The sequence below is a fragment of the Thalassophryne amazonica genome, chromosome 18 (genome assembly GCF_902500255.1).
Source record: "Thalassophryne amazonica chromosome 18, fThaAma1.1, whole genome shotgun sequence".
NCBI classification, from domain to species: Eukaryota; Metazoa; Chordata; class Actinopteri; order Batrachoidiformes; family Batrachoididae; genus Thalassophryne; species Thalassophryne amazonica.
The window spans coordinates 69,492,792-69,546,739 of NC_047120.1; the positions used below are offsets into that span (position 1 = coordinate 69,492,792).

The window sequence follows — 53,948 nt, forward strand, 5'->3', positions numbered from 1 at the left end:
AGTTTATGGATACTAACGGTGGAAATTAGATCCCTCCGTAGGGTATCTGGTGTTACACTCCTGGACAGGGTGAGAGGCTCGACTATCTGGGAGGGATTCAGAGTAGAGCCACTGCTTCTCCCCATGGAAGGAGCCAGCTGAGGTGGTTCTGGCATCTGGTGAGGATGCCCCCTGGTCGATTCCCTGGGGAGGTCTTCCATCAAACTGGGAGGAGGCCAGTTGGACCCAGGACATGCTGGAGGTATTATGTTTCCCTGCTGACTTGGGAAGACCTCGAGATCCCCCAGGAGGGGCGGAGGATCCTTGGGTACTGCTGGAATGACTTTGTATCAAAGGAGAGTAGTGGTTACTAAGAGAGATAAGGGTGAGGAGGATCACTTGCATTGGGAGCGTCTGTTTCAACATTTTGGCCTTGTGTTCTGTTTCTCTGTGTATGATCCATCACACAGGTGCCTGAGTGTTGAGGACCCCAGTAACTGGAAAAGGACAGGGGACGTCCACGTTTCACCTGGCTGCAGTAGATCAACCAGGTATGTTAGAAATATGGGAATGGGATGGTTGTCTGCCTGGGTGGTTGCCATCCAGGACCCAAGGTGGTTCCGTGGTGTAGAGGATGCTGCAAATGCACAGTACCACTGCACGGTCCCAGACTGGACTTGACTTGATGCCAGCTTTACATTTACATCAGACACCCAAGGAAAATGTGTTCCTTTTTCCACACAGCCCCACAAAAACTAAGATGGTTACCTCGAAGATTTTAAAATATAGAGCGCTACAAAAATATTCCAACATTTCTCAGCATTGTACCCAGTGAGTCAAAACTTCACACATCCTGGAGAAATGTTGGTTTCTCAGAATGCAAAAGATGGAGATGGAGTCAGGCTCAAAACTTCTCAGGCGCCCGTCATATTTGTAGGTGTAGAATCCCGGCTGGCTTCTGAGATCACACTTTCCATTCTGCAGGAGGGGAAGTCGATATTCCGCGATCTCCCTCCGGCTTTGAAAAGAGGAAATGGTGAGAAATGTTGACAAATAGGTAATCAGTTAAAAGCTCGATGAAGCGAAGCTCACGTTCCCGTCTGCCCGCTGTGATTAAAATCTGCAGTGTGTATCTGCTGTGAAAGATAACGGTGAGGAAATCTATCTCCTCCCATCTTTGCGCTCACAAACCTTGCAGCATCCATTTTTCTTCCCCCCATCTTAGCCTTCATTGCTGTCGTTCTTTCTGCTTTCTCATTAAGCGAGCGGCTCCTCATACATGTGGGAAAAAAAAACCAACCACACAAACCGCCGCAACGCGTGTTATGAAGCAAAATCTCAGTCATTTGGGGATTCTGGAGCCGGTTGGGATTACAGGGACTGTCCTCTGCGCTGGAAAAACATGGCATCCTGACTTAATGTGAAATGAAAAAGCTGCTTGTTTTCATGTGCATGTTTAAGAACGCTTTCTGAAAACTACAAATATTGTTGACATCACGCACTGTTGCAGACGGCGGTGCACTCACACACACTTTTGGAATCCTGATTGATTTCTATTCATGCATTAATCGTTAAAATTTGAATTGTGTGGAAAATGTCAGGACCCATGATGCTTCAAACCACTGGTGGAATTAAAGGCATCAAAGGGCCACTGCATCCTTTGTGTGCTCACATAAACCTGCATTGTGACAGTATGATGGGCTTTGTAAGGAGTGGAAACATTTTGGCGTCTCTTCACTGGCTTCCTGTCCCAGTGAGATCAGACTTTAAGGTTCTGCTACTAGTCTATAAAACTGTTCATGGACTGGCACCTCCCTACCTAGCTGACCTAATTAAACCCTACGTACCGGCCCGGGCTTTGCGTTCTCAGGGTGCAGGACTACTTTGTGTCCCTAAGGTGAATAAGAAGTCTGTGGGTCACAGAGCTTTCTCTTATCGTGCCCCTGTTCTGTGGAATGATCTCCCTGCATCAATAAAACAGTCAGATTCTGTGGAGATTTTCAAGTCCAGACTTAAGACGCATTTATTTTCCCTATCGTATGGCAGCATACTGGTATAGTATAGTTCTATACTTTTTACTCTTTTAAATAATTTTTTTAGTAAACTGAGCGTGCCGCGGCCTCAACTTTACCTAAATTCTGGATCTTTTAGTGAAGCTTAGGGCTAGTGACCGGCGATCACCTTAGTATTTCTTCTGTTTTATTTGTTGGCAAATTATACAGTATTTCTTGTCTTTCTGATGTCTGATTCTGTTTTTTCTCTCTGTTTAAGGTGCAGCTCCATCCTGAGATGGGTGTGGTGCCTGTTTCTGAAGCCCTCCTGTCCTGTTCACCAACAGCATTTCCTGTATGTTCATTTTGTGAATTGTTCTGTAATTTATGTCTGTATCATGGCCCAAGCAGAAGGTCACCCCTTTGAGTCTGGTCTGCTTGAGGTTTCTTCCTCAGAGGGAGTTTTTCCTTACCACTGCTGCTCTGGGGGTTGGTAAGGTTAGACCTTACCTGTGTGAAACACCTTGAGGCAACTCTGTTGTGATTTGGCGCTATATAAATGAAAATAAATAAAATAATATATATATAATAAATAAATTGAAAACTGAAATTGAAACAGTGACACCAATAAGCCAAGAAATGTGAATCTAATCCTATTGGTTGCAGATATCTGGCAAGTGATATCATAGAGATGTCATTGTGATGTCATTTATACCATGTCATGTTTCGCTGATCGCTGTAAGTTTTGGATGACCTCTCTAACCCTATTAGTTGAGGAGAGATCCTGGTAAGTGTGTTTGTTAGAGTTTTGACAAACTCAGCCTTGACCTTTGACTGATCTTCTCCAAAGGTTAAACATCTGGAGGCACTCACCCAAGTGATATTTCTACCAATTTTGGCAAAAAAATGTTCACCTTTTTTTGAGTTACAACCCCTGGCAAAAATTATGGAATCACCGGCCTCGGAGGATGTTCATTCAGTTGTTTAATTTTGTAGAAAAAAAGCAGATCACAGACATGACACAAAACTAAAGTCATTTCAAATGGCAACTTTCTGGCTTTAAGAAACACTATAAGAAATCAGGAAAAAAAATTGTGGCAGTCAGTAACGGTTACTTTTTTAGACCAAGCAGAGGGAAAAAAAAATATGGAATCACTCAATTCTGAGGAAAAAAATTATGGAATCATGAAAAACAAAAGAACGCTCCAACACATCACTAGTATTTTGTTGCACCACCTCTGGCTTTTATAACAGCTTGCAGTCTCTGAGGCATGGACTTAATGAGTGACAAACAGTACTCTTCATCAATCTGGCTCCAACTTTCTCTGATTGCTGTTGCCAGATCAGCTTTGGAGGTTGGAGCCTTGTCATGGACCATTTTCTTCAACTTCCACCAAACATTTTCAATTGGATTAAGATCCGGATTATTTGCAGGCCATGACATTGACCCTATGTGTCTTTTTCCAAGGAATGTTTTCACAGTTTTTGCTCTATGGCAAGATGCATTATCATCTTGAAAAATGATTTCATCATCCCCAAACATCCTTTCAATTGATGCGATAAGAAAAGTGTCCAAAATATCAACGTAAACTTGTGCATTTATTGATGATGTAATGACAGCCATCTCCCCAGTGCCTTTACCTGACATGCAGCCCCATATCATCAATGACTGTGGAAATTTACATGTTCTCTTCAGGCAGTCATCTTCATAAATCTCATTGGAAAGGCACCAAACAAAAGTTCCAGCATCATCACCTTGCCCAATGCAGATTCGAGATTCATCACTGAATATGACTTTCATCCAGTCATCCACTGTCCATGATTGCTTTTCCTTAGCACATTGTAACCTTGTTTTTTTCTGTTTAGGTGTTAATGATGGCTTTCGTTTAGCTTTTCTGTATGTAAATCCCATTTTCTTTAGGCGGTTTCTTACAGTTCGGTCACAGACGTTGACTCCAGTTTCCTCCCATTCGTTCCTCATTTGTTTTGTTGTGCATTTTTGATTTTTGAGACATATTGCTTTAAGTTTTCTGTCTTGATGCTTTGATGTCTTCCTTAGTCTACCAGTATGTTTGCCTTTAACAACCTTCCCATGTTGTTTGTATTTGGTCCAGAGTTTAGACACAGCTGACTGTGAACAACCAACATCTTTTGCAACATTGCGTGATGATTTACCCTCTTTTAAGAGTTTGATAATCCTCTCCTTTGTTTCAACTGACATCTCTCGTGTTGGAGCCATGATTCATGTCAGTCCACTTGGTGCAACAGCTCTCCAAGGTGTGATCACTCCTTTTTAGATGCAGACTAACGAGCAGATCTGATTTGATGCAGGTGTTAGTTTTGGGGATGAAAATTTACAGGTTGATTCTATAATTTATTCCTCAGAATTGAGTGATTCCATATTTTTTTCCCTCTGCTTGGTCTAAAAAAGTAACAGTTACTGACTGCCACAATTATTTTTTCTGATTTCTTATAGTGTTTCTTAAAGCCAGGAAGTTGCCATTTGAAATGACTTTAGTTTTGTGTCATGTCTGTGATCTGCTTTTTTTCTACAAAATTAAACAACTGAATGAACATCCTCCGAGGCCGGTGATTCCATAATTTTTGCCAGGGGTTGTACTTTGAGGGATTATAATACCCCTCGTCATTAAGGGCACACAGGCTAACAATTAAATCACATCCATGTGGGTTTGAATTGCAACAGCCCTGAAAAAGACTTTTCATTCATCAATTAATGGTACTGATTTGATGGTGGAGTTAAATAACTACATGTGCAAGATTACCATGAGCAATGTGCCTCTTTATATTCACCATGGCGTCGCTGACCTTCATGGAAAGGTCATTCGGTGCATCCATCATGTCTCCTTTGGGTCAGCGATGAGTAGAAGTGACTCCCATCTGCTCTCTGTCAGCTGGAAAAGATGACACGTTGCTACACGTGAACTATAAAATTCACAGGATGATGAAACGGATCAAACACAGCTCATGTGACACGCTGTCATTTTAAAAGAACACGTTGTTGGAGAAGGAGGAGAAGTCCTGGAAGAGTCTCAACTGGGTCTCACTAATGAAGCTCTTCTTTATAGGTTGGTAGTTGCATAATGTAGTGCAGGGAGGAGCCGCACGTTACGGACGGCCAACAGTCTGAAGGTTTTATGCCAACTAATGAGAGCACAGTTCATCTTTTCATTTCTCAACGCTTGAGGATAATGTGTCTCAGGACTGAGCAGATTTGGGCGTCTATATCTTGCTCAAGGACACTTTGAGACTCAGCAGCATGCAGCAATCTCCTGCTTCAGCAGTGACGATGAATAGATTATGTTAAAGCTGCAGTGTGCAGGATTTAGATGCAGTTATTAGCAGAAATGGAATACAGCATGAATAACCATCTGCTCATTAGTGCAAAACTGCCTGCAACACGCAACTGATGTTTATTTCATAAGCTTGAAACGAGTCCCTCATAAGGCAGCAGACGCCACTTTACAATACATATTTACAATACTGTGGCACACGGGGTTATTGTAATGGCACCTGTGAGCCTGGGTTTGTTCAAAATAACTCTGTAAGGGTTAAGCAGATTTTCACCAAACTTGTTAGCAATGTTCCTTGGTAGAATGTCTACAGATGATTAAAATCTGAAGCAGATTGGTCAAAGACTGAGCAAATACATTTCCCAGTATATTTTCACAACCAATAAGATAATTTACATCTTTTATGTGAATCAGCATGTTATTTGTAATGAAATGGTAACATAAGAAGGACAGTATTTCTGACACCCCTTGAAGTATTTGCTCTCTGAAGCGTTTGTGCAACATGGCAACATTGTATGACAAAGTCCAACACACTAAAGAACGAGAGTGGTCACATGATCACAAGGACTGTAACCAGTTAAGTCAGACGTATCTGGAAGAGAAACTGCAGACAACAATTTAAAAAGCGTATTTGTCCATTGGAGACACAGTGCAACATCGACCATGTGGTCGTGCGTGGATGGAGGTATCCTTTAACAGTAGCCAAACCCGGTGTCCATGAGGGACCTTGGGTACCTTTGGTGACCACATGAATTTCTGCAGAAGTTCCTGCTTTGTTCACCAGTCAAGGAAATGTCCATTTCCAGGATTTTAAACCACATTTCATATGTGTTATTTTTTGTTTGAACCATCTGCACAACCTTCACTCTGTTCCTAAGTTTCAGTAATTTCATCCTGAAACGTGTTACCATAAACTGTCTGAATAAAATCAGACCCGCGATGACATCAAGTATTCATATGAACACTTGTTTGGTAAAGAAAAATACTAATTGGTTGAGATGTAAATGACTCGTGCTCAGATGGGACATTCTGTGTTTTCTCATCTCCATCAGTCCCATCCTTTGTACACCAACACAATCACTGCGAGGACCTTGAAGAGGACAGTTTGGCCATAACACTCATTCCTCTTTTTTCCTCACCCACTCCATGTTTCTCCCTCCCTCTTCTGCTTTTAATCCTCCCCTGCTCTCCGACGCCGTCTGATTTATATGACCAGGGTGGAGCCACTCAGAGGGGAGAATGAGTTGAGGGGGAGACATTTGGCCACATTGCCACTCAGTTTCCTGAGCTGTCTGAAAGTGGAGTGGACGAGAAAGACGTCTATAAAAAACAGACACTGACAGGAGGTGACCTTTGACCTCAAACTGGTGTGGATGTATTTGCCTTACTATGATGATGGCAACATATGAATGCAAGCAGTAACCCCCCCCCCCCCCCCCCCACCGCGCACACACACACAAAACCTCCTCCGACACAAAGTCTCATTTCTTTCCACGCTTCCTTCCTTCCTTGCTTCCTTCTTGTCCTGCAATGTCCAAATACTTAGGGAATATTTGCTCCTAATGCTTGCTAGATAAAAGAACTGATCAATCAAGGTCAGTGTCAGTGAGAAAATATTAAGGATGGCTTTAATATTACTCAAATCTGTCTTTGATGCTCTTGATGGCTTTAATCAAACTATGTATGTTTGTCAGCATATGACTGGCCTGTTTCTTAGTAACAGTAACTGCGGCAGTCCACTCCGACCTCCCACCCCCCACCACCACATGCCCTGCTTTTGTTACTGGAACTAAGAAAGAAAAACAAGGAATATAATAAAAGTTACTAATTCAGGTTATTTATACACAGCAACAAATCACAACATAAGGTGCTTCACCGGAGTAACATCCCACCTGCCCCACCTCCTGAGCAAGCACACTGGGAACAGTGGTCTGGAAAAACTCCCTCACGTCCATTGATTAAAGGAAGAAAGCTCGAGCAGACCAGACTCAGCGGGGTGACCATCTACTTTGACTGTATTGACAATAACATAAAACAAAGTGGAACAAGGAAGTGTCACATGTGCCAAGAGAGAAATGTAACTAAGCCACCACACGCGTGTAGAGCTGAGTGGATGGGGTGGATGAGGCATCAGAGAAGTCAAGTCTGGGAGCATCTGTTGGTGCCCCAGCTCATCCACTACACCACAAAACTGCCCTGGGTCCTGGATGGTAACCCCCCCACCCCAAGCAGACAACTGGTCCATCCCAACACATTTGTACAACAATTCCTCTTCTTTTGACATAAAACCATTGTTTTGACTGAAAGTCAGTATGTGTTGAGTTGACTCGCCCCTTCCCGTAATTTAGTGACACTAACCTTAGCCATGACATAACCATAACCCAAACATAGATAATTGTCCCTGATGATGTGGGAATCAAGCAGACAGATCTGTGTAAGAGAGCTGTGTTGCTTCTGTATATTGGCGAGCTGCACCGTGAGTCACTTAGAGACGTGATGGGAGTGAGACAGTGTCGTCCATCCCCAAGTGGCCTTCTCGAGATGCTGGGGTCTTCAACAGTGAAGAACCTGCCTGATGGGTCACGTACAGAGGAACCTGCCACATGCCCAAAATGTCACAGCTGATGTTTCCTCATAATGCAAGTGACACACGTCTTCTGAGTGACTGCTCGTTTGACACGTCATTCCAGCAGTACTCAAGAATCCTATGAAGATACCAAGTACCAAAGACATCAACTTGTTGCTTTAAGTCACTAGTTAGTATCCAAGTCTCACAACCATACAGAGAGACTGGAAGCACTAGGACCCTAAAGACTTGGACCTTCTTTCTCCTGCAATGATACCAGCATCGATGTCCGGTGACTTCGTGGCTCCGTAAGCTCTTCCCGGCTGTCTCTCGATCTCGGAGGCTGAAGACTTGATGTTGTTTTTCCCATTTAATCTTTTTAATGAATGGTGTAAAGCAGGTGGAATTGCACCATATAAATACACTCGCCTTGCCGAGGTGTGCACACGAACGGAAAACCAAACGCCTGCATCCACATGCGTGGGCGGCTTTGATAGTGAGCGAGCACGAACACCAGCTCTGCCTCTTCACGCTGAGCCCCTCAGGGATAAACAGGTAGAAAAGTAACTGCTCCCCTGAAATACACTCTATCAGTTTAAACGCAGCTCTCCAATTTCCACCCCAGGTAGAGAAAAGATACATCTCTGATTTGAAAGCCAAGCTCCATCGACTCCGCATCTCTCACTCGTGACTCAGGCAGTGTAAACATTTAATGAAACGACTGTGTTTAATCCATAAACGCTTTTAAAAGTCGAGCGAGTCCCGTCTTTTACAATGCCAACAGGTGATAGGAGCAGAAATGAAGCGCGCACGATGGAGGAGGTGAAGCGGGCGTTAATGGGAAGCTGGGTGTCGTTTGGGAGCCTTGATGAGTGGGTGGGATGGGAGTTTTTGTTTAAATGCCTATGGACCCCCGTGCGTGTCGAAACTGCTGGTCCTTTGGGAAATCAGGGCCAGGAAGACGTCAGGTTCCCCTGGAAAGATCCTGATTTCCACACATGGGGATCTGACATTTTAAAATGTGAGGTGGCCAAAGCACCTGCCACATCCGAAGGTTTGATTCGAAGCTCTGATGAGGCAGACAGGCGACGGAGAAATGGGTCTCATTTGTAAAATGTTCAGATCTCATTGCTCTCTTTGTCTCTCCCATCCTCTGTCTCCAGTTTCATCATCATTGAGCTATAACTTTGGGAAGTCTCTCTGTAATGAGAACAACCCCCTAGATATTATTGATCTATGTCCTCAATTACCTTCCAAGTCTCAATTATTTAGTACAGTTCCAGTTTCTTTACTTGGAGAAGTTGTTCAAAGAGAAAAAGTGTCTGCTCTCGCCTCTATCTGGCACAGATGAAGTGTTTCTGTTCTACGTGTCTTTTCTGATTGATTTGATGCTATAATACATCCTCCAGGGTCTCGTGTTCTAAACATCGTACTTATCCTCCGGAGCCAAGGTGACCAGGTCTCTGCAGCTCTCCTCCCACCAACTCTTTAAAAGCAACTTTACTGTAACATGGAACAATTTCTATTATTGTCCAGTATTAAACCAGCCTCAGTGTACCTTGACCTACACTAAAATGTATGGTGGTCATCCCAGGGTGGCAACTGTAGCCAGGTGGGGGTCAACATTCAAAAATGTTAGAATCAAACTGAAAAGTATACCACATTATGTCTGGTCATAAAATTCCAAAAAAAAACATGCTTTGGAGTATATACAGTTGAATATACAGTTGTATGCAAATGTTTGGGCACCCCTGGTGATTTCCATGATTTTCCTTTATAAATCATTGGTTGTTTGGATCAGCAAACACAGTGACATTTGAGAAGTGAAATGCAGTTTATAGGATTTACAGAAAGTGTGCAATAATTCTTTAAACAAAATTAGGCATGTGTATACATTTGGGCACCCCAACAGAAAAAAATATATCAATATTTAGTAGATCCTCCATTTGCAGAAGTAACAGCCTCTAAATGCTTCCTATAGCTTGCAATGACAGTCTGGATTTTGGCTGAAAGTATTTTGGACCATTCGTCTTTACAAAACATCTCAGGTTTGTTGGTTTCCGAACACGGACAGCCCGCTTAAAATCACACCACAGATTTTCAATAATATTCAGGTCTGGGGACTGAGATGGCCATTTCAGAACGTTGTACTTGTTCCTCTGCATGAATACCTTAGTAGATTTTGAGCAGAGTTTAGGGTCATTGTCTTGTTGAAAGATCCAGCCCCGGTGCAACTTCAACTTTGTCACTGATTCATGAACATTGTTCTCAAGAATCTGCTGATATTGACTGGAATCCATGTGACCGTCAACTTTAACAAGATTCCCAGTACCTGCACTGGCCACACAGCCGCATAGCATGGTGGAACCACCTCCAAATTTTACTGTAGGTAGCAAGTGTTTTTCAATGCTCTGTTCTTTTTCATCCATGCATACCGCCCCTTGTTATGTTCAAATAACTCAATTTTAGTTTCATCAGTCCATAGCACCTTATTACACTCAACAAAAATATAAACGCAACACTTTTGGTTTTGCTCCCATTTTGTATGAGATGAACTCAAAGATCTAAAACATTTTCCACCATGATTAGTGCACAGGTGTGCCTTAGACTGCCCACAATAAAAGGCCACTCTGAAAGGTGCAGTTTTATCACACAGCACAATGCCACAGATGTCGTAAGATTTGAGGGAGCGTGCAATTGGCATGCTGACAGTAGGAATGTCAACCAGAGCTGTTGCTCGTGTATTGAATGTTCATTTCTCTACCATAAGCCGTCTCCAAAGGCGTTTCAGAGAATTTGGCAGTACATCCAACCAGCCTCACAACCGCAGACCACGTGTAACCACACCAGCCCAGGACCTCCACATCCAGCATGTTCACCTCCAAGATCGTCTGAGACCAGCCACTCGGACAGCTGCCGAAACAATCGGTTTGCATAACCAAAGAATTTCTGCACAAACTGTCAGAAACCGTCTCAGGGAAGCTCATCTGCATGCTCGTCGTCCTCATCGGGGTCCAGGCAGACAGCGTGTGTGGCGTCGTGTGGGTGAGCGGTTTTCTGATGTCAATGTTGTGGATCGAGTGGCCCATGGTGGCGGTGGGGTTATGGTATGGGCAGGCGTCTGTTATGGACAAAGAACACAGGTGCATTTTATTGATGGCATTTTGAATGCACAGAGATACCGTGACGAGATCCTGAGGCCCATTGTTGTGCCATACATCCAAGAACATCACCTCATGTTGCAGCAGGATAATGCACGGCCCCATGTTGCAAGGATCTGTACACAATTCTTGGAAGCTGAAAATGTCCCAGTTCTTGCATGGCCGGCATACTCACCGGACATGTCACCCATTGAGCATGTTTGGGATGCTCTGGACCGGTGTATACGACAGCGTGTACCAGTTCCTGCCAATATCCAGCAACTTCGCACAGCCATTAAAGAGGAGTGGACCAACATTGCACAGGCCATAATTGACAACCTGATCAACTCTATGCGAAGGAGATGTGTTGCACTGCATGAGGCAAATGGTGGTCACACCAGATACTGACTGGTATCCCCCCCCAATAAAACAAAACTGCACCTTTCAGAGTGGCCTTTTATTGTGGGCAGTCTAAGGCACACCTGTGCACTAATCATGGTGTCTAATCAGCATCTTGGTATGGTACACCTGTGAGGTGGGATGGATTATCTCAGCAAAGGAGAAGTGCTCACTATCACAGATTTAGACTGGTTTGTGAACAATATTTGAGGGAAATGGTGATATTGTGTATGTGGAAAAAGTTTTAGATCTTTGAGTTCATCTCATACAAAATGGGAGCAAAACCAAAAGTGTTGCGTTTATATTTTTGTTGAGTGTACCTCTGCTAAGGAGGTTATGTTTTGGGTCACGTCCGTTGGTTGGTTGGTTGGTTGGTTGGATTGTTAGCAGAATTACTCAAAAAATCCTCAACGGATTTCAATTACATTTTTACCAGGGGTGTATCTTGGCCTAACTTAGAAGTCATTAAATTTTGGTAATGATCCAGAACATGATCCGGATCCAGTAATTTTTTTAAGGATTATTTATCATTGCAGGATAGGGCCATTTTCAACTAGGGTTGCCAACCGTCCCTTGAAAAACGGAATCGTCCCTTATTTGGAAATAAAAGTGTGCGTTCCGTATTGACCTGAAACGGGACGCAGTTTGTCCCGTATTTCTGTGAGAATCAAAAAGTCTGTAAAATGTCAATGGAATTGACTGGCGCTTTATATGGAAACTTACGGTAAATTTGATCCCAGCCTCTCTCCTGCTTTTCACCAATGAGCTGACAGACACGAGTTGACAATACAGAATCACTCTTATCTCATTGGTCGAGGGACATCTGCTCACAAGAAGATACCGATGTCATGAGCCGACGACGGTCGCTGGATGACAATAACAAATCAGCATGGCTGATATCGATACAGACACCGACACTGGCACTGCAGATATGCCTACAGACAGCAATGTCTGTAACGTCGTTACTACTCCTCCTAAAAAAACAAACAAACAAAAAAGAATGCAAAAATACAGGGGAGAATGAGAAAAGGAAAATGTCTGGGTGGAAAAGGTGCGCGACAACAGTATTGTTTACTTTTCAGACTTTATTTTTTGCACTTTTTAATACACTAAATGTGTAAATGTGCACTGTTACATTGTTTTGCACTGTTACATTGTTTTGGATGATGCAAATTTTCTATTGTTTTTTGTTAATTTATACAATTTTAAGTTAAGCAATAGCACTACAGAGATTTATTTTTAAAGAAGACAGAATGCTCATATTGAAATTGTGAGTGAAAATTTATTTTGCACTAAAAATAAATTGCTAAATAATAATTTGTTTTCCACATGTTCATATCAGAACAAATGCATGTATGCATCTACCTAAATTCAGGGTCAAGTCAACAGTCAAATGGTTAAAAATCGTTTCACACAGGCGCTGGGAAGGGTGAAGGCAATGGTCAGTCGGCCGGTCGGCCCTGGCGGTGAGGTGTCCCTTATTTATTTTTCAGAGAGTTGGCAACCCTAGTTTCAACATTTTTGCATCTAACTTCATGAAGACGGGTCACAAAGGCTGAACAAAAATTAAGTTACAACACAACAATAATTTAGCATTTGTTTCTCCTCACTGAATAAACTTGTTATTAGAAAATAAAAAAAAACTTGTGTAGTTCATGCAGTTTCTCTTTATAAATACATTTGCTGAAGATCTAAGGGTTTAACCCTCTGGGGCCGACGCTGTCGTATAAGACAGCTGAGACCAAGCTTTACTAAATTATAAATAACTTTTTAATGATTTGAGATAGAAACTTACTTTTTTTGCTGAAAAGTTAACTCTGCAGACTCCATCTTTGTACTCCTCATAGACGTGAGCAATGTGAGTGTCCAATCGGAATTGGTTCACCATCACATGGTTTTCCAAAATCCAATCATAGGGCAGATTCACATCATGTGACACACCAAAGATTGTTTTTAGGAGTAATGTGTTACTAGTTTATTATAGTTTGCTGTGTGTTTTGAATAAATGTGTGGAATATTATTACCGCTTTACTTTTTCCTTTCTTATTTCTGATTGTAAACCTGTATTACACTTATAAAACACAACTATAGCATATATATATTTTAAAAATACAGGTTGTCATGAAAAAAGAGACATAAAACTTGATTGTGGGATGCAGGGAGAGCTGTTAACAGCAATAATAAAACATTTATGCCAGGCAAGTGAACTGTCCAAAAAAAATGCCCTCGGACCCCAGAGGGTTAACCACTGAATCTGAAACATGATGGTAGATGTGTGAAATGACGTGGAATAAGTCTCTTTGCCAAAGGGTATTCCATGTGACGTCAGTGACCCTATGCCCTTGGTGGAGGTTTGCGCTCTCCGAGTGCTTCTAGTTCCAAAATGAAGCTGGCTTGTCCACTTTAAATTCTACTCATGTACAAATTGAAATTGACCTATTTCACCATTATTTTTATTTATTTATTTATTTATTTTTTACTGTTTTTACCCCCTAATTCCATAACATTCAGTCATAGATAGCCCAATCTATACCTTTTTGGAATCTTTCTGATCTGACAAGTAATGTGACATACCTTTCAATATGATTGGAGCATTTTTAAATTTTTATGCCTTTTGTAATTCTTCATTGACTCCAAACTGGCGACAGCTAGCACCCTGGGTTGGCCACCATACATGATTGTGTAGACAACGGTACACTGAGGCTCAATTATAGGTGTTGTTTAATAACTTCAAGTGGTACCAAATGAGGCCAAAATTGGTTTTGGACCCATTGGCAACATGATGTGTGGTTTCTGTGATGCAGATATAAGAATCGGACGCCAGTGTGCAGACAACATGTGCCGCTTAGTGAAAATGATGTGATTTTTTTTTTATATAACAAAGTTGCAAAGGTCAAGGTAGCGAGCAGAATAGTCCTAGGAGGCCATTGGGTCTGGAGGCTCAGTGTGGGAAACGGGAGGTGAGCCTGGGCGTAGCTGACTGAAACAATGCTGATGAGTGGGGGAATGAACCAATCTTTTAAACTGCTCAGGAGTGGAGAATTGATTGCAGGTGTGAGATGTCAAAGGTCAGCCATGCCCAGCCTAGACTCACAAACAAGCAGAACATACAGGGCAGGGGAAATACAGCAGACAAGGTACTGTAAGTTCCTAACAGTAACAATAAAATAACAGAAAATACGGGCACAGGCCGAGCGCAGCAAGTCAACGCCAAAAACGGCCAGCAGCAAAAACAAGCCACACTAATGAAACAGTCTCCTGCATTCACACGGGGTCTATCACCTATTTGATTTTATTGAAATCCTTTTTGATGCAAAGACAAACGAAGCGAAATTTGTGCTTTTAGAAGCGAGCCTCCAGCAGAGCAGAGACCTCAGCAGTCAATCAAAATGCTTCATGGAGGAGATTCACAGAGCTCCTCTTAAGAGACGGCACAGTGAGTGAGAGAAAAAACTGATTGCAAACATCTTGCAGGAATATTTAGGTGACAAATGTTTTTCAGCTTGCTTTCATCTCCTGTAGGTTTGGTGTGTTGTATAACAGTTTATTTAACAGCAAAAGTCTGTGAGACTATCTTCTTCTTCTTTGTCTTTTGGCTGTTCCCATTAGGGGTCGCCACAGCAGATCAATCGTTTCCATCTCACCCTGTCCTCTGTATCTTCCTCTGTCACACCAACCACCTGCATGTCCTCTCTCAGCACATCCATGAACCTCCTCTTTGGTCTCCCTCTTCTCCTCCTGCCTCGTGGCTCCATCCTCAGCATCCTTCTCCCTATATACCCTGGGTCCCTCCTCTGCACATGTCCAAACCATCTCAATCTCGCCTCTCTGACTTTGTCTCCAAACCGTCCCACCTGAGCTGTCCCTCTGATATGTTCATTCCTAATCTTGTCCATTCTTGTCACTCCCAAAGAGAATCTCAACATCTTCAGCTCTGCCACCTCCGGCTCTGCCTCCTGTCTTTTTGTTAGTGCCACTGTCTCTAAACCATACAACATAGCTGGTCTCACTACTGTTTTGTAAACTTTCCCCTTCACTCTTGCTGATATTCTTCGGTCACAAATCACTCCTACCACCTTTCTCCACCCACTCCACCCTGCCTGCACTCTCTTCTTCACCTCTCTACCACACTCTCCATTACTTTGGACTATAATGTTGGAAATTAAATATTGCAAAAAGAAGACACACAGGAAGTTTATAGTTTTTAAATGTGCCCAAGGGCATCCAGTATATATATACAGCACCTTGCAAAAGTATTCGGCCCCTTGGTATTTCACACATTTTAATTTATTTATGCCATTTCAAATACAAAAAGTAAATCAAGCTTCTCAGTATAAAAAATTTCTAAAATTATCTTCCTTAAACTCAAAGCAAATCTCTATAACTTCATAAATTCATTAAAAATACCCCCGAACCCCGAGAAAAAAGGAAGACGCCCAAAAACGTATTTTCTAACTGAGGAGGTGATCTGTCTGTCTGTCTGTCTGTTGTGCAAATTCTAGCAAACGTTTGTGTAAGAAGTTGTGTCAGGAAGGATGTTGGACGTGGTGGAAAACTGGGGGTTGAGGGGCTATTCTGTCATCTCACTTAGAGCTTTGTTGTTTTAAGTTCCTGCATGTTCAATCAGTCTTGTGTTCTGCCTTCTGTCTTTCCTTAATAGAAAGACCATAGCAGATGGTCACTCAGTCAGTCTCATCTGCATTAGGTTTCTTCCTGTAAAAGAAAAAAAAGAAGTCCGCTTTTGGAGTTTTTCTGAACCACTGTCAAGGAGCTTTTCATGGGGTGGGTAAGGTCTGGAGGAAGGCCGCTCAATGTGGGGCCCACGGACCATTTGATTTCACCCGTCATGTTGCCCAGCAAGGTATTTACAGCAAAAGAGATATTTTTTTTATTTTTGCCCAATGGTGCTGCAGTTCCATATCTGACCACAATGTTACATATATAAATTGTTGAGTTTCTGTGATGTGCATTGCACATTAATTTACTTAGAACCCTTTTTTAAATGAACACTGCCACCTAGTGGGCTTGGGAAAAAACACCAAATTATTCATGAGGCCTTATTTTGCCATCCTTACACTGAAGAATCTCATGTAAGGTCTGTGTGGGGGCATTTTGTGATGCCTAAATTAAATATTGTAAACATAGAATCCAATACTGATTTGTTAGTGTGTCGTCATTTTCAATCAATTTTTCAAAACTTACATTTTCACTTTTAGCTGCAAAGATGGAAAATACAGCTGTTTTTAGTTGAATTTTTTCAAAACGCCTTTCATGCACAGTCTGTCTCTAGAAGGTGTCTTTCTTTTGAAATATGCAAAAAAGCATATGGATGTTTTATTAACACTGCAGTCTGCATATTAATAAAAAACTGCAAGATTACAGAGAAGTGTTTTATTATATTGAAATGTAGTCTTAGATTTCAATTTTAATTTGTATTTTTAAATGCCATAAAACTTTTGCAGTGGAATAATACAGCATAGCATTTTACTTGAAAACATTACATCATTACTCACATTAGTGTTAATGATTATTTATTTAATTTTATAAAACTATATAATTTCTTTGTATTATTTTATACTGTCAGATTGTAGAATTGTATATGTTTTATCTCTGATCTTTGGTGTGTTTTTCCATCGCTCAAGGTTAAAGAAAGTTTTCTTTCATCATTTGTTCGCAGTCCCCAAACCAAATATCTTCAAACATTTCATAAAAATCTGTCCATAACTCTGGGAGTTATCCTGTGCACAAACAAACAAACAAATGCCTCAGTGAAGGTAATAATGTGGCATGTTTGTCCTCCGTCCACCCCTGAAGTATGTACTAAACTAAATGATGAACTAAAAACTTTGCTTAAGTTAAACTCTGATAAACCAGCCTGGTCTCACGACTGATAATCAAGCTTATGCTTGATATCAAAAGAAAGATGTAATATATTCTATAAAATAACAGCCAAGTGGCCTCTGTGTGCGTGTGTGTGTTTGACTTCGATCATGCAGAAACTGGGGAGAGCTGACATTTGCTGCTTGATATGTTTATGTATTTTGGGCCAAGGATGAACGCTGTGAAAACAGAACATTGATAGGACTAATATTTTTGGAGAAATACACAATGGAACTTTGGGGTTTTAAATGTTGTTGTGGTTCATGTTAGTTTAACAGTGTTGTTAGTGTTATTGATTCGTGGTATTTTTGTAGTTCAATTGGTTTAGTTAGTTTAGTTAATTGTCATGTTGCTGTTACTATGATTGAAAAGTGTAGTGCATTTGATGTCTGCCTAAAATGAGAAGCACCTGCTTGCTGCAGAATGCGGAAAAGACTAAAAGCTCTCCGTACGTGCCTGCGTGCATGCAACTTTGATCATGGACAAACTGGTGAGAGCTGATATTTGCAATTTGGTATGTTTATGTACTTTGGGTCAAGGAAAAGGGAACGTTGATAGGATGAATATAGAATAGAATTTACAGATCTTAACTAACAACACTGAGCAATGGACATTGCTAACTACATTCTGGAATCACACGCCATTCCAACTCCTTACAGAAACTTTGCATAATTTATTACCAAAAGCTACCTATTTTATAAACACGACCCAATCTAGAGCCCATGGATCCCCACGGGCAACACGCTAGTTTATATTAATTTCTCATAGAAGGACAGCACATTGCTGTGATTTGCAGCTGAGATGTACCTCTGTGCAGGCTGCATATCACTGAAGAAACCTGGAGGAACAGTGCATTGCAGAGCGTTAGTGCAGAAGTAGAACTTTCACCTGAAGGACTCTGCAGGCTCACCCAACGTCAAGCTCTGCAACATGCTGATTATGCATTTCCCATGTGGGTGCTGTATAAGTGCTGGGGTGCAATAAAATGAGCATGTGCATGTTAGGAAATTATGCAGGGAAAGACTTTGGAACTGTTTTGAGCATATGGTGCCTACGTTTAAATTGTGTTTTGATGTCCTGTTTTATTAAACATGCGCGTGCGTGCGTGTGCGTGCGTGTAAAACACATGCGGAAAAATGTTATTTTACCGGAATCACTTTTGACCACCTGCCTCATGCCCTGTGACCACTGGGACACGCGCCAGGCCCCCGTGACCCTTAGTTGGAGTAAGCAGTTGATGATGAGTGAGTGAATGAGTCAATGCGTGAGTGAATTTTGACAGTCAAACAAATGTAAAACTACATTTGCCGTTTGTTTGCTCACAGCTCCACTTGCAGGCCTTCCTGCAGTGTGGTGCTGTAAAAGGATGGCATGGAAAGATAATTGGCGCCCTCTAGCGGCCACATTAACAGATGCAGTTCTGTCTGTAAATATTAAACTATTTTAGCTGACTGCAGCTGCATCGGATTTAAAGCATTTCGCTGGGCGTGAGCATAATGTAGCTCTGAGGTCTTCAGGCTCTGTTCTGTCACATCATTGAGAGCGGCACTCACACACACCCTCATAGATACGTGCAACACTTCATCATTGCGACCACTGCACATCACTCCTGGAAACATGTAAACCGTAAAACACAACATACACAATGTGACTGTTGTAATAATAAGTCCCTTCAGCTGCTCCCTTGTTTTCACTCAGAGTCGCCACAGTAAACGTGGACCTGCATGTTGAATTGGCACAAGTTTTATGCCAGATGCCCTTTCTGATGCAACTCCACATTACATGGAGAAATGTGGCAGGGGTTAGGGTTTGAACCGGGGACCTTCCACACTGAAGCATAGCGCACTAACCACTTGGCCATTTAGTGTAAAATAATGTAGATAAAATGCTGTGCATCAGGATAATCTGCTTAATCAGAAAGTTTTGCTTCATTTAATACTCGTGTTTTTTTTTATGATGAAAATCTTAATTTACCTGTATTGTTTTCATATTATCTTTCAATTCCACGATGCAAGTAAACTAAAACAGCAAGAAATTTGTCAAAGTTTCAGAAGTGGGAAATTCATCCCTCTGGAAAAAGTGAACTTTCATTTGTTACACTCAAATTTATCAGTTTTTCCTCAAAGTATATTTATAAGGTGGCTGAAAGTGAAACCTTATAAATATACTTTGAGAGAAACTAATGAACTCACTCATCTTCAACTGCTTACTGCAATTAAGGGTCACAGGGGAGGAGCCTATCCCAGCAGTCACAGGGGGTGAGGCGGAGTTCACCCTGGACAGGACGCCAGTCTGTCACAGGGTCACATACAGACAAACAAACACAGTCACACCTACAGACAATTTAAAGTTTCCAGTCCATCTAACCTGTGTGTCTTTGTTGGATGTGGGAGGAAGCCAGAGCACCCGGAGGGAATAAACACACACACGGGGAGAACGCGCAAACTCCACACAGATAGGCCACAGGTGGGAATTGATCCCATGACCTTCTTGCTGAGAGGCAACAGTGCTAACCACTAAGCCACCCTGCCGCCCATTTTGGTGTAACAAATTACAATTTTTTTTCAAGTTTATCCAAGTTTGAATTTTCACTGTGTGCTGTTTGTCATTATTATTTGTTTATCCAATTAAAAAAAGTCTTTTTCTGTGCAGATTTATTGTTGCCATATGGAACTCCCCCCCACCACCACCCACCTCTCTCTCTCTCTCTCTCTCTCTCTCTGAGGACAACTCATCATTTCCATTTCCTTTTCATTTCCTCCAGCAGATGCTTTCCTGCATGTGACAGAGAACGTACCATGACCCATGAAGGACTTCAATGAAGACAATCCATGTAATCTGTCTCGTCTTCCAGCTAATCACTCTGTTGAATAAATCATAAAATCACTGCAACATGTGACTTTGTGTTGTGGCAGGTTTATGGGGTCACCGATCAGAACCTCGGCAGGTCGTCTCCGCTGCAGCCCAACATGCTGGAAGCACAAATTAAATATTTAGCTAAAAACAAAAAGACACAGAAATGCAAAGCAGAAGATGGAAAAGCAATTTAAAGATGATGGCTAACTAAGATTTTGACTGAAAAGTCAGTTTCTTTGCACTGTACGGTTTTAGCTGCTTAATTTGAAAGAATTACTTTATTTTTGTAATGGCATCCACTGAAATTAATCCCAAAATTTGGACATGTGCACAAAGACAATTTCAGCATCATAGCTGAACATTAAAACTAAAGCATTTTGTTCTGGCTACACGTTTAACATCCTCCACGTGTATCTGCTGCTTTCTCAGTTTGCACATTTACTCAAAAACTAATAAACTGGTTTTAACAAATCTAAATGTCTTGCTTCAGTCTCTTTAACATTAGTGTTTTTTTTTAATCTTCTTCTTTATTTAATTAATTTAATTTAATTTATTTAATTTATATAGCACCAAATCACAACAAGCTGCCTCAAGGAGCTTCACACAAGTAAGGTCTAATCTTACTAACCCCTAGAGCAAGAACACAGGTGACAGTGGTAAGGAAAAACTCCCTCTGATGATTTGAGGAAGAAACCTCAAGCAGACCAGACTCAAAGGGGCGACCCTCTGGTTGGGCCATGATACCAACAGGATTTACAAAACAAATTTACAGGAAATTTTGGACTATTCACATTCTCATTCTTATTTTATGACATCACAAAGATCTAATGGGGGTAAAAGTCAGAATTCTGAATATCAGGTTGCTTCGAGTTCTGAGGTGACTCTGTTAAAAAAAAGGGCGGAACCAAGTTTGGTTTTTCCCCCTGTAAAACAGATGTTTATGCTTTGTCAGGAGGACTCTCATGAGTGCGCTGCTCATTAGCCCCACCAGGCGGAGGTTATGTGGTCATCTGTCTGTAGTTGTGCAAACTCAAAAATTTTATTGAACCATGTTAGTTCCATTGAGATCTCTTTTGCAAGGGAGATGTGGACAATTCTAAAGTTTCCAGTTCGCCTAACCTGCATGTCTGCACCCAGAGGAACCCCACGCAAACATGGGGAGAACATGCAAACTCCACACAGGAAGGCCACAGGTGGGAATCGCTCATATGACCTTCTTGCTGTGAGGAAATGGTGCTAACCACTAAGCCACTGCAGTGCTGAAAAGTAGTCTGTAGATTGTGGTGTTTTAATTTTATATTTATATATATGAAGAGAGAGAGAAAACTACTTGAAAATATTTTACTTTTTTAAATTTCTTTACAAGAGTTGCGAGCAGAGCTGTGTCCGGCCAGAGCACAATACAATGAGGAGCCAGGGGCTGTTTGTGTGGTGCTGACCCCACTGGGCTTCCTGGCATCAGGGGCATTCCAGCGTGAGCTCACTGATCAGTCAGGCATGTGCCAGTCAACCTTGCACTAAGCCATGCCAGCTGTGTGGACCACAATCATCCGAATATCATCCAGGTACATTCCAACATTACAGAGCAATTTGCAGCAAGAGCCGGTTTCCTGAATATCATCGGAGCTGTTAACTGCACACATTTTGCTATAAAGGCACCATCACATGATGAATTTGTTTTTGTTAATAGGAAACATTTGCATTCCATCAATGTTCAAATCATGTGATGTGCATCAGGTTGGAGGCTGCACGGTGTGCGATGGGGGGGCGCCTAAATAATTTGGTTAAATGGTGGTTAAATAATTTATCTGTGTAATTTTTCATAACAAAAACCAGTGTGGACACATTTGGGCATGTGTGCATTCAAATGTTTTTTATTCTTATTATTGAGTTTTCTTTTTCTTGATGGTGAAAGTGGAGCTGCAGAGCTTCTTAACGAGCCCCCGACTGTGTTCAGGATTTGTCTATAAAAGCGTGTGTAATGTTAATGTCGCACACTGTCAGCCACTGTATCTTTTTACTTCAGTGCAGCTCAGTTCAACATTTATACACAAACATACTTATTTAAGGACCGTATTACATGACAGTGAGCTGAGAGAATGGCGATTGAGCCACAGCTTTCATTGTTTTTTTTTTCACATTGACTCTGAAAGTTCCTTAATTTTTACAGACAACAACAGAGACGATGACGGACATCAAACACAAAACACTCCACTTACAGTGTGTCACCAAGACACAACCAGACTATTTGAATACATTTGCATATTCAGATGGAGGCATGGCCAGGGAGAAGTTTCGTACATGTGCTAAATTCCACGTTCAGTGGGATCTACAAACCGAGTGTGCGTGAATTCATGCCGATGCACACTTTGATACATCTGAATGTATTTGTGCTTCCGCCTGACGCAGAGTTTTGGCGAACGCCAATTTTTAGGAGAAAGTCAATGCAAGTCTTTGTGCATGAGGCTCCTGGTGTCCCCCGATGTGTGAACTCTGTCTGAGTGCCCCTCTAGTTGTTTTTATGTGTTTATGTCTAGATTTGCTTGAGATTTGTATAAGCAGTTGAAAATGAATGAATGAACGAAAAGTGTTTGTTTCCGGTTCCAGGGGCGTTGGACTGGGGGGTAAAGGGTACTATGTACCCAGGGCCCAGAGCATGGGAGGGGGTCCACAAAAAACTGGCATTAAATACATTTTTGTGTTGCATTTTATTAATGTCTATACAATTCATGTTGTAAAAGAATATAATTAGAATGAATGTATAAATGTTGCAAAACATAATTCTGCTCTAACAATAATATTGAAAGATCTGAGAGCCCTTCCACCCCTGCACAGTTCTACAATGGTTTAGTCCAGGCGCACAGGCGACACTCTGCCCCATGCAACACTCTGGATTTCAAAAAAGAAGAGAAAAAAAGACAGGGAAAGAAAACTGAATGAGGGAAAGCAGCTGCTAACCAAATTCTTTGAAAAGAGAGGTGAGCTTGAAAGCTAGCTATATTGAGTTGGGGGGTCTGGGGGACCAAATTGCACCATTTTCTAGAAAAATGGTGCAATTTGGTGCATTCTTGTGCATTTTAACAGATGGGAATCAGACCCCCAACTCAATATTGCTCCCCCAACTTTAAAAAGGGTTCTGACTCCCAGGTGTGATCTAAGATATACATGATTTAGGCCTGGTTTGACTAGGCATTAGAAATTTGGTGTTTGCGTTAATAAAAAAAGAACATAAGGGGGGGGGTCTTCAATATGGCTAGTACCTAGGGCCCAGAATTTGGTGCTGCGCCGCTGTCCGGTTCTTCCAAACGTTTTATAAAAACTTCACTTGGAACAAAGCGCGTTTGAAAGCGACGTGGTTGCATATCAAGGCCTCAGGGTCCGCTGATTACAGTGACGTCACTGCAGGGCGGGATCTGCGCACAGGTGAGCGGTGCACAGGTGTGAGTGAGGAAACGCGCGCCGTGCTCGGGCTCAGCTTGCGGGATGGCGCACAGCTGCGTGGGGAACTGCGGGCCCATCTTCGCCCTCGCGCTCCTCTTCGACGCAGCGGGTCTGATTGTTCTGCTGGTAGGGATTTTCGGGAACCTGAACGTGAACGGACGCTTCTACGGGGATTTCCTCATCTTCACGGGCTCAATCACCATCTTCCTCAGCTTGATGTGGTGGATTCTGTGGTACACCGGTAACGTGCGCCTGTACGCGCCCCGCACGCCCTCCCTGGACCTCAGCCTCGCGCAGTGGGCCACCAAGCTGTCGGAGAAGTTCTCCAAAGGCGGCGTGAACCCCGAGGAGAAGAAGAAGAAGAGCGTGGCGAACGGCGCGGTGACGCGCGGCGGACTGTCGGGTCTCGACAACAAAGCTTATGATGGAGAAAGCGACGCGACCGCGGAGCCGGGACACGGGACCGTGGAGCTGGGAGACCTAATGACCTCTGATGTGGTTCTGCAGACCTGCTCCAGCCGAGTGGAGCGGCTCCTCTGACGGCACGGTGCGTAAAGTCACAGTGACGCGCAGCAGGGCTCCTCGGAGAGTTTGTCAGAGCTCTGCGTCCTCACCAAACAAAAAGAACCAACAGTTAGTCATTAACGAAGCTACAGTGATCGTGACACGCGCTTCAGGACTCCAGCAGGAAGTCTGCAGAGAGGTTTTGTGCAACTGATAATAAAACAATCGATTACTGGAGGAACAGATTTACCTTAATGATAAACTTATTACCTCCACCAAGAAGTAAATAGTCAAAGTTGCATTATTTGTTATGGAGCTCATGAAAAGGATGAAAACATAATTAATTTTCTAAGTGTAAATAATGCACACCAGCACGTGCGCGCGCCACCCCAGAGCCTCGTGCCGACCAGATATGATCCCTACAGTCCTGTGCACACTGTCTGTCTGATGTTAGAAACTTGTGGAAGAAGATAAAGAAATGGGCTGTGTGTCTGTTGAGGCTGCTCAGGTTGTTTTTGCAGGATTCGTTCAGGGATTTTTCTTTATAAGAATATGCTGAATGGTCACTTTAATCTAGAGCAGGGCTGGGCAATCATTTTTTGCAAAGGGCCAAGTGAGAAACAGAAAATATTGTGGCGGCCAAAAGGCTAAACGCAAGTCTGCACAATAATAATTTTCTTCCTGTATAAAAAGCAGTAAATAGCATTGTTTTGACAAACTGTTAAATGTTATGTTTAGGCAATGGAAAAAAAAAGTTACCTTACAAAAATGTCATTTATTCATACAAAATTTCCAAAACAATAGTGAAACATTTCTGATTCATTCATTTACATTTGTGATCATTTTCAGTCACACTGACCCCAAAACACATGTTGGAACAAGAAGGTTCTTTGCTTTCTAAAAGGTTGTGGATATTTTGCCGGATAAGGCAAACATGCACCTAGCAATATTTGACCAGATCTCCTCGCTGATAGGCTAGTTCAAATGACATCATATAGAGGGTATTTCAACATAGAGGCGCCCTTGGCATTGAGTGCTGGTGCTAATTTTTCATCTTTAAATGTCGTTTTGTGTGCCAAAGTCGTTTGAAACGGAACAGAAAATCACCTACTGGCAGAGGGATTCTCGGACGCTAAAAGCAGCTCAACAACATGGCATAGCTGTGCCCGAAATTATTTCCACCGTGTGGCAAAATTTATTTCCGCTGGTGCTTTTTGCCATGTGGTGGAAATAATTTTTGCCACACGGTGGAAATAGTTTTTGCAGTACAAAAATACAGAAGTCTAAGTTGGCATGTGTGTTTATCCTGTTTTTCTCTGTCAGTCTCATGTCTGCAAAACCTTTGATCAGCCTATCCCTGAAAATAGTGAATGGTAAAATATGCCAATTTTCAATTATGAAAATCAGCAATATCGAGGTTAATTAAACTCAGATCGCCTCGTTCTGTCGTGAATAAATTTAGACGGCGGGCAAAATGGCACAAGCTGTGTACGGCAAAATATCATCCAGTTCAACTTTTCCGGAGCTGATTTCATCACAGGTTCTGGTACCGACGACATCATTTGAATTAGCCAATCAGAGAGGAGATCCGGTAAAACATTGCTATCTGTAAGTTTGCCGGTCCGGCAAAATATCCACTGCCTTTCTAAAAACATCACATCAATTGTCATTGTAAACCAGATATTAAAGACAAGTCAAAATATGATTGAAACAGAAGTGTCCCAGTCCACGAGTTCTTATCATGTCTTTGCATGACTGCATTTGTATTTTCCAACACTTCCCACATTTTAGTGTTTTTCAGTTCTTTTTTTCTTGTTCAGTGAGAGAAATCTCATCTCTGTTGATCTTAAACAAGTGTATCAAAGTCAGGCTGAATGTCTGAGGTGGAGATGTGAAGCTGACAGATGTTCATCAGTGAGAGAGGACCTGCACCTGCATTTGTTAAACGTCATCCCTGAAAATGTTTGTTCACATATGTAGGTAGATCCAAAGAGAACCAACATTTTCTGAGCCCGTTTTCTCAGGTTTGGAATGTTTTCCTCCTTGAGAGCGGAGTAGGAACCCAGCAGTGATTCTGACTTGAAGTGCTCTTGCATCAGACTGCAGGTCAGTGAGTTCCAGCTGAACATCACTGGGTTCATTATCGACACTGCAGATGAAAGGAGATGAAACCATGTGCATTTGATCCTCAGCTTTGTTTGAAATCTTCAAACCGTCTTGAAAACTCAGCATGCAGTGTTCCTAACATGGATGAGTACTCGTGGAGGTGACCAGCGGATGGTATGAGTTCAGAGTTTGCATGTCATTGAGAGCATAGCTTTCCAGTTGGCTGGAAAGAAACTGCAACTTTCTAATAAAAGCCTTCACCAGACTGTGCGTTTCATGGACAAACAGGCCATTGCCTTGCAGGTTGGTGTTCAGTTCATCCATCAGTACAGTCACATCGTCCAGTCTGCATCTGAAAGTTCTGGGATGTCTTTCCCTTTCTTCTCACAAAACTTGTGAATTTCTGCTTTCGAGTCCCAAACTCTTTGTAGCACTTGTCCCAGGCTGAGCCGTTTGCCAGCTGTGTGGTAACTGATGTTCAGTCTCATGCTCCTCTAAAAGTGCAACAATCTCTCTGTGATTCAGTGCTCGTGCTCTGAAGGTCACTATGTTGGTTACAACATTAACTACATGGTTAATCTTTAGCACTGACCTGCACAACATTTGCTGATGAATAATATCAAATCAATTTTATTTATGTAGCGCCAAATCACAACAAACAGTTGCCCCAAGGTGCTTTATATTGTAAGGCAAAAGCCATACAATAATTACAGAAAAACCCCAATGGTCAAAACAACCCCCTGTGAGCAAGCACTTGGCGACAGTGGGAATACAGTGTAGAAAAATAATTTCTGCTCTGGGTTCATTTCAGCCACTTTATCCTGCATCCATTTCAAAAATCTGACAATTCTCCCTGTCAGATTTGGACAACCATCCATTGTGACACCTACCAGTCTGTCCCGTTTCAGTCCTATCTTGTCCATGCAAGCGATTAGCTCCGTGAACGGGTCCTCACTCCCGGGTCGTAGTCCTGATCATTACTGCCAGTCTGTAATCTTGAAGTCCATGCTGTGTAACAAATGTCACAGCTCTCATCCAAAGCCAAGGAGAAAAAGTCAAAAGTTGTCATTTTACTTTGCAGTTGAAGCTCCAGATTCCCTGCAACGTCCTCGACCCTTCTGGTCACTGTTCACCTGGACAGCAGGATTTTTTTTCAAATGCTTCTTTTTTCTCTATTAGTGCTGCAGAGTCCACCAAGCACTCTTTGACACCCCAAGAATGGTTTACTGTTTTAGCAATTTTGTGGGACATCACAAAGCTGGTCTTGGTTGCTGCTTCCCTGGATGCATGAAGTTTGGTTAAAAAAAAGCCTTTTTGCTTTTCAAGCTTAGCTACCAAAGCTTCTGATGTCTGCGCGCTTTCCAAACAAATTAAAAAAAAAAACTGGCTTCAAAATAAAAGCAACGCGGTTTAAGTTCAGTCATAAAGGCGCCGTCACACGGCGACAGCAGAACGAAGGAGAATAAAAGTCACAAATTGTCAAGAAATGGTGGACGAATGATCCTGCGCTTTTTCCATCACCAAGAAGGATGCATGAGTGTGAAAACGAAACATTCACAATCACGGGACGAAAGCAGGAATAAAACCAAACCGTCTCCTGCGCTGGATCCACAACCCTGACCACCATCTCTGTTGCTGTACCCACAGGTAGCAAACATGCCTTGCCAGGCTGTGTGGCGTAGGGTGATCGCTCTGTGTCAGGCTCTGCTGTACTCTGGACGACATGCACACAAAGCCACAAATGACTTGGGAGGTGGACAAAGTCACCGCAACACTAACATGACAGAATATTTAATATTTTATTCTCTAACTTCCAGGTATTTGCGGGCTGGTCTGAGTCACCCAAAGGGAAGGATATGGCCCATGGACCATAAAATGCCCAGGTGTGATCTAGCATGTCCTGGGTTTTTCCCAGGGGTCTCCTCCCAGTTTGACGTCTGAAAGACCTCCCTCAGGAGGCCACCAGGGGGCATTCTCGCCAGATGCTGGAACCACCTCAGCAGGCTCTTTTTAATGTGAAGAAGCAGCGGCTCTACTCGGAGTCCCTCCCAGATATTTGAGGTTCTCACGCTGTCCAGGAGTGTGAGCTCAGATATACAATGGTGGAATCTTGTATCAACGACCTCCATCTTTCAGCTGTAACCCAAAGTTCATGACCGTAGGAGCGTATGAGAGTCTCTCCTTCTGGCTCAACTCTTCACCACAACGGTCTGGTACAGCGGCTGTAAACCATCAGACGCCGCCTCACATCCCTCCATCAATCTCACGCTCCAGCGTACCCCCCACTTGTGAGCAAGACCGCGAAATACTCAAACTGCTCCACTTGGGGCAGTAACTCTGTTCAGACAGAGGACTACCGTGTCAGATTTGGAGGTGCTGATCCTCATCCCAGCTTCTTCACACTCTGCCTCAAAATACACAAACTCTGATTTATGTTTTAGAAAAATAAAACTCACTTTTATATGTTTAATTCTGTAAAACAGCAATTTGATTTGTTTCATCCTCTCATTCGTTTCTCCGGCTGCTGCTCTTTCTTTTTGCTGTTGCTACGGTTGTCGTCGCCATGGCGGCGCTCCCTCGGCTCTCGCCTCCGTTCTCATTATAAAGCCTCTGACATCACTCTGGGTGATGAGATGACACCCGATAGAGCCCCGATACCTTCAGGACCTCACTGCTCATGAATATCTGAAATAATGATTACATTTTTTTTTCCTCTTTTCTCTGCTGCTGTGAAAAGATCTTCATTGGCCTGTGGCAGCTTTTAATTAACGAGCCGGATGGTTTTTGCTCACCTTCACAGTTGTGCATTATTTTAGCAGTCGGTTTGCTTGTAACCCGGAGGCCAAAAGGCGATTGCGTTTTAATAGAACTCAGCAGTGCTTATTGATCGGCTGGGATGGAGTGAGCTCGGCCTCCCGGCTCAAAGGTCACACGCGAGTCTGAGTGTTCACATCTCACCACGTTAATGTTCCAACAGTATGGAGTTGTATAAAAAGGCGTGGTCAGATCACAGTATTTGCTTTATCTTAATGGTTAAAGAATCTGATAAAGGAAACTTGAGCTGCGCACTGAGTTTAGTCATCTGCAGCCAATCCAGGTCTCCACCTGCAAGGACAACAAGCTGCAGCTGTCGTAGACGTGAAGAGTCAAAGCTCACTTCATACTAACCACACACTGTGTGCATATATATTGGAACAGCGAGCAGAATCCTACAATGTTGTACAAACAGCCATTTTTTTTCACCCCTTTGCCGCTGATGCTTCTTATATAGATTAGATTCGATGAACAGCAGCTTATCTGCACATGAACGTCAACAGAAGACAGCGTGTCTGTGACAATGGAGGGATGCAGGAGGGAACAAAAACAAATGATCAGTGGTGGGCACAGCTAACCAAAGTTAGCTTCAATAACAGATGATCAGCTAACTGAAAGTTATCTTTTATAAAGCTAAACCAATAAACCACCCAAAAATCTATCAGAAGCTACAGCTAACCGATAACTTCCAGTATTGTCTCCAACACACTTGCAGCTACTAACAAGCTGATTGTAGCATCAAAGGCGACCACAGACCCAAACAATGAGTCAGCACTTCTGTCTTTGAGTGCCCTGCCCCCTGCTGGAAGCTCCTATTTACTACATAGTTTCCAGCAGAAAAGAAGTTGAGAGAAACAGTGAAGCTCAACTCTCTACTCAACAACAGTGTCACTATGAGGTGGAGGTCTTGGAAAATAAAGTAATGCTGACTTATGGTTTTGATTTACAAATAAAATTAATACCAATCAAATAACTCCATTTAATGTCAATTCTGTCATTTGTACAAAGTTAAAATATAACATATCTTTTAATTTTAAATAATGCACTAATTCTGAAGTTTTGTAACAAACACAGACAGATGCCAAAGGGATTATGGGTAAAATGTGGCTCCGCTAACACTGATTGGTTGACTTATTCATTCTATGTAAAAACCAACACATCAATGTGAGGTGTGTGTTGGTGTTTACAGATAATATGTATGATAATATGCTTTTGTAAATATTGCCATTGTTTATTTGTAAAAAAAGGCATTTGCAAAAAGCCAAGTTCTAATTAGATAACCATCTGATATAACTGGTGTCAAAATAAACAGAACACTATCTACTGGTGCCCAGATGCTCAGTACTTAGGGTGAATACTGCCATGAACACTACTGGCCAGTAGATGGCAGTAGAGACCCTGAAAACTTGCTAAAACAAATATTTCAAATAAATAATCCATCCGTGTCTACATTTACGATTCGTGGAATTTAATAAACACAAACCGAAGTTCAGAGACCTTATATATATTACTCTGGAACAAAGACGACAGTCAGTGTTTGACAAAAGCAAGACGTTAAAGAACAAAAAGGACGCGATTGCAGCTCAATGATTCCAATTGGAAAATAATGGAGAAGCAACCTGAGCTTCTTCTGGCATTTTTACATAAAACAAACACAATAACATCTATAAACCCAGAGAATATATTCACGAGTTTTAGGCACAATATACAAAGAGTTTAATGCTGTTGTCCATGTGGAAACTGATCAGAGCGTCTCAAATGCATTTTTTCTGTCGTGAATATACTGAGATTACCCATAATGCACCTAGACACGGTATATCCACACTAAAACCTTCAAAATTAGTGCATTACTTTAAAACTAAAACATATCTGATATTTTCACTTTATAAAACTTCAGACGTGATATTAATTTAAATAACTTGTCAGAAATTAGTTTGGTTAAAATTTTAACCATAAGTTAAAACTGTATGTCTCTGGATGACTTGGGTGATATTGGCAGCATATCATTATGGGGTTCATAGAAATTAGCTTTTTTCTTTTCTGTGACCAGGTCTCCTCTGTTTGCAGAGGATAGAACTGCACATCTACAACCCCTGGCAAAAATTATGGAATCACCGGCCTCGGAGGATGTTCATTCAGTTGTTTAATTTTGTAGAAAAAAACAGATCACAGACATGACACAAAACTAAAGTCATTTCAAATGCCAACTTTCTGGCTTTAAGAAACACTATAAGAAATCAAGAAAAAAAGATAGTCAGTAACGGTTACTTTTTTAGACCAAGCAGAGGAAAAAAAATATGGACTCACTCAATTCTGAGGAATAAATTATGGAATCACCCTGTAAATTTCCATCCCCAAAACTAACACCTGCATCAAATCACATCTGCTCATTGACATTAACCCTATGTCATGAAATTGATCCTATGTGTCTTTTTGCAAGGAATGTTTTCACAGTTTTTGCTCTATGGCAAGATGCATTATCTTCTTGAAAAATGATTTCATCATCCTTAAACATCAGAAAAGTGTCCAAAATATCAACGTAAACTTGTTCATTTATTGATGATGTAATGACAGCCATCTCCCCAGTGCCTTTACATGACATGCAGCCCCATATCATCAATGACTGTGGAAATTTACATGTTGTCTTCAGGCAGTCATCTTTATAAATCTCATTGGAACGGCACCAAACAAAAGTTCCAGCATCATCACCTTGCCCAATGCAGATTCGAGATTCATCACTGAATATGACTTTCATCCAGTCATCCACAGTCCACGATTGTTTTTCTTTAGCCCATTGTAACTGTTTTTTTCTGTTTAGGTGTTAATGATGGCTTTCGTTTAGCTTTTCTGTATGTAAATCCCATTTTCTTTAGGCGGTTTCTTACAGTTCGGTCTCAGACGTTGACTCCAGTTTCCTCCCATTCGTTCCTCATTTGTTTTGTTGTGCATTTTCGATTTTTGAGACATATTGCTTTAAGTTTTCTGTCTTGACGCTTTGATGTCTTCCTTGGTCTACCAGTATGTTTGCCTTTAACAACCTTCCCATGTTTGTATTTGGTCCAGAGTTTAGACACAGCTGACTGTGAACAACCAACATCTTTTGCAACATTGCGTGATGATTTACCCTCTTTTAAGAGTTTGATAATCCTCTCCTTTGTTTCAACTGACATCTCTCGTGTTGGAGCCGTGATTCATGTCAGCCCACTTGGTGCAACAGCTCTCCAAGGTATGATCACTCCTTTTTAGATGCAGACTAACAAGCAGATGTGATCTGATGCAGGTGTTAGTTTTGGGGATGAAAATTTACAGGGTGATTCCATAATTTATTCCTCAGAATTGAGTGAGTCCATATTTTTTTCCTCTGCTTGGTCTAAAAAAGTAACCGTTACTGACTGCCACAATCTTTTTTTCTTGATTTCTTATAGTGTTTCTTAAAGCCAGAAAGTTGCCATTTGAAATGACTTTAGTTTTGTGTCATGTCTGTGATCTGCTTTTTTTCTACAAAATTAAACAACTGAATGAACATCCTCCGAGGCCGGTGATTCCATAATTTTTGCCAGGGGTTGTACTACACTCAAATCTTTGTCAGACTTTATAAATGTTAGCGGTCTAAAAATTATTGGACCAAAATTCATCAGAAGATAAATAGTCCACTGATGGTTTTCAAAATGATCTGAAAAGCTAATCCGATAATGGAAACATCTTTGATAATTAGCTGTTAGCAGATTAGCGGAACTGTGCCCACCACTGCAAATAACCCCGTAATGTTTATACCTGATGCAGGTCTCTTCATCTGAACAGACGTTCATTAAAGACGACTGTTTGACTAAAGTCTGAAACACCCTCAATTATCAAGTCCTTTTTAAAAAGTAAATAAAATTCTGCTTATGCTCTTTGTTTTGTTTTGTTTTTTTGTTTTTTGTTTTTTTGCAGATCCATTATAAAATTTAATGATTTCTGTTCCGGGTAAGACTCAAACAGTTATCAGATTTTGTTTAAATTGGTGCATAAGTAAGAAGTGAAAAAAATGAGGACTGAAGGAAATGAGGACAGAAGGAGAGAACTGAGGATAGAAGGAATAACGGGAAGTAAAAGTAATGAAGAAAAATTATGGAAGGGAGGGATGAAGGACAAGCAAGGAAGGAAAGAAAAGAATTGTGGCGGAAAGACAGAGGGGAAATAGGAAGTAAAGAGGAAGAAAGGAAAGAAGCAAGGATGGAAAGAAATGGGGTTGAAGGATTGGGGGGAAAGAAGGAAGCAAATAAAAGAGGAAGGAAGGACAGAAATGAGGACATAAGGAATGAGAGAAGGAAAACGGTCAACAAGGAAGGAAATTCATTTTTTTTTAAATGGTATTAAGAAAACAAGCAGTGTACTTTAAAATGTTTTTTTGTATGTATGTAGAGGACTATAAATTTTAAGGCCTGGTGCAAATAAGAGTGTGACAAGAGGGTAAAAAATAAAGGTGGTGTTCTTGCCTGGAACCTTGCTGCAACAAGAAGTCTGTATATGTAGCAACAAAAAAATAACAAAAGCAAGGCTAAGTAGTGACTTTCAACATATATTTTTTTCAGGTTTTCAATAGAAAATAAGTAAGAACAACTGTAAAATTGAGTATGATTAAATTCAGTTCTAAGCATTGTAGAAGTAATATTGAATCATTATTCTAACACATTTGGCAATGCATCACATACAAGTATACCATATTGGCCCACAGGTTTGTCTAAATTGTGGAGAATTTATTTAAAAAATAATTTTTCTCCAAGATTAGCACAGTTTGAAAACAACATTGAATGAAACATTTCTTAAAGATATAAACAGGTCAAAACAGACAAACTATCATATATGTTGTTCTTAATGCAAAAGCGAATTTACAGTTCAAATTTCTAATTGATACATTTATTAGTCTTTGAGATATTAGATGCTAGAAAAGCACTTACAATTTATTGTGAAATGTTAGGGTCGGGACACTAGATGAGACTTGTCTAAAAGCATAGTTTAACATCTGATTTCTTTACATAACAGAGAGGAACTTAGCTGATATTACAAATGGCTTACTAGAATCACCAAAGAGGAGAATATTTCATTTGTGATGACAAACCAAAGCAGACACAGACTCTTCGATCATTGAGGTTCATCTTCTTGATGAAGCGAGGAATTGACTTCCTGAAAGTTGTGTAGCGGTAAGGGTAGGTTGGGGTCTCTTGTACAAACATCATGTAGGCCTGTTTCTTTGGCATCAGAAGATGTCGTTTAGCAACCTGTACACCATCTATGGTGACAACATCACGCTTGTTTGGCATTTGGCGTGTTACATCATTTCTTCTCATGAAGTCCTCAATCGCAGATCTCCATCTCTGTCGCTGCTCTACATTTCTTCTGTGAACAGTCTTTGCCCTCTTTGTCTGTCTCCTTTAAAAGGCTGCAGCCTTGTTAGGACTTGCATTTTTCAGAAGGTGGCTCATGGTTTCTGCCTATTTGTTTGGGGACTGTGGAATGGCCGTGCGTGCTCTCTGAGCTCGCTTCCTAACTGCATCTGTGGAGCTGGGAGCCTTCTGAACACTTTGTCTTCTGAGTTTCTGCTGCAGTGTCTTCACTTTAGACCTCAGCACTGCGGTTTCATCTTGTCCATCATCGGAATCATCTGAGCTTGAGGAAATGGGTCTGTTGGATCGGCGTGGTTTGCGCTTTCCTTCAACTACTTTAGCAGCTACTTCCTCCTCTTTCTTTTTCTGTAAGCAGCTTTATGCAGCCTCTCCTTCTCCTTCATCTCTGCAACCAGCTTGGGGTTGTTCTTACATTTCTTCTTCAGTTGAGCTCTGTACTGTAGGCATTTTTCCTTCTTCTTTTGTGCATACACTGCGTCAGACTTGTGAGCTTGCCAAAATCTGCATTGCCTGGCCGCACCAGTAGTCTGTGGGGCTTTGTACACTGACTGTCTAGCATTTCTCCTTGTCTGAGGTTTAGGGAATGGTATCCTCACTGTGAGCTTCTCCATACTTCTGAAATGAAACACCATTGCTGGTCAAACTTTGCTTTTCTAGATTGTGTCCCGACCCTAACAGTTCCTTTCCTTGTATACAAGGCGCCTCATCACATTGCTTGAACACATCCTGCTTCACTGCAGCATTCTCTAACTCCACTGTCAGGTGCTCCTATGCATACAGGGCTATTACAACATGAATTTAACATTAGATACCATATTTTTAGATATGGAGTTGTGTGGCCTCTTGAAAAATGCATTCTGAATATTCATATATAATCAATCTACAAATAGAACTGTCTTGAGAAATGAACAATCAAAGCCACATATAACTAGTAAGCAGTGAAAAGAACTATTGGTTTAAAGCCAGAAAGCTGCAGGTGGTAAGCATGGGTGCAAAACAGAAGGCGTTAGGGTTGGGACAGAATGTTAGGGTCGGGACATGCAACCAATTTCAATGTTAGCTGTAAATACAAAAAGGCAGGGGCATCCCTTTTCATGGTAAAAAACTGAGTTACTGTTAAGGAAAAATATTGTTGTAGAGAAGTGTTAGTAGCATGCCTGAGCAAGACTGGGTGCAGCAATAAACTTAGCATTAGGGTTGGGACAACTTTTTTACAGCAAGAAAAAAGGATACAAGCAAGTAGCTATGACATGCATACAGGGAAATTAGGCATAAAATGCAACAGAGGTACCCTCTACCTGAGCTAGGAGAGCTAAAACTACATACAATAACTAGAACCAACGGGTACACAAAGCTGTCAGACAGAAATGGCTAAAATTTGTATTTTTGGCTTCATTTGCCACTTTGGAGTCACACTGGCACTGTTTGACATGTACACGGAGTATCAACATACAAGTGGTAGTGAATGAATCAGAACGGCCATGGCTGCATCTGAGCACACTTTCCCATGGCAAATTATTACACATTATTTTAAAGTGGAGACCTTTACATTGATCAAAAAATGCATGTCACGCGAAAGTGCTAAAAAATGACGATTTCCTAGTTGTTCGGATGTGTGTATCTTTTGAACTGATGCTCAGATTGCCCTGAAACTTGAAATAGGTATTGACATAGCAGTTTACAACAAAACATAGCACAAAATGATTAAACACACTTATTGTGTATGTTTTTGTAGCAGATAAAAGTCTGCCTTCACCTGAAAAACAAAAATTTGCACCAGGCCTTAATACAAGGACTATTTTTGAGGCACCCAGTTGAAAATTTGACAACTTTGATTCTTTTTGTCCAGTATTTTTGTGACTTTTTAAAACATTTGTTCAATGGCAAAATGCAACAGGGTTTTTAAAAACAATTTTTACAATTCGTGCAATATAGCTCAAAATGTTTTCTGAAAAAATAAAATCCCATTAACAGGATTAACCCAACAGTAAGTCTACATGCACTGAATGTCTTTTATGTTCTGCATTTTATAGTCCTGGATATATATTTTTTTTTCTTTTTAAATTTTAGCTTCCTCCATTGAAGGATGAACTTCCTCGAGAGAGAGAAAACGAGAACCGGGGAAAAGTCCTTCATCCAGTCGGACTGTCAACAGAAAAAGAAGAAAAGTTCTTATCATGTACATAGCAGATTTCTATTTTTTAAGATTTTAATTGTAAATTATGTCTCTTGAATAAAGCTTTCAAAGAAAAGTGTGACACGAGCGAGTCTTCTGTCGTCTGTCCTTGTTTGACGTATCAACAGCCTTGTTGGCCATCAGACCTTCTTTGGAAACGAAAAACTGACGAGTTCTCGTGCAGCTACACCTGCTCCTAACGTCCAGCGTGCACGTGATGAGGAAAGCCTAGGACAGCCTATAGCCATGCACCATGTAGTGAATGGATCGATAGATCAATATGTTTATCTGCCCCAGTTTAAGGAAAACTAAAAAACTCTATCATCATGTATGTCTCCAAATTAAATGCACATAAAATGGGAAGAAACTGGTTCAAATTTAGTTCACTTTGATGTGGCCAATCAATCAAGCAATTTTTTTCTTTCCGTAATGTCCCACAGCCTGCCATCTGCTGGATGGATACGCAGCTTGAAAACCAATTGTTGATCAGTTCCTTCTTTTTCCAGAGCCTGGGTCTGGTGGCACACCGTGGCTAATCAAAGTTGCTCCCTGCAACGCGACTCGTTTGGTCCCGTTGCAGGGAGCAACTTTGATTTGCATAAACAAATCAAAGATGTTAATGTGTTGATCTGCTGCATCAAAGTTCATCACACTGCAGCTGGTTTTCATTAGACAGTACTGTTCAGAATAATAGTAGTGCTATATTACTAAAAATATTAATCCAGGTTTTGAGTATATTTCTTATTGTTACATGGGAAACAAGGTACCAGTAGATTCTCACAAATCCAACAAGACCAAGCATTCATGATATGCACACTCTTAAGGCTATGAAATTGGGCTATTAGTAAAAAAAAAAAAAAAAAAAAAAAAAAAAAAAAAAAGGGGGTGTTCACAATAATAGTAGTGTGGCATTCAGTCACTGAGTTTGTCAATTTTGTGGAACAAACAGGTGTGAATCAGGTGTCCCCTATTTAAGGATGAAGCCAGCACCTGTTGAACATGCTTTTCTCTTTGAAAGCCTGAGGAAAATGGGACGTTCAAGACATTGTTCAGAAGAACAGCGTAGTTTGATTAAAAATGAAATCAATTTTATTTATATAGCGCCAAATCACAACAAACAGTTGCCCCAAGGCGCTTTGTATTGTAAGACAAAGCCATACAATAATTACAGAAAAACCCCAACGGTCAAAACGACCCCCTGTGAGCAAGCACTTAGCGACAGTGGGAAGGAAAAACTCCCTTTTAACAGGAAGAAACCTCCAGCAGAACCAGGCTCAGGGAGGGGCAGTACTGAGGTCTAACAGGACAAGCACAGAGATGAGTCCACTGTCTGAGGCCATAAGAAGATCATTTGTAACCTTCACTAATGCTGTTTCTGTACTATGATGAATTCTAAAACCTGACTGAAACTCTTCAAATAGACCATTCCTCTGGGACTGGTTGGGGCTGAGGGAGAGAATCAGGAAAAAGACATGCTGTGGAAGAGAGCAGAGATCAATCACTAATGATTAAATGCAGAGTGGTGCATACAGAGCAAAAAGAGAAAGAAACACTCAGTGCATCATGGGAACCCCCCAGCAGTCTAAGTCTATAGCAGCATAACTAAGGGATGGTTCAGGGTCACCTGATCCAGCCCTAACTATAAGCTTCAGCAAAAAGGAAAGTTTTAAGCCTAATCTTAAAAGTAGAGAGGGTGTCTGTCTCCCTGATCTGAAGTAGGAGCTGGTTCCACAGGAGAGGAGCCTGAAAGCTGAAGGCTCTGCCTCCCATTCTACTCTTACAAACCCTAGGAACTACAAGTAAGCCTGCAGTCTGAGAGCGAAGCACTCTATTGGGGTGATATGGTACTATGAGGTCCCTAAGATAAGATGGGACCTGATTATTCAAAACTTTATAAGTAAGAAGAAGAATTTTAATTTCTAATCTAGAATTAACAGGAAGCCAATGAAGAGAGGCCAATATGGGTGAGATATGCTCTCTCCTTCTAGTCCCCGTCAGTACTCTAGCTGCAGCATTTTGAATTAACTGAAGGCTTTTCAGGGAACTTTTAGGACAACCTGATAATAATGAATTACAATAGTCCAGCCTAGAGGAAATAAATGCATGAATTAGTTTTAGACCTTTCTAATTTTAGAGATATTGCGCAAATGCAAAAAAGCAGTCCTACATACACTCAACAAAAATATAAACGCAACACTTTTGGTTTTGCTCCCATTTTGTATGAGATGAACTCAAAGATCTAAAACTTTTTCCACATATACAATATCACCATTTCTCTCAAATAATGTGCACAAACCAGTCTAAATCTGTGATAGTGAGCACTTCTCCTTTGCTGAGATAATCCATCCCACCTCACAGGTGTGCCATATCAAGATGCTGATTAGACACCATGATTAGTGCACAGGTGTGCCTTAGACTGCCCACAATAAAAGGCCACTCTGAAAGGTGCAGTTTTATCACACAGCACAATGCCACAGATGTCGCAAGATTTGAGGGAGCGTGCAATTGGCATGCTGACAGCAGGAATGTCAACCAGAGCTGTTGCTCGTGTATTGAATGTTCATTTCTCTACCATAAGCCGTCTCCAAAGGCGTTTCAGAGAATTTGGCAGTACATCCAACCAGCCTCACAACCGCAGACCACGTGTAACCACACCAGCCCAGGACCTCCACATCCAGCATGTTCACCTCCAAGATCGTCTGACACCAGCCACTCGGACAGCTGCTGGAACAATCGGTTTGCATAACCAAAGAATTTCTGCACAAACTGTCAGAAACTGTCTCAGGGAAGCTCATCTGCATGCTCGTCGTCCTCATCGGGGTCTCGACCTGACTCCAGTTCGTCGTCGTAACCGATTTGAGTGGGCAAATGCTCACATTCACTGCTGTTTGGCACTTTGGAGAGGTGTTCTCTTCACGGATGATGCGAAGGAGATGTGTTGCACTGCAGGAGGCAAATGGTGGTCACACCAGATACTGACTGGTATCCCCCCCCAATAAAACAAAACTGCACCTTTCAGAGTGGCCTTTTATTGTGGGCAGTCTAAGGCACACCTGTGCACTAATCATGGTGTCTAATCAGCATCTTGATATGGCACACCTGTGAGGTGGGATGGATTATCTCAGCAAAGGAGAAGTGCTCACTATCACAGATTTAGACTGGTTTGTGCACAGTATTTGAGGGAAATGGTGATATTGTGTATGTGGAAAAAGTTTTAGATCGTTGAGTTAATCTCATACAAAATGGGAGCAAAACCAAAAGTGTTGCGTTTATATTTTTGTTGAGTATATTTGTTTAATATGCGCATTGAATGACATATCCTGATCAAAACTGACTCCAAGATTTCTCACAGTATTACTAGAGGTCAGGGTAATGCCATCCAGATTAAGGATCTGGTTAGACACCATGTTTCTAAGATTTGTGGGGCCAAGTACAATAACTTCAGTTTTATCTGAATTTAAAAGCAGGAAATTAGAGGTCATCCATGTCTTTATGTCTGTAAGACAATCCTGCAGTTTAACTAATTGGTGTGTGTCCTCTGGCTTCATGGATAGATAAAGCTGGGTATCATCTGCGTAACAATGAAAATTTGAGCAATGCTTTCTAATAATACTGCCTAAGGGAAGCATGTATAAAGTGAATAAAATTGGTCCTAGCACAGAACCTTGTGGAACTCCATAATTAACCTTAGTCTGTGAAGAAGACTCCCCATTTACAGTACATGAACAAATTGTAATCTATTAGATAAATATGATTCAAACCACCGCAGCGCAGTGCCTTTAATACCTATGGCATGCTCTAATCTCTGTAATAAAATTTTATGGTCAGCAGTATCAAAAGCAGCACTGAGGTCTAACAGGACAAGCACAGAGATGAGTCCACTGTCTGAGGCCATAAGAAGATCATTTGTAACCTTCACTAATGCTGTTTCTGTACTATGATGAATTCTAAAACCTGACTGAAACTCTTCAAATAAACCATTCCTCTGCAGATGATCAGTTAGCTGTTTTACAACTACCCTTTCAAGAATTTTTGAGAGAAAAGGAAGGTTGGAGATTGGCCTATAATTAGCTAAGATAGCTGGGTCAAGTGATGGCTTTTTAAGTAATGGTTTAATTACTGCCACCTTAAAAGCCTGTGGTACATAACCAACTAATAAAGATAAACTGATCATATTTAAGATCGAAGCATTAATTAATGGTAGGGCTTCCTTGAGCAGCCTGGTAGGAATGGGGTCTAATAGACATGTTGATGGTTTGGAGGAAGTAACTAATGAAAATAACTCAGACAGAACAATCGGAGAGAAAGAGTCTAACCAAATACCAGCATTACTGAAAGCAGCCAAAGATAACGATATGTCTTTGGGATGGTTATGAGTAATTTTTTCTCTAATAGTTAAAATTTTATTAGCAAAGAAAGTCATGAAGTCATTACTAGTTAAAGGAATACTCGGCTCAATAGAGCTCTGACTCTTTGTCAGCCTGGCTACAGTGCTGAAAAGAAACCTGGGGTTGTTCTTATTTTCTTCAATTAGTGATGAATAGTAAGATGTCCTAGCTTTACGGAGGGCTTTTTATAGAGCAACAGACTCTTTTTCCAAGCTAAATGAAGATCTTCTAAATTAGTGAGACGCCATTTCCTCTCCAACTTACGGGTTATCTGCTTTAAGCTGCGAGTTTGTGAGTTATACCACGGAGTCAGGCACTTCTGATTTAAGGCTCTCTTTTTCAGAGGAGCTACAGCATCCAAAGTTGTGCTCAATGAGAATGTAAAACTACTGACGAGATAATCTATCTCACTCACAGAGTTTAGGTAGCTACTCTGTGCTGTTGGTATATGGCATTGGAGAACATAACAAAGAAGGAATAATATCCTTAAACCTAGTTACTGCGCTTTCCGAAAGACTTCTACTGTAATGAAACTTATTCCCCACTGCTGGGTAGTCCATCAGAGTAAATGTAAATGTTATTAAGAAATGATCAGACAGAAGGGGGTTTTCAGGGAATACTGTTAAGTCTTCAATTTCCATACCATAAGTCAGAACAAGATCTAAAGTACGGTTAAAGTGGTGGGTGGACTCATTTACATTCTGAGCGAAGCCAACTGAGTCTAATAATAGATTAAATGCAGTGTTGAGGCTGTCATTTTCAGCATCTATGTGGATGTTAAAATCGCCCATTATAATTATCTTATCTGAGCTAAGCACTAAGTCAGACAAAAGGTCTGAAAATTCACAGAGAAACTCACAGTAACAACCAGGTGGACGATAGATAACAAAAAAAAAAGGTTTTTGGGACTTCCAATTTGGATGGACAAGACTAAGACAAGCTTTCAAATGAATTAAAGCTCTGTCTGGGTTTTTGATTAATTAATAAGCTGGAGTGGAAGATTGCTGCTAATCCTCCCCCTCGGCCCGTGCTACAAGCATTCTGACAGTTAGTGTGACTCGGGGGGTGTAAACTAACATATTTATCCTGCTGTAACCAGGTTTCTGTAAGGCAGAATAAATCAATATGTTGATCAATTATTATATCATTTACTAACAAGGACTTAGAAGAGAGAGACCTAATGTTTAATAGACCACATTTAACTGTTTTAGTCTGTGGTGCAGTTGAAGGTGCTATATTATTTTTTCTTTTTGAATTTTTATGCTTAAATAGATTTTTGCTGGTTATTGGTAGTCTGGGAGCAGGCACCGTCTCTACGGGGATGGGGTAATGAGGGGATGGCAGGGGGAGAGAAGCTGCAGAGAGGTGTGTAAGACTACAACTCTGCTTCCTGGTCCCAACCCTGGATAGTCACGGTTTGGAGGATTTAAGAAAATTGGCCAGATTTCTAGAAATGAGAGCTGCTCCATCCAAAGTGGGATGGATGCCGTCTCTCCTAACAAGACCAGGTTTTCCCCAGAAGCTTTTCCAATTATCTATGAAGCCCACCTCATTTTTTGGACACCACTCAGACAGCCAGCAATTCAAGGAGAACATGCGGCTAAACATGTCACTCCCGGTCCGATTGGGGAGGGGGCCCATAGAAAACTACAGAGTCCGACATTCTTTTTGCAAAGTTACACACCGATTCAATATTAATTTCAATTTTTTTAATTGTCATTACTGCCGACGTGAATTACAATCTTACCAAATTTACGCTTAGCCTTAGCCAGCAGTTTCAAATTTCCTTCAATGTCGCCTGCTCTGGCCCCCGGAAGACAACTGACTATGGTTGCTGGTGTCGCTAACTTCACATTTCTCAAAACAGAGTCGCCAATAACCAGAGTTTGATCCTCGGCGGGTGTGTCGCCGAGTGGGGAAAAATGGTTAGAAATGTGCACGGGTTGGTGGTGTACAGGGGGCTTCTGTTTAGGACTACGCTTCCTCCTCACAGTCACCCAGCCGGCCTGCTTTCCCGGCTGCTCAGGATCTGCTGGAGGACAGCTAACGGCGGCTATGCTACCTTGGTCCGTACCAACTACAGGGGCCTGGCTAGCTGCAGGATTTTCCAAGGTGCGGAGCCAAGTCTCCAATTCGCCCAGCCTGGCCTCCAAAGCTACGAATAAGCTACACTTATTACAAATACCATTAGTGCTAAAGGAGGCCGAGGAATAACTAAACATTTTACACCCAGAGCAGAAAAGTGCGGGAGAGACAGGAGAAGCCGCCATGCTAAACCAGCTAAGAGCTAGTAGCTGTGCTAAGCTAGCAGATTCCTAAAAACACACAAAGTGAAGAATTTGTAAATAATTTAGAGGTGATTCAGCAGAGGGAGTGCTTTAGTTAAGGCACGTGAAGATTACACTGTGAAATAAATCGTTATCTAGTTATCTAGATCAATCTAACTACGCAGATTAAACAGCTAACAGATACAGAAAAACACCGCTGTGCTCCGGAACAGGAAGTGATACAATACTGCAGTGAGAGCCAACCACCACAAAATGTTGATTGGAGAGGGGAAAACTTACACAGGTGCAAAAAATTATAAGCTGTTCATCTACAATGATCTCCAATGCTTTAAAATGGACAAAAAAAAAAAAAAAAACAGACGCGTGGAAGAAAACAGAAAACAACCATCAAAATGGATAGAAGAATAACCAGAATGGCAAAGGCTCACCCATTGATCAGCTCCAGGATGATCAAAGACAGTCTGGAGTTACCTGTAAGTGCTGTGACAGTTAGAAGACACCTGTGTGAAGCTAATTTATGTGCAAGAATCCCCCGCATGTGCAGGAGGTTACAATTTGCCAAAGAACACATCAACTCGCCTAAAGAGAAATGGAGGAATATTTTGTGGACTGAGAGTAAAATTGTTCTTTTTGGGTCCAAGGGCCGCAGTTTGTGAGACGACCCCCAAACTCTGAATTCAAGCCACAGTTCACAGTGAAGACAGTGAAGCATGGTGGTGCAAGCATCATGATATGGGCATGTTTCTCCTACTATGGTGTTGGGCCTATATATCACATACCAGGTATCATGGATCAGTTTGGATATGTCAAAATACTTGAAGAGGTCATGTTGCCTTATGCTGAAGAGGACATTCCCTTGAAATGAGTGTTTCAACAAGACAATGACCCCAAGCACACTAGTAAACCAGCAAAATCTTGGTTCCAAACCAACAAAATGAATGCCTCACAGATGTGAAGAAATCATGAAAAATTGTGATTATACAACTAAATACTAGTTTGGTGATTCACAGGATTGCTAAAAAAGCAGTTTGAACATAACAGTTTTGAGTTTGTAGCTTCAATAGCAGATGCTATTATTATTGTGAACACCCCCTTTTCTACTTTTTTTACTAATAGCCCAATTTCATCGCCTTAAGAGTGTGCATATCATGAATGCTTGGTCTTGTTGGATTTGTGAGAATCTACTGAATCTACTGGTACCTTGTTTCCCATGTAACAATAAGAAATATACTCAAAACCTGGATTAATCTTTTTAGTCACATAGCACTACTATTATTCTGAACACTACTATATGTGCTTTAAACGTGATGAGTTACACGATGACAGTAGTTATTGTTTCTGAGTCATCTTAAACGGGAGTGGAGGGTCTCTTGTCTTCACTTGGTGCTTTTTATAGGATACAGGCCTAAAAAAAAAGTCAGGACCAAATATTAATATTTTTAGCTTTTCATAACCACGGTGGGACTCTGACAAGTGGTCAATCTGCGGGTGGAGAATCACGTATACAAAACAAGACAGAAATTACTTAATGACTTATTTCACAAACACCTCTCACATTTTGCTGAAATAATCTGGTGAAGCTGTGAGCAGGATCCTAGTGGGGGATCACGCCGCCCATCTGGGCTTCTTCATGCTACTTTTTTGTGTTTGGTTTTTCTTCTTCATCCTCCTGGATGCAGGTATTATCATCTTCTTCTTCACCGGTGTCTTTGCTCCCATCAGCTTTTGGGATTTCTTCATCTCCTTAGGAGCATGGAGGTGCCACCGAAGGAGTTTCTTCCCTGATGAGGTTCACAGCTTCAGATTGAAGCTGTTTCTGCAGGAGTCTGAAACCTGCAAGAAAAGCTTCAGAGCTTCGGTCCAACACTCGGCCAAGATCTTCTGCTAACAAGGTTACCTTGTTAGCAGAAGGTTCAAGTTCATGTCCAAGTACCTGTGGACATGAACACCACGTGATATTTGACCCAGATGACCTTGACAAAATCCCAGGATGGTTCACCGAGTGTTCACAGAGTTTGCCGTCTGAGTGCTCTTAATAGTGTTTTAAGTGCAACCCTCTGCGTTGACCTTCCTTTGTGAAATCTGAGTGTTGTTCAACAGAAACCGGTCAAACTGGGTCCGCTGGCTCCATCTCATTTTACAGGTCGGTGTGTTCCAGGACGAGAGAAATCAACCTCGCATAGATGCATGATGGGATCACACGTGTAGGAGATTGACCCGTCGTGTCCGAGTGAAATCTTTACGTCAAACGTGCAGCGCAACCAGTTTGTGTTGCCACGATGACCAGACAGTCAAAACAAAGGACGGAGACGCCACTTTACGTTTCATAGTACTTATGTTTTAATTTGGAAACATTACAACGCAATAGAGCCGCCTCGGGTTCAGGATGACAACCACCCAGGCACACCACTGGGCCACCCCACCTGTTCAAAGTAACCATTGATCTGCTGCAGCCAGGTGACAGGTAGGCGTGTCCATGACCTGGGACGCTCAACCCTGAGGGACCTGGATCATACACAGAGAAACGCAACATACCGCCAAAACGTCATAGCTGATGTTCCTTTGCAAAGCAAGTGACTCTTTTCAGTCTGAACTCCACAAATAACCGTTGATTTGACACAAAGTCGTACCAGCGGTTGCGATGTTGTACCCAAGCCTGCACCCCTGAGTGACCTGTGAAGGTATTGCGATGATGTTCACTCTACTGGCACCAACGTCCATCATCGTGGGTAATGACTGATTTCAAACTGTAACCTCTGTGTCCGTGGTTTCATCAGTCCCTTAGCACAGGATTGATTTGCCTCACAGTCAAGTTGAACGTGGCGGTGTGTTGACACGGAGCCCTTCAGTCCTCTGCAGGGGCATCGACCGCATTACTCATTTATAAGTGTTGCTCAAACATCGCGAGCGGCGTTTCGTGTGATTCTGTGGGTGTCACAGTCCTCCTGTCTTTGTCTGAGGCTTCAGTTTCCACCTCACACATAATGTGTCTTTCCATTACCTGTTGCCAGCACACGGCGGGGACGCGGGCTCGGGGTCAGCTGAACATGACACTGTTGGACTCAGCACTGCTGTGACAAACAGGGATGCAGATCAGGTTTTACGCCGCCGATCAATTCAGGATTTGGCTGCTGGCGTTCTGGAAAACATCTCTGTGGTTTCATGTGATGTATTTTTGATCGATACAACATAGTCAAGAATTTTTCCCTCACTATGCGACTAATTGTACATTTTTGCGTTGACTCGTCCGTCTGACCAAAACTAGAACTCAATAACTACTTCAGTCATATGATCTGATATACGATCATTTTAACAAACATTTCTTTGTTCCACAACTTTGTTGAGGTGCTTGTTGCCATTTTCCATCAAACCTGCTGTGTCTGTGTAAGCTGACACCAGAATCGCCCTTACTGGGCTTGTTTTGGCAAATGTCAAGTTCATCCGGGTCAAAGTTCATCTGTCTGTTTGTTCCCCTGTTTCTCTGAGGTCCTCTGACCAAACTTGATATGTGTAGCACAACAGATAACTGAAACAATCCTGCAAATGGTGAGACAAGCACCACAATTGGCACAAATACTCCTTAGACCTTACTCTTTTGAGAGAAAAAAAAAAAAAATGACTAGCCACTTGAATTTTCAATAGGCGGCCAGGTAGGGGTCAATTGAAGGATTACACAGGGGTCAAAATTAAAAATGCTCCAATCAAATTAAAAACTACACTAAATTATTTGTCTGATCATAACTATTCCAAAAAGGTATCTGTGACTGAATGTTATGGGATAAAAACAGCAAAAATGATGACAAAGGTCAGTTTCAGTTTTTACAGGGGTCAAAAGTTAAAGTTCCATCAATTTGGTAAAAAAAAATGATGCAAATTATTGGTTGAGCTAATAAGATTAATAAATGGAATAGTTTTGATTGTGTTGAATGCTTGGTCTCCAAAGTAAAGGTCAAACAAGGTCAACAGCCACTGGATTCCTTGTAACATGATAACTAAGCATGATACAAGCTATTCCTTTTTAAAAACCCTCTGAACTCAACTAATAATCTGTATCATTTTTTTATGAAAAATGGAGCAACTTTAATTTTTGACCCCTGTACAAACTGCAACTGACCTTTGTCACCATTTTTGCTGTTAATAATGTAGTGTAGTTTTCAATTTGATTGGAGCATTTTTAATTTTGACCCCTGTGTATTTCTTCAATTGACCCCTACCTGGCCACCTATTGAAAATTCAAGTGGCTTGATTTTTGTCAAGAGTAATGTTTAAGGAGTATTTGTGCCGAATTTGATGCTTGTATCACCATTTGCAGGATTTTGCTCTAAATAGTCTCTTAGCTGCTGCAGTGACCGTCAACCCCAGAAGCAGCCTTAAAGGGGTTGTTTGGGAAAAGGTCAAGGTTATTGGGGTCGATTTAAATTTTGTTCCCCTGCCCCACACGGATGTCCACCAGACTTGGTATGCATATGCAGATGAGTTCTGGAACTTCCCAGGCAATACTGAATTTATCAAAGGTGAGGTCAATGGTCAAAATCAAAGTTTTCACTTTGATTTGCACCAAACTTGGCACACACATGGAGGCATGTTTTTTTTTTAATTGCCTAGGTGAGGTCAGACTTGTTAGAGGCAAAACATTGGGGTCAAGGTCACTGGGGTCAAACATCAACATTTAGGTTTTGCACTCCAATTTGTATCAAATCCAATTCGGCAAACATACTGGGTGTGCTCCAGAGTTGTTCGGCCAGGTCAAACTTATCAAAGGTCAATCATTGATGTCAAGGCCATCTCTGCCTGTTTGTTTTTGGCTGGCCCCTCCCAGTTCCATTTGCTAATTTCTACCAAATATGGCAAGTCAATGAAATCTGACAATGAATTTTCATTCAAAGAAATAATTTTGACAAAGGTCAAGGAATTTGTTTTTCAACCCAATTTAAAGGTGGATTCCACAATTGCTCTGTGAAGGTCAGGCAGAGTTCAATCATTTAGGTAAAGCTCAAGATCACTGGGGTCAAATGTCAAATTTGTGATGGTCTTCATGCCTATGGACACCATTAACTACTTATGTAAACACTGAACCCTCATTCAATGCCATTCAATAAATGTGAATTTTTTCCAACATCTCAACAAACATCAGCGTTTATTTATTTCTCTGTGTCTTTCTGTTAGTGGGATTATGTCAAAACTACTGAATGGATTGTTACAAAATTTTCACCACAGATAGACATTAGGCCATAGAAGAACCCATTAAATTTTGGAGGTGATCCGGATCCGGATTCTGGATTAGGTTTCACTTTATATAGGCTTTGAAAGATTACTGTTAGCAGGATTACGTCAAAACTACTGCACGGATTTTTACAAAATTTCCAACACGGATACATATTAGGCCATGGAAGAATCCATTAAATTTTGGAGGTCATCTCTATCCAGATCTGGATTCTGGATCAAGTTTCACTTTATATAGGTTTTGAATGATTTCTTTAAAACTACTTCACAGATTCTCACCAAATTTTCCCCACAGATAGATATTAGGGCATGGTAGAATCCACTGAATTTTAGAGGTTATCCGGATCTGGATTGGCGGATGTCACAAATCTCTGTTTGCTCTTGTTCCTTCTGTGATGTTATGGAACTGTGCTTAATCACGTGCCTGAAATATCTAAAATGCATACTCTGTTTTTAAGTAGGGATTTAATGCCACTTACTGATTTTATAACACTAAGACACTTTGCACCACTGATTGGTTGTCTGGCAGGTTGGAGATTCAATATGAATCTAATTAGAGATCGCTTTGTTTTTTTGCTTGTTTTTTCTCCTAGAAATGCATGTTTTGGTTAAAAGAAGCTTATGTTAAAGTTAGTAAAGATTTAAAGACTTCACGTTAAACACATTTTCAGCAGCCAGCAGAGGTTATCATGAGTCTTTAAAGGACATGTTGCACAGAAATCAGAATTTAGATTTAGGCTGTTATTGACTATCTGATGATCCACCGGGATGACTTTGTGCACTTCCGTCACCGGTCTCAAAATATGTGGCATTTACAACAAATGGCTCCGGAGACAGCCGAAAACAAAGCACTCGTTTTCCAAATGTTTCTGACAGCATTTACGTAGCTTTGAGGAAATGCCCCAGCATGCGCTTCAATGGAATGTAGCTGCTAACGTTAAAAGTGGAGCCACAGACTAATTGCAAAGTTTACATAAGTGTGATGTTGTGTTATGATGACTCGTTTTTAAGTGATAACTGTTAATTTTGATGCAGTCATGGTAAAAGCAGCAGCCGCTCTCCACTGTGAGAAGAGTTGGTGCACGTGCAAGTCTATCATGAACACGGCTTGATAAAAATGGTCTCTGCTAGAAGCTCATCTTTGTGCACACTTAAGTGTTGTCATCGATATAACTGAAAAATCTAACAAGTACTGTGTGTTCAGGCCCACACCCACTTATTCTCAAAGACAGTGTGGGCGTGTCACACAGAGCCAAACATGAGGATAAAAATATTCCATTAATGATCAAATCAGTCTGGAAGGAAATTAAATTACTTTTTATTTAAAAGAACTCATCACCTGCAAAATTATAATGTTATAATTTAACAGTCAGCTGCACTGATGATAAACCCACCTAAACTTATTTAAAACACCTTTGCATGGTGGAAATAATTATTAGACTAATCTGTTCATTTTGTTTTAAACCTCATGTTTAGAGAACTCCCAGGACCATCGTGTTCTAGAAGTTTGACCCTGTTTGACCCTGCTGCAGCTATAAACTCATTCACAGTTTGTACTTTACTGTTCGTTTATTTGTCTCCCCACCAATGAATTATTCTGTTACTAACTGCATTAATGAGGTTTTCAAGTCTCAGAAAATAAAAATAAAAAATGTGTGTATATGTCTGCTCTACTGTATTTTTTTTTATTATACAATTAAATTATGCCAACAAAATTAGAATAAAACATCCTTATTTTCGGTTCATACTACCTGCAGCAGGATCTCGAATCCCTCAAATATAACCCTGACTTTTCTAATAATAAATAAATAAGGTGAGTGCAGATAAAAACAAACATTATTCCTACAAAGTCCACTTAAAGTTTAATTTTATGAAAGTCTTTCATAGTTACATTTACAGAGAAATTATTTCTAAAAACCAATAGTATTTGTTAAATTGTTGCTATTGTTGTTGCTGTCTTACCGTTTTATTTAAACACAAAGAAACTGTCTTATTTAGCTGCTCAGCTTTAAAATGAACAAACAATCATTCAAGTGTTCACAAAAAGTAACATGATGGGAATGTTTATTGGGGTAAAAGTAACTGCATTACCGTGAAGAACCAGCAGGTGGCATGATTGGTCAGGGTTTTTGGCAACACCTCAACAATGCAGCTGATTGCTGCTACTACTACTACTAATAAATAATAATAATAACACATATCACACTGTATAATAAACAATGGAAGCACACTGTACTTAAATATTATGTTAATGTAACCAATTGATTTGATATTCTATATAAACACATTATTAGCAGTAGAATTAATTATAGTTAATTATGATAAAGACCTCCTGTGTGTCTGTTTTTATAAGAATTAATCCAATCAAATCAAATAGTAATATATGGCTATCTGACCATCTTTGTATCATGGAAGAGTTTGATTTTGGTGGTGACCCTCTGATGAGATCAGATTTTAAGGTTGAAAATTGTTCATGGACTGGCACTACAGTACTTAGCTGACCTAATTAAACCCTACGTACCGGCCCGGGCTTTGCGTTCCCAGGGTGCAGGACTACTTTGTGTCCCTAAGGTGAATAAGAAGTCTGTGGGTCACAGAGCTTTCTCTTACCGTGCCCGTTCTGTGGAATGATCTCCCTGCATCAATAAAAGTCAGATTCTGTGGAGACTTTCAAGTCCAGACTTAAGACGCACTTATTTTCCCTTTTGTATGGCTAGCATACTGGTATAGTTTTGTTCTGTGCTTTTTACTCTTTTAATTCATGTTATTAGTAATTGGAGCGGGCCGCGGCCTCAACTTATCTAAATTCTGGGTCTTTTAGTGAAGTTTAGGGCTAGTGGCCGGCAATCACCTTAGTATTTCTTCTGTTTTTCTTGTTGTTTAATGCTGGCAAATTATACAGTATTTTTTGTCTTTCTGATGCCTGATTCTGTTTTTCCTCTCTAAGGTGCAGCTGCATCCAGAGATGGGAGTTGTGTTTGTGTTGGCGACCCTCCTGTCCTGTGTACCAACAGCATTTCCTGTATATTCATTTTGTGAATTGTTCTGTGAATTGTTCTGAAATTTATGTCTGCAGCATGCCCCAAGCAGAGGGTCACCCCTTTGAATCTGGTCTGCTTGAGGTTTCTTCCTCAGAAGGTGTTTTTCCTTACCACTGTTGGGGTTAGTAAGGTTAGACCTTACTTGTGTGAAGTGCCTTGAGGCAACTCTGTTGTGATTTGGCGCTATATAAATGAAAATAAATTGAAATGGACCCTTTTTATGACATCACAACATCTATCTGTAATTACATGCTTACAAAAAAAACCTTGTCATGGCAACACTGTTTAAAATGTATGTGTTTTTGTAATTTTCTGTATTTAAAAATATATTTACTTAGCATTTGATTGTTTTTTTATGTAAATGTCTATTAAATAAAGAGAAAGAATGTCATTAGGTAACACATTAAATTGAATTTTAGTACAATTCAATGCAAATACCAAAGTATTTACACATTTAAAAAAATACATGGATAACACAAATTGAAAACACTTATTTCCATTATGGTCCATACATTAAATTAAACAAAGTGTACAAACAATAAACACACAAGATAAATGAATCATAGTAATATTTTAAATAAGTTAATAATACAAGTACACATAGCTAATATAAACAGCCAAAATTGTGTGCATAAAACGAGAATAACAATTATCATAATAATAAATGATTATTGTTAACTAGATAATTGCAAAAGTTGAAATAATAAATGAAATGAAACATAAATAGGACTAGAGTCACAGTGATGACGGTTAATTAAATATTATGAACAAACTGCTGTACAAACAAGAAAAATCAGATACAAATAAAACTGACATCAACAAGCAGAAGATTCCGATTTGTTTTCTCCTCCGCATAAAGAATTGAAAGCTGATAAATACTGGATGAGCCTGAACGCAGCTCAGTTAAATATGACGTCATTGGTAGAAAACACGTGCGGCAGCATGGCGCGAGGGCTTTTCTGTAACATCAAAGTCAAAATCGACGGACGGTGTCCTCACTCCGTGACGAGCGTGTGAGTGCGTGACGCTGTCAGCGAGTGGCTGCGATTTAAACCGCGTGTTTTAATATTTTAATACAACCTCCACCGCGCGGCGCAGCATGCGGCTGTACTACAGTTTGTAAACGAACCGGCTGATGGTAAAACCCGACCGGTCCTCAGGATCCGGATTCCACCAATACATACATACATACACACATACACACACACACTGTGTGTATATATATATATATATATATATATATATATATATATATATATATATACATACACACACACACACACAAAACTCTGAATATTACCCACAGAGGTCAGATCAATACATCACAATATGTTTTGATAACTGCTTTTTAAAAAACAAAATATGACACTAAAAAAATGAAACTACCACAATGTAAAAATAAGTAGCATAACCAAAAGATGACTAGTATATATAGCATAATAAAAACGATCATAACTTGGCTATAACAATACTAGCACACTTAGCCTAATGAAAATAACTAGTGCTGGTGCTGCATCTATGACACCAAATATTTGCTTGGGGTACTGGATGGCAACCATGCAGGCACACATACAGTCCATTCTCGGGGTCGGGCAATACCTCAGCGCCCTCTGGTGGCTGTTTTTGGTCGGTAAAAACAGAGCTGAACTCAGTACAAATACATATAATTTGGTCACTTTTCAAAGGGGTCAGACTTGTCAATAAAGTCAGTTTAAGACTTTATTTTATTTACATTTCAGAAATATCAAATCCTAACCTTTATCCTGTCCTAATCCTAACCTCAAAACCGAATCTGTGTCAGTCAGCATAATTTATACAGTTGCTTTGCAGCTGAGACGTCAGCTTTAGATTCTCATTGCAACATTGGAATCACGTCACACTTCCAGAAGTGTTGGTCATATTCAGGAGTTTGGAAAACTCAAAACGTTGTTTGTGTACTGTGTGGAATAAAAACAAATATATGGGACATCAAACCACATTTCTCCATGTAATGTGGAGTTGCGTCAGGAAAGGCATCCGGTGTAAAACTTGTGCCAGATCTGCTGTGGCGACCCCAAGTAACAAACAAACAAAACAAAACAAGGGAGCAGCTGAAGAAACTTACTTTTATATATGGGATAGCAAAACACTCATATATTAAAATGTGTAACAAAACACTAGCATACCTAACTTAATGACGGTAATGTATAAATTGAACACTAGGACACGAAGCATCATGAAAATAACTCAAAACTCAACTATGAAAACCCTAGTGTATATATCGATAAAATCATGTATGTAACATTATTTGAGGAACTAGCTAAATACTACAAATGTCAGATTTACTGCAGAGTCCTTCATAATAATCATCATAATCATCATCTTTATTGGGTTTCATTTGTTTTACATTTTAAAAAATGCTGCAGTGTCGTTCTGTTTTGTTTTTGTTTGTTAAATCACATAATTCTCTTTCTGGCAC

The 53,948-nt window shown here is 40.9% G+C and overlaps 1 protein-coding gene across 2 annotated transcripts; it reads left to right on the forward strand.

Annotated features, from left to right (window-relative positions):
- The first annotated feature begins 23,515 nt into the window (after positions 1 to 23,515).
- LOC117530879 (transmembrane protein 238-like) lies at positions 23,516 to 36,626 on the forward strand. Of its 2 annotated transcripts, none has more exons than XM_034193826.1 (2): positions 23,516 to 24,119; positions 28,132 to 28,143. In XM_034193826.1, the coding sequence occupies exon 1, from the start codon at positions 23,606 to 23,608 to the stop codon at positions 24,101 to 24,103; it is 498 nt and encodes a 165-aa protein (XP_034049717.1). In that variant the 5' UTR covers positions 23,516 to 23,605; the 3' UTR covers positions 24,104 to 24,119; positions 28,132 to 28,143. The 2 variants fall into 2 exon arrangements, with proteins under 2 accessions (XP_034049717.1, XP_034049716.1); XM_034193825.1 differs by lacking the exon at positions 28,132 to 28,143 and adding an exon at positions 36,445 to 36,626 and having other exon boundaries at positions 23,517 to 24,110.
- The last annotated feature ends 17,322 nt before the right edge of the window (positions 36,627 to 53,948 follow it).

What these genes read in the sequence shown, in the direction of transcription:
- LOC117530879 (XM_034193826.1), top strand. Translation starts at nt 23,606, where the DNA reads ATGGCGCACAGCTGCGTGGGGAACTGCGGGCCCATCTTCGCCCTCGCG.